The sequence below is a fragment of the Lygodium microphyllum genome, chromosome 9, assembly GCF_053477565.2.
Source record: "Lygodium microphyllum isolate KBCC chromosome 9, Lygodium_microphyllum_v1.1.10, whole genome shotgun sequence".
Lineage (NCBI taxonomy): Eukaryota > Viridiplantae > Streptophyta > Polypodiopsida > Schizaeales > Lygodiaceae > Lygodium > Lygodium microphyllum.
Genome location: NC_141143.1, coordinates 28,669,351 through 28,741,439, shown reverse-complemented (window position 1 = coordinate 28,741,439; position 72,089 = coordinate 28,669,351). Strand labels below are relative to the sequence as shown.

General features: G+C 39.5%; 1 protein-coding gene across 3 annotated transcripts; it reads left to right on the top strand.

The window, feature by feature from the left end:
* Positions 1 to 31,967: 31,967 nt before the first annotated feature.
* On the top strand, positions 31,968 to 51,020 carry LOC148030901 (uncharacterized). Of its 3 annotated transcripts, none has more exons than XM_087684467.1 (6): positions 31,968 to 32,434; positions 47,595 to 47,833; positions 47,957 to 48,082; positions 48,175 to 49,827; positions 50,191 to 50,280; positions 50,387 to 51,020. In XM_087684467.1, exons 1-6 carry the CDS (start codon positions 32,140 to 32,142, stop codon positions 50,459 to 50,461), a joined length of 2,478 nt encoding a protein of 825 aa, XP_087540593.1. In that variant the 5' UTR covers positions 31,968 to 32,139; the 3' UTR covers positions 50,462 to 51,020. The 3 variants fall into 3 exon arrangements, with proteins under 3 accessions (XP_087540593.1, XP_087540594.1, XP_087540591.1); XM_087684468.1 differs by having other exon boundaries at positions 47,942 to 48,082; positions 50,191 to 50,256; XM_087684465.1 differs by having other exon boundaries at positions 31,969 to 32,434; positions 47,942 to 48,082.
* Positions 51,021 to 72,089: the final 21,069 nt, after the last annotated feature.

Sequence of the window (72,089 nt, the reverse complement as noted above, 5' to 3'; positions counted from 1 at the left end):
TAGGTTATAATCTAACCTATGCTTGATCTTAAATTGATAATTTAGGGTTGAAAATCAATTTTCACGTAGATAATGAGTCATGTCTTTATAGAAATTATAGCGTAATTATCTTCGGGGATTAAATAAATTCGCATAAATCTAAACACCAAAACCCGCGGAGTACTCATTTTAGAAAGAGTTAATTTAATTCCAAAGAATTCAATAGGATTTAATATGTGACCTAGTCGCACGTATTGCTAAAACTGAAACTCCTATACCCTAAATACTTGCCCACATTCACCGAATGTAGGGAGAGTGGAACATATTTGGGAAGTGATCTAGGATTTGTCCCTAAGAATCTTATGCTAAAAAGATGGCACTTGGAACTCTAGGACTGACGATGTCATCCTAATGTAATCAGGAATAGATTGTTTCGTGACTCCATTTGATGAGTAGAATAGTCTCATAGTCGATACGACACTTGTGCAACAAGTGCGGAGTCGTATGGTCTTGTGATTGGATCACAAGGGAATGGCCAATTCTCGCAATGAGGTTGGTAGTTCCTTACGCAAGTTATCTTGCAGGAGGATGAATAATCATTCTAATATAATATCTTTCTTGAGTAAAGATAATTGTTTGGAAGCAAAAGACCAGCCGATAAACTGGAATAATCTATGAACTTAAGGTTTGTCCAAGTCAGGTTAATAGGGTACGCCCTAACCCAGGATATAGGGGATCTTGCCAAGTCACAAGTCATCCCGGATTGAGTGCTGGATGCATTCGAAAAGAAAGGATTCACTCCTTAGCAGTTGGCCAACAACCAATGGAAATGTTTGTGCTTGTTACAGATTTAAGAGCACTGTTTTGCTTTGTTTGACCAATGAATTAAAGGATAAATGGATATCTAATGCTTCAGGTTGAAGACCTGAAGGGAGGGGTAGCTTCAATTACCCCCGACTTCCTGCCTGACCCTAACCAAGGGGGTTGTTAACCGCGCCAGGAAGGTGGACCGAACCCGCCGCGAGAGGTCTCTCTGTTGAGTGCTACTTAGAGTAGGAGGATGCTTGGGTGCCAGGGGGGCTCTGGCCATAAATCCCTCGCCTTCCGGGCCCTACACAAGAGGCTAACGTGACTCAGGATTGGATCTCAAGGCCCGCATACTAGTCTACGGGCGAAAACTTGGATTAGTAATCCCTGTGGATTGCTGGATAGCCTTTGGGCGGATAAGCCTACGGACTGGACTTTATGTATTTCCAAGATAAATATGATAACCTGTTAATAAGGAACTTGTTTGACATTGCTTTTCTATGTCAGTGATATGATTACGTGAAGGAACTAGTGCCTAACGGGCTAATGAAGGAAGCTGATTGATACATGTCCAACTAAATGTGTTAGGTAATTAAATAACTAAAACAACCTGAGGAAAGTGCGATGGATGTGGCCATAGGTCCGTCCTACGGATGGGTGGTCCTGGTTGGCCTCGAACTTTTCTCAAATCACGATGGATAGCCAGAAGATCGTCAACGAACACAAACAACAAGAGTGTTGACCTAGAATTATAACTGATCCCGATTTACACTATTTTAGGGGAACAGAATGGGACTATGCCTTATGGCAGAGAGGTTGAGCTTCGCATCCCTCTCGTTTCCCATTCTCCTTGAACCAAGTGCAACGTGAATCCACTTTGGACCTGGCGTTTCTGCGTAAAGTAGTTTGTTTGGGTTCGATGTTAGTTGCCGTCAGGAAATGACCAATAAGAAAACCTTAATTCAGGTCGGTCCTAAGTGGGAACGGCCGGAATATGGGAGTGCCAGGCAGAGCCTTCTAGATATACTTTCCAATGGACTGCTAAGATGTGTCCTGAAGATTACAGGTAGACACGTTATAGTTGGTATCAGAGCCAACCAACGAAGGATTTGTTTTTATGAAATCTTATTAAGATAAAGTAAAGAAAATGTTGCTATCCAAACATTTCCTTACTTTCAATGCTGTCTTGCAGAATTACGAAGCATGGAATAAGTTCTTAGTGTTCCGATTCATGTTTATGGCTGCGATGCATTCCCCTGATTATCGACAAAGGGTTGAGATGATGAGCATTCTAGAGCGAATCTATAATCCATTGCCTTTGTACATGGAACGAAGATGGACGGGTGCCTCAGGAATCTACTATATAGCTGCCCACCGGTTTACTTACCTATAAACCAACCTAAAGAGGATCAAGTGGTTGGAAGACCTGAAAGTCGTGAAGCTGTTCATTTTTGTGGAAGCTCACGTAAACTCGACTTTACATATTCGAGGTCAAAGTGTTGAGATGAACTCATATGTATATGAGGAAGTAACCCGTGTAATCCCCGCCGACAGGATTAAAGTGTTAGGACGCCATGAGAAGAATGGGTTCCAAAGGAAAGGATACCCTGAACTTCCAATGACTTATCGATTCCTGAAGATCCACGACCCGAAACCATACTATTATACAGTTCCTGTAGATAAATGTAATACAACGTTGTTCTCCCCAAACTATATGTAACAGTTGACTTATCATTGCAAGAAATGTTGTATTCCAAAAGGGCCTATGCCCATATAAATACAAATAAGACTTCTTTTTATCAATGTCTAATTGTGCACGAGAATTGATAAAAAGTTAAGTGGTTAGATTGCTTGGGTGATAGCGGAATTAAAGATGTAATATAAATCAATAACGATTATCGTGTAATAACATTAAGAAACCTTTATCTAGGCACAACCCCAGGTACAGGTTCCTAGTTCGCCTCCTACATCAAGTATTGCTGTAATCCAGAAGAAGAAGTTTCTTCTCAAGTAGATTAAGCCACCTGAGTTTGATGGGAGAAGCAGGTCCGTCCAAGCAGATATTGAAATTTAGATTGAATCCATAGAGGATTACTTCGAAGAAGTCGGTACTGCACCCGCCAATCAGGCTATGCTCGCCAAGCTGAAGCTCACCAGCGAAGCCAGGCTTTGGTGGAAGCAATGGTGCAGGGATCAAGGGATTGCGGAAGGATCCGTTACCTGGGAGAAGCTGAAGAAAGCCGTGCAGGGAAGATACTTACCACCTGCATATCGCACGCAGAAAATGAATGAGTTCTACGAGCTACAACAGCTGGGGCTCACTCTTGATGCATACTACTCTAAATTCGTCTCACTTTTAAAGTATGCGCCGCAGATGGACATGACACAGCATGTGTCCAAATTTTGTGTTGGTTTAAATCCACCAGTAAATACTCGTCTCAAATCTATGCATCCATCAGATCTTCAGGATGCTCTCATTCGAGCTGCGCCTATAATTCAGGAGATGCAGGCTAGACCAAGGGGTAACAAAACTTGGTCTTACAATGACCCGAACAGAGGAGCATTTAGGCCTCAAATGAAGAGAGTTCAAGGTCATAATCAGGGACAAAGAAAGAAAGCAAGGACTAATAATGTTAACAACTTTGTTCCTACTCAAAGCAATGGCCGAAACCTCCGTTGTTTCCACTGCAACGAGCCCGATTACTTCAAGAGGCAATGTCCCAAACTTGGAGGAGGACATCGCCAAGCACCTTTCCAAGGAATAGGCAGTGGTCAAGGAGCCGCTACCCGAGGCAGAGGAAGAACCACTTGCATTGCCAATAGGAAAATGTGCGAAGAAGAAGAAAACCGACCATGGAAGTAGAGTTTGAAAGGGCGACAATCCATGCCACTCTACACAAGAAAGGCCCGAATCGCCAGTTCTCGGTGATTTAGACACCGTCAGACTATCAAGATAAAAGTTTCAAGACCTTGATTGATTGTGGCAGTACACATTCCTTTATCTCACCAGCTTGTGCAAAAAGACTAGGAATAGCCACAGTAGAAGCACCTATCTTGCTTGTGGAATTGGCAAATGGTCGTGAGGTTACTTGTACCAGGCAAACTGCTAAGGTGGAATTCTTTTTGTGAGGAAAGACGACTTCGATCAAATTCAGAGTCATGAATTTAGGTATCCATGAGTGCCTACTCAGAATGTATTGTCTTAAGCCTAATGACGCCCACATTCATTGTGGAAAGGGCCAAATTTCCTTTCGAAACTCTGAAGGGGATTTGGTCACAACTCAAGGTGAGGCTGGAGTGCCAAAAATCCAATTGGCCAAAGCATCTCGGATCATAAAAGGAGTCAGGAAAGGATTACCTATCTACTTGATTAAGCTCAACAAGTTAGATCAAAAGCAAGAGTCTAGTGAAGGACCTTCTTGCCTAAAGGAATACACAGACGTATTCCCTGAAGAGTTGACAGAACTCCCGTCTCAAAGAGAAGTGGATCATGAGATTAAGCTAGTACCAGGAGCTGCACCAATTGCAAAAAGACCTTATAGAATGTCCATACCAAAAGCAATTGAGCTGAAGGAACAACTCAAGCGACTGCTAGAACAGGGCTATATCCATCCTAGCAGTTCACCATGGGGAGTTCCAGTACTGTTCCAGAAAAAGAAAGATGGAACGCTTCGACTATGTATTGATTACAGAGGGCTGAATCAATCAACTATCAAAAACAAGTACCCTATTCCTAGAATAGACGAGCTTCTTGATCATCTTCAGGGTGCAAAGATCTTCTCCAAGATTAATCTCAGGTCAGGTTACTATCAGATAAGGATCAAGGAAGAAGATATCCCAAATACATCCTTCAACACAAGATATGGACACTTTGAGTTCTTAGTTATGTCCTTCGGGCTTACGAATGCACCTGCCACCTTCAATACGTTAATGCAGGATATTTTTAGGCCATATCTTGATGACTTCATGCTCGTCTTCTTCGACGACACTTTAGTCTATTCTAAACAAGAAGAAGATCATGAAACCCAACTTCGGATTGTCCTTGAAACAATGAGGTCACATAAGCTGTATGCTAAGATGAAGAAGTGTGCATTCTTCAAACGTCAGATTGACTATCTGGGATTCATAGTATCAGCGGAAGGAATCTCAGTGGACCCAGCCAAGGTCAGAGATGTGCTAGAATGGCCAATACCAGCATCTGTCAAAGAAATACGCAGCTTTCTTGGATTGACAGGATGGTATAGGGTCTTCACCAAAAACTATGCTTTGATTGCAGCACCTCTGATGGACTTACTGGAGAAGCAAACATCCATTGCATGGTCAACTCTCGAACAAAATAGCTTCGACATATTGAAGCAAAGCTTGGTATCAGCACCTATCCTAAAGCTTCCAGACCTCAATAAGGAGTTCGAGGTAGTAACTGATGCTAGCACACTTGCCTTGGGATGTGTGCTCATGCAGGAAAGCCACCCGGTAGCATACTCTTCAAGGAAGCTAAAGAGTCATGAGAAGAATTATGCTACGCATGATCTGGAATTGTTAGTTGTCATCCATGCTCTAAAGCTTTGGAGACACTACCTGCTGGGTAACAAGTTTACCCTAGTGATTGATCATAAGAGTCTCAAATGAATCTTTACCCAAAATGAGCTCAACATGAGGCAACGTCGGTGGATTGAAGTACTGGAGGAGTATGACTTTGAAATCAAGTACTGACCAGGAAAAGAGAATGTAGTTACCGACGCACTTAGTCACAAGGCATTCCTTAATTCACTAATCTTGCAGAATCCATCAACAGCTAGATCTCTAGCTACAAAAGTATCTATGCCAAAAACAATCCAATACTTGAGTTAGCTAGAGAGAATGCATGCCATGATCCGGCCTACCAAACGATGCTAAGGGAACTCTCTATCAAGGATCAGGATCAAAAGCTGCAGGCTAAGTATCATGAATTATTTGTCAATAGTGGACTTGTCTACTATAGAACGAGGCTATGCATACCGGCAAGTCAGTCACTTAAGTAGAAGATATTATGGGAAGCTCATGATCCCCCTTTCTCAGGACATCCTGGCTATACCAAGACTCTCAATGCAGTTAGGAAGAGCTATCATTGGGAGAGGCTTAAAGGTGATGTTTTCAAATATGTCACCGAGTGTTTGTCTTGCCAACATATCAAAACCGAACATGTTAAGATGCTAGGGAAGCTGCAACCGCTTGATATTCGCCAAATGAAATGGGAATTCATGAGTATGGATTTTGTTGTTGGCCTACCCCAAGTTCAGGGAGGATACAACTCCATCATGGTTGTGGTTGACATGCTTATTAAGGTTGCACACCTTATTCTAGTTAAGACAAACTATAAATCCTCAGACATTGCAAGATTGTTTATCAAGGAGATATTCAAGCTACATGGGTTACCCAGAAGAATCATTAGTGATCGTGACTCTCTCTTCACATCACACTTCTGGAGAGCTATCTTTGAAGACATTGGGACTCAACTCTGCTTTAGCACAGCTTACCATCCCCAAACAAATGGCCAAACAGAGTGAGTCAATCAAGTCATCGAGGATATGCTTAGGGCATATTGCTGTCGTGAGCCAAAAAGGTGGATTCAATACTTTTCTTTGGTTGAATTCGCCTACAATGCTTCTTACCAACAAAGCATTCAGATGACCCCTTTCCAAGCATTGTATGGTCATGACTGCCGAAGTCCCCTAAACTTCTCAGATCCAACCTTGAGGGTTGAAGCTTCAAGGTAGATGTTGGAAGAGATGGATGACCAAATAAAGTCAATAAGACAGGACATCCAAGCCGCCAAGGATAGACAAAAGGCATACACAGATTTGAAGCATCAAGATAGAATCTTCGAAGAAGGAGACATGGTCTTCATTCGTGTATGCCCAAAGAAGAGTTCCATATCCTTAGGAGATTGCAAGAAGCTAAGTCCAAGGTATTGTGGACCGTACAAGATCCTCAAGTGCCTAGGACCTAATGCTTATAAACTGCAACTCCTTGAGAACCTAAAGGTTCATAATGTGAGAATGAGAGAAGAAAAATATAAAATTTAAAAGAGAGAGAGGGAGAGGGAGAGAAGAAAAAAAGGAAAATTAGGAGAAAGGGAAGAAGAAGAAAAGGGGACAGAGGGAGAGAGAGAGGAGAAGAGAGAGAATATAAACATAAAGAGAGAATTATATATAAGGAAAAGATAAAATTTACATAGTTTAAGGGAGACTGAGGGGGATAGGAAGAAAGTGAAAGAAGAAGAAGAAGAGAGAGAGACCATGTAGAGAGAATTATCGAGAGAGAAAAGATAAAATTTAAAGAGAGAGAGAGAGAGAATAAAAAATAAAGGAGAAAGAGAGAAGGAAAAGAGAGGAGAGAGAGAGAGAGAGAAGAAAAGTGCAAAGAGAAGAAAAGGAGAGAGAGAGAGAGAGAGAAGGAAAAAGTTAAAAAGAGAATGAAGAGAGAGAGAGAGAGAGAGAGAACCAGGAGAGGAAAAAAATAAACTAAAATAGAAGGCAAAGAAAGAGAGAGAGAGAGAGAGAGAGAAAATTAGACATAGGGAATTTGGGGGGAGAGAGAGAGAGAAAGAGGAAAAAGAGGAGAGAGAAAGATGAGAAATGGATTGTTGAGCGTTCGCTTGCCGCTTCGAGGCAGCGAAGCAGCCTAGCGTTCTGTGCACGCGAAGCGCGCACGGAACGCTAGTATATATCAATAAGCTTCAATCCTTCGTTATCTCCCTAGAGTCAAAACTTCGTTGCCTAGAATATAAATAACCTTATCAACTTATTCGCTCCCTCCATAAAAGATTATAACCAACTATTCTCGTGTCCTTCATCTCCTGTTAGAGTGTCCTCATTAATCCACATAATGAATGCTCTGCCATGTCAATATTTGCCAGTAGTCAGATATGCGCGAATCAATGTTCCCTCTCGATACGATTACTGTCAACCTAAATCGTTGGGTTATTTTGCCTTCTAATCAATCCTTTTGATGATACATAAATCAAAGCAGCTTTCTTGAGCTTCAAAAGAATGCATTCTCTTCTCTTATCTCGGGATACATATAGTAGTCTCAAGAAAACATACGTTGTCTCCATAGAATCTGTAACAATAACGAAGCTGCCGAATAAAAAACTCAAACGTCAACGATGAAGATCTAAGAATTACCTCTAGGATTATCAACTCGCCTTGCATTTCATCAATAACTCTTCGAAATCAGATACTCAAATCAGTATCCCATGGTCAATGATTTCTTCAATTCCAATGTACAAGCCTTCTCCGTTCACAAGCTGAACACATAAATTGATCCTTCCCCTTCCTCTAGAACTCTGATGGCACAAGCCATTTGCCATTGTTCATAACCTCAAAACTCCATTCCCGTTTTCATTTACTAACACCAAACTTACAGAAACATTTCCATTATAGGATTCTTTCTCTCTTATCCTTGAGTAATAGCTCTTTTCTTTTGGCTGCATTGCCTCCATCTTGAGCCTTTTTTGCCAAATCAATTGCACCATCCAAGATGAAAGATATATTCTCAGTGACCCAAAAAGAATATGTATTCCTACTATCTAAAAGTATTGATATAGGGTTTGCCCCTTGACTTGAATATGAGTTTCCACCGGTGCCAAAACATTGCATCATATTTGTGCCTTCAAAACATATTGTTTCTATTGGTTGCCTATCTATGTAGAATACATAACAAGACGGAGAATGCTTCATGGGGTAAATACTTGATATCGCATCCAGAAACCATGGAAACTCAAAACTAACCATATAGAAACATAGACATACTATATTCAACACTACAGATCAGAAAATGAGAAGTACAACACACAGAACATGCTGCAAATGAGACAAAGACACCATAGTGATGGTGGCAACTGCCAGATCCTCAATATATTCAGGTAAATCTATCATATATCAGGCATATATATCATAAGTGATCAGATGGACAAGAAGAATACACAAAATACCTCATGAGGTCACACTTTTGCGATTGCCCCAAAATTGCACTTCATGAGGCAGTGAACTTCATAAGACATATAAAGGTTGCTTCACATAGGAAATAACAATGACTAAGGTAATACACCATTCTAAGGGTAAACGTAGTGTCAAGCCAATGGCTAACACCTAGCACAGCCCAGTGGATGGTTGGCACAGCCATGACTCAAACCCTTGAATGATCCATGAAGTCAAAATGCCTTATCCAAAAATGACATACCTAATGAGAAAAATTATGCCTTATTTATAGCCTTGCACCATGAAGTAAGCCACAGAGAGTAACCATAAGTAGAGCCTCTCCAGTAGGATACTTATAGCCCCCTATTGCAGTTGCATAATCCCCTCAAAAGACAGTCAAAACAAAACATAAAGACATAATCCTAGAGGCATACATATCAAATATGAAGTAAGTATGATGGACAAAGAAAGAAACAAATCTGATAGTGGTACATCAAAGTAAGTCATGAATTATGAGGCTCATGAGCATTAGGGCAATCCGTAACAAACTGCTCGTGGACATGATGCTCCTGTAATCCAATGGGTGAAATATCATGAACCTTCTCAAGTGTAAGATCTCTAATCTTAACCTCTTGGTTAAGATCCTACAAAACAACACTAATGTCAGCTTTGACCACATCAACTACATCCACATGCCGATTTTCAGCACCTTGAATTTGCTTAGCACTCTGCAATCTAGCAACCATATCCACAATCCTATTACACTCAGCCGGTAGACCATCAAACTTCTCTTGCAACATGTCTTTCTCATGTATCAATGCTTCCATATTCTTAGACACAGAGGATTGCTGTAAAATTGCATAAGGTTGAGAAAGAGTAAGAAAATCATAAACTGCTCTATGAGGCAAAAAGGCATTGCTTGCTCTATGACTGCACAAAGTTGAACCAAATTAATTGCAACTATGGATTTCTTTTGAACTTCAGGAGGTAAATCATCATAATCTGGTTATACCAACCTCCTTAGTTTGAACCCATTTACTACTAGCTTGATTATTTCACCCTGCAAAGTAGCTAACACAAAAGTACCTTGACCCACATCTTTTACAATCTCATACAAACTAGTAGACCATAGCTTCAACTTTCCCATATGCTTTTCAAGCTTTGGATTATAGACCATGACAAGATCTCTCTACTTAATGTGTCGGTTTACCGATATCAGTCTTCTTGACTTTATCGGTTTAGAATAGGACTCGACATCCAAATACACTTCTTGAACGTCATCTTCAAACACTCTAACTGACTGACTCATAGTGTGTTCATATTTCAACTCCACATCAATAATAGCTTTTTGACTTACTCTATCAAAATCCTCCTTTGTTTCTAATGAAGACTTTTGCTACTTCTTGAGTGTCTCCATATCAGTTCTCTTACTCCCCTTAGGATTACCATTGCTTTCTACAACCAACTTGTTGTTTGGCTGTATGAAATCATTGCCATGCTCTGTGGGGGAAACTATGTTGCTGCATAGAGTGACTGTATTGCTGCATGGAGTAACTATGTTGCTGCAGGGGGTTACTATTTACTAATAATGGTAAACATGTTGCTTGGAGTAGTAACCATATTGATTGCAGCGGTAACTTTATTATTTGTTGCAATAACCTTGTTTCTTGTTGCAATAACCATGTTTCTTTCTGCAATAATCATGTCTCTCATAGAAAGGTTACAATCACCTTCATCAAGATTGTAGTTTCCTATAATATAAATGACATCTACTTTATCTAGTCAAGACAAACAAATACTACTACCAACACTAAAATATCACCAGCATAAGTATCATGAGACATTGTCAAAGTTTGAGAACTATTTATCTCATAAAATTGACAAATAACCACAATGTCCATAGAATTATGCACTATTGCTGTGTGAGGCACTGCAGCAGTGACTTGCAAAAAATTGATTCCAACTATTGACTGAACCTGTGAATCCTTTTGTGGCTCATCATAATCAACTTGAACAATGTTCCCTTGCATTATAACTAGAATGAAAGTATCAGCCAACTACTCCTGACAGGTAATGAGCCATCGTTCTATAGTACAACCATTTCAATGAAATATGCAAGGGCTGAGAACTCATTATATACAATGAAATCCATAGTATATCATAGAGAATGAAGATATAGAACCATAACAAAATAAGTAGATTACTGCTCCAAATGCAAATAATAATTGCATCGACTTGAAAAAATATAAATGATGCTCTAGCATTTTCATCATAATAAATGTATGGAAATGTACTACCCAATTTGGATCTTGAATAAGACATTGCACCATGAAAGAAACATGTAAGATAATCCACAACAACTTGCAATTGTTGATTTTCAAGTATTTGGAACTAGTAATCAGCATGTGGGTGTCGTATTTGCTGTTTTGGAGGTTGTTGTAATACTTCTAACTGCATTTCAACTTGTTGTAGTACATTTTGCTACTGTAGGAAGTACAAGAATTCAGCTTTTTGTTGTACGTACTACAGAAATTTAGCTTGCTACTGCATGAAGTTTGGTTGCTGCTGCATGAAGTTAAAATACTATTATAGAAATTCAGAATTCAGTAGTAAGAATTGTTGAAATTTAGGTTCTTGTAGATCATTCTGAAGCTTTCTTGATACAAAAAGCTGTAACATACACTTTCTACAAGCATCCACCTCATATATCATCAGTACTTTCATGCCCAAAAGCCAATCAACATGAATAACATCAACCATTCCTACTACAATATGAACTCCATAGATGTCCACTATGGTACTGGCATACTTCCAGATACTTCAACTTCAGTGATAGAGTGATCGGAGTCCTCAAAGATTTCAAAAATAGAAATTTGAATTGAAACATCAACAACATGATCATTCAATGCATAGAGATCCTCAAGAATAATAGCTTGACTTGAACCAGGAGAAAATACCAACTGTGTATGCAAATTAGCAATTTCATTATCTTTCTGTAGAAAAAATTCCTCAAGATCATTAATGACTTCAAAACAATGAGAAACTTAGAAATCCATTACATTCCTTGAGAAACCTCTTGATGTAGTAATGCTTTCTTCACTTGAAGCCGATTAATAACGGACAAAGCTTCAATTGCTGCAACATTGGCTGCATTTCTCTCCTTTTCAAGCTAAACAGAAAACCAATGAATCATCTCAGTCGGAGATTGAAACATAGAGTGTACCTCATAGGGAACTTCAGAAAAACCATGCAAACTAACTACATTATGCAATGCTTCATATTCAACCAACTCTTGCAAAGGAAATGTAGTGCAAATCTTGCAATCCTGCTCTTCCTGCAAAGGGATTACAGTGCTAACCTTACAATTCCGCAATTCTAGGAGTGGAACACTGACTTGTTCTTTAGATCCAGCAATGAAATGATCTGAAATATTATCTTGCATGTTGGAAACATCGGTATCCTAAACAAATACATCCAAAGATGGTGCATTTTGCACTACAAGTAGTGGCACTTCTTCAAGTTTTGGCAAAGTTTTTTCATTGAAATCCAACATAGTAGATGTATTATCTTCCTTAAATCAATAAGAGAACTAAGAAAATCATGCACAATGACATCTTCATTGCAACAACCATAATCCTCGAGCTTATCATCCATAATAGTATCATCTTCTGGAATATATAATTGATCTTCTTGATCACCAATTTGATCATCTTCATTGTTCATAACTATTGACTTGCTTTCTTCTTGATTAAAGATGATTGGAGATTGAGTATGACAGTTTACAAAATACCAAAATATGGAAAATGCATTGAGATTATTGATTCAAAGTGTATGATGATCCACTCTCCCATTGGCAAGTTGTTCTGTGGGCTTTGGGGCATTGGAGGATTCTTGGCTTCTTTGAATCTTGTCCTCTCTTGCTCCCTTTACCTCAATCTTTGGCAAGTCCATGGGTAAAGAGCACCAATCATCATCATCGTCACTTGAACTTGAATCGGAATCAGAATCAAAATCCAAAACATGTTCATATCTTTCTTTGAGCTTTTCAACTATTGTAAGCAATCTCCCAATATGCTTAATGCTTGAACAAGACCTCACTTTCTTGCCTTCATGATCAGCATGCCACTCATAGGCATCATGAAAAATATCCTCAAAAGAATCCAACTTCTCCCATGCTTTATCCATCTTTGAACTTGAAGCCTTCTTTGCTGTTGATGAAAACCTCCATGAAACAAGGTTGTTTTTTACAGATCTTCAAATTTCTAGCATCAAATAAAGTTGTTTTGTTGCTAAACTTCCACACTAGAGATTTAGAAAAGCATGGCAAGATCACCATAGTGTTGTTGCCCTATTTATGTAGAATACATAACAAGACAGAGAATGCTTCATGGGGTAAATACTTGATATCACATCTAGAAACCATGGAAACTTAGAACTAACCATATAGAAATATAGACATACTATATTCAACACTATAGATCAGAAAAATGAGAAGTACAACACAGAGAACATGTTGCAAATGAGACAAAGACACCATAGATGATGGCACCAACTTCTAGATCCTCAATATATTCAGGTAAATCCATCATACATCAAGCATATACATCATAAGTGATCAAATAGAGAATAAGAATACAAAAAATACCTCATTAGGTCACGTTTTTGCAATTGTCCCGAAACTGCACTTCATGAGGTAGTGAACTTCATAAGACATATAAAGGCTGCTTCACACAGAAAATAACAATGACTAAGATAATACACCATTCTAAGGGTAAATGTAGTGTCAAGCTAGTGGCTAACAGTTTTCTTCGGACATACATGCTTTCATGTTATACAATGTGTCCTAGCAAGAAAAAATGCTTTGAAATAGAACTTCATACTCAATCATTCATGATTTGAAGAAGACATGCAAAATAGAATCCATGGTATGCAACCAATCAATTGATGCTCACACAAAAATTATGGATGCACTAAAGAACTCTGCCTAGGCTAACTACATGTGCTCATGCTTCATGCTTGTGAGATTGTGCAAGACCTCTATCGCACAGAAAGTAGGAGGTGGTTTTTGGCACAAGTTCAGGATAGACCTGATCATTTCACAAAAGAATGTCTTCATGCTCTATAGTGTGCTATAGAGGCCTTTTTAGTTGACTTGATGACTGATGCTTAACATCGTGCAGTACATGCGAAGTGCATCACTGTAACTCCCAAGGACTTCCAACTTGTAAGAAATTTTCAAGCAGTGAAGGATGCATTCGTTCCAATGGAATGAATACAGTTTGTAATGTTATCTTTTTTGGCATAGTGTTATCCTCGTGCATTGGATATATGACTATGTCCCAGTGCAAAACTATTGTATGTGCCTTTAAAATATGAATTAAAATTTTACACTTGTTCTTCCCTCTCAACAATGACTGTGCATCTTCGCTGTATTTTCAATTCTTACTTACAGTTTTTGTTAGCATTGTTAATTTCAATAGGAAAAACATGCAAAATTTTTCCCTTTCTTATTACAGACTTTACTCCTAATACCTTAGTATAGTCTATGTGGTGCAAAGTTTCTAAGGGCCAATAGTCACGATGTTGATTTCTCAATTATCAATCCATTCATAATTTTGGTGTGGGATGATTTTTAAAATACTAAACTATATTAGAATGCGACACAACTTCACATGCGTACTCGTTAGGTGGCCAAGAGCCCAATTTTTTTTTTGAAAAAAAAATACCTGCAGACCCCTAGTCCGAAGTCCGGCGTCTGGAGCCATGCGCATGTGAATTTTCGTCGCATTTTGATAAAAGGTTATGGATTTATGGTCACATGATGGATAGTGCGTATGAAGCTGCATTAACCCGATTTTGGGGTTTAAATGGATTAAAAGTTCATTCTTCTTCTCATTTTCATATCTTGCTTTCTTTGCTTCCTCCATTTTCACATCCCTAACCTTTGTCTCTTCTCCATCTTGCCCTCCTCGAGCTTGCATGGCATGCACTAAGCAAGCACGTCGTCGTTTCAGCCCTAGAAAGACCTCACGCCAATGCCTGCCACTTGGAGCACAAGGTGGAGGTTCCTCTACTGTAGCAACATGTGCTCCCCATAGAGTAAAAGGACCACCACAAAAAAAGAGAAGATGGAAACTAGACATTGTCACCCTTTGAGAGATAAGGAGAATCCAACGTGGATACGATCTTCTCATCCTGAAAATTTCTTTTCATAAGGTTGTTCGAGAAGTCATACAAGAATTGGAGTTGAAAGGGATGGGAAGATTTTGGGCGCGAGTGCGGGATGGCCCCACTAGCAGGAAGGTGGACTACTGCAGCTATGGAGGCCCTACAAACTGCTGCAAAGGGGTTTCTCATCGACTTGTCCGATGATACATAGCTTGCGGCCATCCATGCAAAGTGTGTTACAATCATAGATAAAGACATGAACTTTATCATTCGGCTTCGACACGATAAGGAGACTCCGCCATAGGTTACTAGCTTAATGATGCAAGGTTTTGTAATGAGTGTTATAGCACCATAGCATCTTGAAAGGCTAAAAAATTTTATATACTCTGCCACATTGGAATATTTATTTATATATATATAATATCTCATGCAATGTGTATTGAATTCAAATAATTGAGGAAAGTTGTTTTGTTTTGTTTTGTTTCTTGAAATGCACGACTCTTAATTTTTATTTAATGTACGAATGCATCGAAAGTAGTAATACATACAAGTTACGTTATTGCTTATGCACAATCGTAAGTGTAGTACTATGCATTGAATTATGCTAATGTATGCGAATGCGTCATTCACGTACCACATATTATCATCACACTTATACAATCGCGAGTGCAGTACTATGCATTGAATTATGTTAATGTATGCAAATGCGTCATTCACGTACTACACATTATCGTCACACTTATACAAACCACACCTTTATTTAATAAATATTTATTTATAAGAACAAAGTAAAATATATTATATTCATCAAGAAAAATACATGCGATTGATGCTAGTGATGGTAGATACAAAAAGTCGATAGCCAACAAGAACTCTTAATTGTTTCTTGGCTTTTTCATTTGTGGAGAGGAGGGGCTAGCTTTCGATGAAAATATAAGTTCCTTCTTTGCTTCAAAAATAATGCCCTCCCCCTTTAGCTCTTTCTCTAGGAGAAGCGGATCTGACACTTTAGCAAGGTTTCCTAATGTAGCAAGCACACACATTGCTCCACCACGTGTTTCAAACAAGTAAAGAAGCTTCGACTGCTAATTAACACCACCTTCTCCAAGCTAGATGTCATAGATATCGCTCAAAAATTTCCAAACTTGGTCAAAGCTCAAATTTTCATAATTATTTCTTGCCCTCATGGTGAGCACTTCTTATGGAAGACCACCAAGTCTGCAACAAGGTTGCCAATGTACTCCTTTAGAGCTGCTAGCTACGGTCTCTAGGTTATGTACTTTGAGTATCTTAGAGGGGCTATACTAGGATTACTTATACAACTGCACTAGAGGGCTTTGAGTATAAGTAATCCGAGTCAACAAAATTTATGAGCATCATTGAGGATCTCTTAGTCTAATAATAAATCAGTCTCAACAAAAAGCATCTTAATAAGGTTGTTTTTTTGTCCTAGGTCCATGTATAAAAATTAATGCCATCTATGAAATTTATCAACTATAGTTATAAAATTCATTCCAATCAATTATACTCATAGTCATAACATTTAAAGAAAATATCATATGCTCAATTTAAGGGATTCTTCTTCTATGGCAATACTTTTGGGTTCATTTTAATGAAGTACCATAATGACCATTAGCTAGGGTATCATTTTCTTTTAGTCCTTTCGTTGACTACTTGGCATGATTACTAATTTGTTATGCCTATAAAGTTAATACAAAAACAATGAATTATGCATATCACAATTAGATCCCCTACTTGGACATTATGAAGGATATGACCAATTTTAAGCCATCTTAAAGAGTCACTAATGTACGTGGCCCATGGTAAAGCACATTGCATACTATTATCGATAAGTCTATTATCGTGCATCTTAAATCTCCTAATTAAACTATATAAAGTGTATGACCAATTTTTAGCCCTCTTAAGGAGTCGATGTAATGGTACCCATAAAAAAAGCAAAGTGCATACCATTACCATAATCATGGATATGTTATCGTTCCAATATATACACACACAGGTGGACTACATCTTGAGTAGACAAAAGCTATCCATTTGAGTAGACATACATCTCCATAAAGCTATCCATTTGCGTATATGTCTCTTTCTCCTTCTCTCCCTCTCTCTCCCTCTCCCTCTCTTTCTCTCTCATTTCCTCTCCCTCTTACATTATATCCTAACACTCTCCAAAAGCAAAGGGAGAGGGAGAGAGAGAATGCACTCTCCTTCCCTCTCCCTCTCTTTCTCTTTCTCTCCCTCTCTCATTTCCTCCCCCTCCCTCTCCCTCTCCCTCTCTCTCTCTTTCTCTTTCTCTTTCTCTTTCTCTCTCTCCCTCTCTCTCTCTTTCTCTTTCTCTTTCTCTTTCTCTCTCTCTCTCTCTCTCTCTCTCTCTCCCTCTCTTTCTCTCTCATTTCCTCTCCTAAACAAGCAAAAGAGAAAGTGATTTAAACCTTAAACAAGCAAAACAAGGAGAGAGGGAGACTCACCGATGAGATATGGCGACTGTGGGGTGGCTCCTCTTCGCGACGAAGGCTCCTCCTCTCCTTCGCAAACAATGGCGACGACGGTGGTGGCAAGTCTTCTTCCTCTCCTTCTCTCACGACGGTCGCTCTCTCCCTCGCTCTCGCTCTCAAAACACAAAACGCGAAACGCGAAATAAAGCCGCGCTTGGTTTCGACCCGTTTTTTTCCCCTGTGGAGCATCGCTATTTGCGTCGCTCGACGCAAATAGCGACATAGATAGCGACGCAAATACCCGCCGTCGCTATAAGCTTAAATCCTTGTAGTGTCGACAAGTGGACACGTTACAGAACGTAAAGAGAGAATTATATATAGGAAAAATATAAAATTTACATACTTTAAGAGAGACTGAGGGAGGGAGAGAGTGAAAGAGGAGGAGAGAGAGAGAGAGAGAGAGAGAGAGAGAGAGAGAGAGAGAGAGAGAGAGAGAGAGAGAGAGAGAGAGAGAGAGGGGGGGAACATGGAGAGAGAATTATAGAGAGAAGAAATATTAAATTTAAAAGAGAGAGAGGGAGAGAAGAAAAAAAGAAAAATTAGGAGAAAGGGGAGGAGAAGACAAGGGGGAGAGAGAGAGAATAAAAGGAAAGAGAGAGAGAGGAGAAGAAGAGAGAGAATATGAACATAAAGAGAGAGAATTATATATAGGAAAAAGATAAAATTTACATACCTGAAGAGAGATTGAGAGGGGAAAAGAAAGTGAAAGAAGAAGAAGAAGAACAATGAGAGAGAGAGAGAGAGAGAGAGAACATGGAGAGAGAAAAGATAAATTTTAAAAAGAGAGAGAAGAAAAAATAAAGGAGAGAGAAGGAAAAGGGATGAGAGAGAGAGAGAAGAAGAAGAAGAGAGAATACAAACAGAGAGAGAATAATAGAGATGAAATTTTAAAATTTAAAAGAGAGCAAGAGAGAGAGAGAGAGAAAAAATAAAAAATTTCAAAAGAGAATGAAGAGAGAGAGAGAAGAATAAAAAAAGGGGAAAAGAGGAGAGAGAGAGAGAAGGAAAGCAAGGAGAGAGGGGGAGAGAGAAAGAGAGAGAAGAAAAGCAGGAAGAGAAAAAAAGGAGAGAGAACATGAGAGGAGAAAAAATAAACTAAAATAGAAGGTAGAGAGAGAGAGAGAGAGAGAGAGAGAGAGAAAATTAGACATAGGCAATAGAGAGAGAGAGAGGGTAAAGAAAAAAATTAGAAACAAAGAGGGAAAAGAGGAGAGAGAAAGATGAGATTTTCTTGCCGCTTCAAGGCGATGAAGCTGCCATCATGGCAGCCTAGCATTCCATGCATGCGAACGCTAGTGAAAGTCAAATAAAAAGAAGGTCTAGACTTCTAGTCTATCAAGAGCTCAAGTTTTATTGGACTATTAAACCTTGAAGACATCACACATGCAAACAAAGTCCTAAAATCCACCTACCCTATATAAACTTAAGGGTTTTTTTGTTTTACAAAAATATATAACATATTTAGCCCACCCCCTAGTCTTCATGCAAAGGAATATTGTCCATTAACCATCCCTATTCTAAGTCCTTAGGTCTTTTTCTTGATTGCTCAAATATTTCAAGTTCAAGGAAGATTGTCTCTTAAAAGAGCTTTCTATGATTCTATGCTCTCCTCTATCTTTTCTTCTTCCTCCAACTTTGCCTCTCCATCACATCTATATTGTTCCCATATATAATGTGAAGCGTTCCATGCGCTCTTCGCATGCATAGAAGGCTAGGCTACTTTGCTACCTCGAAGCAGCAAGGGTCGCACGGTAACTTCGCTCAACAATCCATTTCTCATCTTTCTCTCTTCTCTTTTTCTCTCTCTCTCTCTCTCTCTCTCTCTCTCTCTCTCTCTCTCCAAGGAAACGCAAGAATAGCGACGACAGGTAGCGACGCAGGAATAGCCCCACAAAGAAAAAAAAGCGGGCCGAAACCCGAGCGCGTTTCATTTCGCGCATTCGTGAAAACATTTCGTGAGGGAGATCGAGAAAGAGAGCAACCATTTTGCATAGAGGGTGAGAGAGGGAGAGAAAGAAGGCTTATCACCGCCACCGCCACCGCCACCGCTACCACCGTTTGCGAAGGAGAGGAGGAGCCACCAAACCCTCCTGCAAATCTTTACGGTAAGTCCATTCTCTCTCTCTTTTACTTGTTTAGGGTTTAATTTGTGTATATTGAGAGAGGGAGAGGAAATGAGAGAGAAAGAGAGGGAGAGAAAGAGAAAGAGAGAGGGAGAGAAAGAGAAAGAGAGCAAGGGGGAGGGGGAGGAAATGAGAGAGGGAGAGGGAGGGTGAGTGCATTCTCTCTCTCTTTTACTTTTTTTATATAATTTGTGTATACATATTGAGAGAGGGAGAGAAAATGAGAGAGAAAGAGAGGGAGAGGGAGAGGGAGGAAATGGGAGAGGGAGGGGGAGGGAGGGAGAGAGAGAGAAAGAGAGGGAGAGGGAGGAGATGGAAGAGGGAGGGGGATGAAATGAGAGAACGAGAGGGAGGGAGAGTGTATTCTCTCTCTTTTTTATTTATTTATTATATAATTTGTGTATATTGAGAGAGGGAGAGGAAATGAGAGAGAAGGAGAGGGAGAGGAAGAGGGAGGAAATGAGTGAGGGAGAGAGAGAGAAAGAGAGGGAAATTAAAGAGAGGGAGAGGGAGAAAATGGGAGAGGGAGGGGGAGGGGGAGGGGGAGGAAATGAGAGAGGGAGAGGAAGGGAGGGAGAGAGAAAGAGAGGGAGAGGGAGAGGGAGAGGGGGAGGAAATGGGAAAGTAAGAGGGAGGGAGAGGGAGGGAGAGGAAATGAGAGAGGGAGAGGGAGACATTAAACATAATAAGGAAATGAGAGAGGGAGAGGGAAAGAGAGAGAGGGAGGGAGACATTAAACATAATAGAAAAATGAGAGAGAGGGAGAGGAAATGGGAGAGGGAGAGGGAGAGGGAGAGGGAGAGGGGGGGAGATGAAAACATAATAGGGAAATGAGAGAGGGAGAGGGAGGGAGAAGAAATGAGAGTATGAGAGGAAGAGAGCAAAAGGAAATGAGAGAGGGAGAGGAGAGAGAAAAAATGAGAGAGTGAGAGGAGAGAGAAAAAGAGAGAAGATGTTAAACATAATAGAAAAAGAGAGAAAGAGAGGGTGTGGGTGTGGGTGAGGGTGAGGCGAGGGAGGGAGAGGAAATGAGAGAGGGAGAGGATGAGAGAAAATGAAATGAGAGAGGGAGAGGAGAGAGAAAAAGAAATGAGAGAGAGAGGAGAGAGAAAAAAAGAGAAAATTCATTAAACCTAATGGGAAAAGAGAGAAAGAGAGGGTCAGAGTGAGGGAGGGAGAGGAAATGAGAGAGGGAGAGAAAGAGAGAAAGGGAAATGAGAGAGGGAGAGGAGAGAGAAAAATAGGAAAAAATCATTAAATCTAATAGAGAAAGAGAGAAAGAGAGGGTCAGGGTGAGGGAGGGAGAGGAAATGAGAGAGGAAGAGAAAGAGAGAAATGGAAATGAGGAGAGAGAAAAAGAAATGAGTGAGAGAGGGAGAGGAGAGAGAAAAAGAGAAAAAAATCATTAAACCTAATAGAGAAAGAGAGAAAGAGAGGGTGAGGGTGAGAGAGGGAGAGGAAATGAGAGAGGGAGAGAAAGAGAGAAATGAAAATGAGAGATAGAGAGGAGAGAGAAAAAGAGAGAAAAATCATTAAACCTAATAGGGAAAGAGAGAAAGAGAGGGTCGGGATGAGGGAGGGAGAGGAAATGAGAGAGGGAGAGAAAGAGAGAAAAGTAAATATGACCTTACAATAAGCTCATCCTAGGCTCATAGGGGTTATGCCGATCCTCAACAAACCTAAGGGATATATGGCTAGAGAGCCCTAGTATACTTGTGCCTCCTAGCATAATGTTCTTCTTGCAAAGAGACCTCTCATATGTGGGGCTTGTCCTAGCCTCCACCACGCAAATATACAACGAAGGCAATCAGTCTATTAGTATGAAAAACATTTATTTTTCATAATGTAATCCCAAAAATAACTTTGGATATTCCATAAAAATCAATCTCTTCTTAAAAAGACAAATACAGAAAACTAAAACAGCATCATTCATATATATGCTTCACAAAACTAAAACAGCATCACCACAAGATCTCTTAGGAAACTCATCTTCAACTATCAATTTTAATTAATAAATATAATATAAAATCACTTGCAAGGAAGGACACTCTTTTATCATTAACCCTCTTTCTTCCTTAGAATAGTCTTAGGAACAAATTTATGCTCTAACAAGCATATATTTGAGCATAATAACTATTTTATGGTTTATTCCATGAGTAGTAGTAGTATATATGCAACCATCAAGCTAGAGATCATGCTTTGGTATCTGTGAAAATCCCAATCTCATGTCCTCATAGAGATTGTAGTGTGCAATAGTGTGGAGAGAAGATGGATGAGTTGTAAATGGTAAAGGAGAATTATATTGATGATGGAGAGAAGATGAGGTGAATCGCCAATCCTATTCTTAGTGAGTGCAACCTATCCATAGTCATGGTCATCGTGGTTGTGGTTGTGGTCATGGTCATAGTCGTGGTCGTGGTCGTGGTCGTAGTCATAGTCGTGGTCATCGTAGTCGTAGTCGTAGTCATGGTCGTGGTCGTGGTCGTAGTCGTAGTCGTTTTCGTGGTCGTGGTCGTGGTGGTCGTGGTCATGGTCATGGTCGTAGTTGTAGTCGTGGTCATCATAGTCGTGGTTGTGGTCGTGGTCGTGGTCATGGTCGTGGTCATGGTCGTTGTCGTGGGTTGTGGTTGTGGTCGTCGTAGTCGTCGTCGTGGTTGTGGTCGTGGCCGTGGCCGTGGTCGTAGTCATAGTCATAGTCATAGTCGTCGTCGTAGTCGTAGTCGTAGTCGTAGTCGTAGTCGTAGTTGTAGTCGTAGTCGTAGTCGTAGTCGTAGTCATAGTCGTAGTCGTAGTCGTAGTTGTGGTGGTGATGGTGGTGGTGGTGGTAGTAGTCATAGTCATAGCCGTGGTCGTGGTCGTGGTCGTGGTTGTGGTCGTGGTCGTGGTCGTGGTTGTGGTCGTTGTCGATCATGGTGGTCGTGGTCATGGTTGTAACATATAAAAAGAGAGAGAGATGGAAGGAGAATATAACAATTTAAGAAAGAAAAAAAAAAGAGAGAGATGGAAGAAGAGGATAGCAATTTAAGAAAAAAAAAAGAATGATAACAAAAACAAATTGTTTGTTATAACGTATGTTGAGATATTTGCAATCACACCTACTTGGTCCCTTTGTGAGGAGCAATGAGGGCTCAGGACAGAATCCCATATGCACAGTAGGAGAAAGTACCACCACTCAAATCCTATAAAGCATTGTACTTGCACTCTTTTTCTAAGGCAATGATAGTACTCTTTTCTTTCCAGTAAAGTATCATGTCACTATCAATACACAAGATTGTGTTTATGAGTCCAAGTCTTAATCTTGGAACCTAATTCACTTGTGTAACAATTTGTCCTAGTCAGGGTCAATGTCTTCATGAGTTTCTTTTTCCTCTTTCAACCTCCATAGCTTTCGCATCTGCCATGCTCTAGATCCCGCGTATTTCACAACGTAGACAAAATGGAAAACGATCAAGGTCCTATTGTTCAAGATCGTGAGGCATATCTTAATCAGCATGTCCCATGTCCTTGCTCTCAATGCAAGCTGGCAATTAGACGAAAACGTCGATTGTCTATAGAACATGTACGACGATTTGGCAAGTTTCAATCTGAGATCATTGATCAGGCGATTGTGGATGTTTAGCAAACGGGTAGAAAAGTTAATATCAATCATGCATTGTACTCGCAAGATAATTGAATACCATATACAATAAGATTGGGTCTCGCTGGCAAATTTTCTATCCAGGGAGGTGATGTCTCATCCCAAGGAGGAGTGCACCCTTTGCGGTCAACAATTAAAAGAGTTCGTGGGCATGTGATGGATGAAGTGCATGAGCCAATCCACCAGTTGCAAGGCCAATCTATACCGTCAATGCCAGATGACACAGACAACCTTCCAAACCTACCTACAATCTTGGAGCCTGAGATGGAGCCAATGATCGATGCATTAATTCCCATGGATGTCGAGACTTCTGATCTGCTTAGAGAGGAAGCATCCATACCATTATATGATGGGTGCCGAGTATCTCGCCTGAAGACACTGCTTGCACTCTTAAGTGTGCAAGCAAAATATGGGTGGAGCGATACGAGTGTGATCGAGTTGTTCAGGTACCTTGTACATACACTTCATTGATTTTTTTTTCGGCACTATTATTAAAAACATTTGTGCTTTTTCAAGGTGTTTATGATTTTTTTCAGGTTATTAAAATATCATATATTACCACCTGCAAATACCATACCCGAGTCTCATGATGATACACGACATGTTTTATGAAAGCTTGGCATGGACTACAAGAACATCCATGCATATATTAATGATTGCATATTGTTTCGAGGAGAATACGAGACTATGGAGATATGTCCAAAGTGTGGTGCTCACAGGTATCGACAGGACTTGCAAGGACAAACCATCCCTCAAAAAGTTCTCAAACACTTTTCGCTTATCCCCCGCATAAACCACATGTTTTGTATGTTCGGCATGGCGAGCTTGACAACGTAGCATGCGTAGAATAGGTCAACGGATGGAGTTCAACGAATATCAGCAGATTCACGCGCATGGAGCCACATTGACTCTACCTTCCCAGGCTTTGCCCGAGAGCCAAGGAATCTTCGGCTCGGTCTTGCAATGGATGGTGTGAACCCATTCAGTCTGCGCTTAACTTCTTACAGTGTGTGGCCTATAGTCCTTGTCAACTACAATATCCCTCCATGGCTTTCTACGAAGAAAGGACATCTCATCCTTAGCTTACTCGTCCCTGACCGCTACAAAGTCACAAATATGGATGTGTATCTTCGTCCATTAGTCGATGAGCTTAAGATTTTGTGGGAGGAGGGGGTCACCATGAAAGATATGAGCAGGCAAGATGATAGGCGATCGGCCAATATTCGAGCCATTCTCATGTGGACAATGCATGACTTTTTGGGATTCGGACAGTGCTCAGGTGAATAAGCCTCTGTTCTCGCTGGTAATATCTATATTTTATCTTGTTCAAGCTTGTATTCACTGGGTCGGGGTGTTGAAACAGGTCTGATTACCTCAGGTTATCATGCATGTCCATTGTGCGGGCCATAGTTAGACTCCCGAAGGTCACGAACCATGAAGAAGATGGTATATATCAAGGACACGCGACTTTCTTGCTAGAGGATCATGAACTCAAGGAAGGTTTTCTTGGACGACCTCCAACACATATGAACACTGCAAGCTGGTACCAGTTGAAAATGGACCACGTGGAATCACATCCAAACGGAATGCGGCGGTTATCAGTTTTCTACGAGTTGCCATATCGGACCCACTTATAAGTCAACCACTTATTGGATCCCATGCATATTTTCAAGAATGTGGGCAGCTTGCTATGGGACCACATCACAGGAAAGAGAGACACTATAGGGGCACGAATGGATTTGAAGGAGGTAGGTAAGATGGAGGCACTTTGGCCGCAGTAGAGTGCTGATGGTCTCCTGCAGCTATCTTGCGCTCCTTGGGTATTGTCCACTAAAGAAGAGCACATTATAAAGTAAGTAGTCAAGTCTATCAGCACTCCGACGGGTATGATGCGTTCTCTCAGGTTTGCATTTTCTAAAGACGACCAATTATCAAGGCTAAAATCCCATGACTGACATAAGATATGTCGGGTTTGTACTACGAATGGATTGTAATTGGCGTGCGCATTTTGCTATTTGGAATGTAGCCATTGCTCATAATGCTTTCTCATTTGTGGCAGTTTGCACTACCAATCGCGATCGCAGGATGCCTTACTCCAGAAATACACGTGGCCATTTACAGGTTGTCGATTGTGGTGCAATGGATCTCACAGAAGGAGATTAATACGTCCTCTATTGAATCCGCAAGGCGGGGAGCAGTGGAGACGGTCTGTCTCTTTGAGAAATACCTGCCTGCCAGCATGCTCACCATACAAATCCACCTTCTTGTGCATCTTGTAGATGAAGTGGAGATTGCTAGACCTATCCATATGTGATGGATGTTCTTCTTAGAGCGCTTCATGAAAACCCTGAAAGGCTTTATGTGACAACGAGCTCGGCCAGAAGGTAGCATGGCTGAAGATTGGTTGGTGTCTGAGGCGCTAGTGCATATTTCACAATGGCTACCAACGGTGGATCCAGACAACGAAATGCTATGGTCGTTGAAGGACGATGATAGACTGACAGGAGATGTGGTGGTTGGAAATGGGGTAGAAAAAATAATGGATGCCTCAATAGAGGAGAAGGTGTATCGCTTTTGTATGTTGCACCATGCTTCTATGGAGACGTGGCTTGCCAAGTACCAGATCGCCAGGCAAGATCGAGAGGAAGCGCGAGTTGAATTCCAACGTAGTACATGTCATCGACTGATTCGATATCCCGAGGGCATGGAGGAGATGCCACGGTTCATGTCAACGCGATGGCTGCATTGAGCTTTGACGGCAGCGTCTCGCGAAGGGACAGAGATCTCAATGGAGGAGTGCGAATTCTTGAGGGGATGTAGTCTAAAGGTGATGAGGTGTTTAAGATTTGTCGTATCTAATTTTTATATGTGACATCTAATTTGAGTGTTTCAATGTACAATACAAAATATATAGTGCAGCGTGGTCGCGCGGACGACATTTTCGCGTGGAGCGTATTGACAAAGTGCGCTCCACAATGGACTGTGGTATCATGGCAAGGTTCGAGCAAGAGAGCCGGCGACGAGCAACGGATCCAAACACGGTTGTGGATGAGATGGAGTATTTTGAGAACTTGCAAAGTATTGTTACGGTGGATTACCGTAGCTTCTCCATGATACTATTCGATGTGCAGTGCTTCAATGTGGTACTTGGAGAAGCTGGAGGAATAGTTCGACGAGGTCCATCTGGATTTCTCGAAATAGATTCGAAAAAAAAATGGACGGATTTGGGCGACATCTTTGTGTTGCCGGCCCATTGTGAACAGGTGCATGGACTCATTTGTTTATTAATTGTATTATGACATGGTACATGTCACAATGGTTTAAACTCTCTTGTACGTGTTTGTGAACATGTAATCTTCTATCAAAACCCCGACAACCTCGATGGTGGTATGCTATACCTTCAACTCTCCGAAGTGCGAGAGTATGTGATCAAAGCGATGTTCCGAGCATAGATGAAGACATATATGCAAATAGAGGGGTCGATATTGCAAGGGGTGGAGGCCACTGAAAGCTTGGAGCCAGCATCGGCTAACAATGATGGAAATACAAGAGTCCAAGAATTCTTTGAGAACGAGGTGGACTCATCCTTTTGTGGTGACATGTCTATCGACCTTCCAGTGTATACAGAGTTGTGTCAGGAGATTGACATGGGACCATATGATACTTCATACTTGGAGAATCCACTTACTCAATTCGTTGACCAATCGCTTATAAGGGTATATAAGATATGTATTTTAAGTGAGATATATTTTTTAGGATTTATATTACTGTGCTTTGTATGATTTAAGTTGATTATTCTAACATCATTTTTTATATGTGCAGGTAACATTTTCAGGATGAGTCGAGGGATGAGCGATGAGGAGTTACATGATATCTTCACACGTATGTCTCCAGACCAGATCGGGAGATTCAGAGATATGGTAGACGAGGAGTTGTCTCGGTCTTCGTCAAGGCGCTCTGCTAGATCTACTTCAGCGCAATCGGATGCTTCAGATTCAAGCAGATGAGCTCAATGCTCCAGACTTGGGCCAGAGGGAGGGAGTGCTTTAGGGTGAGGGGGATGCTACAGAGATACGGATGGAGTGAGCCCGCGGTTGACATGGGCTACAGGTGCGACTCCTCGCTCTCGTGGTGGTTCCAGGGAGCGTGGCTTAGGCTCATGTGGATGCTGTGGAGGCACGGACGCGGTGTCTCCGTCTCGTCGTTTCAGCTGGAGTTGCATCATCTCCAGGATTTGTAACACCTGTGGGGACGTCTACTCCAGTTACTCCGACTTTTGCTCAGCCATCAGCAGGTGGCACCCCTATGGGTGTCACTCTGAGAGATATTACCCCGGTCAGTACACCGTATTCATAGGGGTCTCCTGGATATGCCCAAGAGCGTGGACGCAGATGGAAGAGGACCCATCTTAGGTAGACCCCAAGGGGATATGCATATGTAGTTGATGATATGTCAGGAGCTATCATCATGAATGATGAGGGGAGGAGGGTAATGGCTCGCATGAGAGAGTTATACCAACAAGTTTTTTGGCACAACATCTTAGATTATTGGAAGAACATACCGGAGGGGAGCAAGGACTACATAGTAGCATCCTTGCATGAGGAGTTTCTGATTCTAACCTTAGTAGATAGATTTTCTACGGACTGGATGATGGATTGTATACGTGCATATATGTCACACATACGATCCGATACATGCAAGGTAATTAAGAGTGGGGTTGTAAAGCCCGAGTGGTTAGATGCGGACGACTGGCGCCAACTGAGGAAAAAGGATACAGATTCTCCAGGATGTTGGAGCTAATAGCGCGAGACGGCGAGGGCACAACTCGAGGCCGGAGTGGTCCATCATCTTGGGAGTGACGGCCACATGGCATGTTTGGAGGACTTTGTAAGTTTTTCTTTTGTTTTGCTTGTTTATTTTTTTGCAATATCCTTTGTACTGACAATCATGTTTCTAACAGTTAGCATTTTGTTTTCTTTGTAGCACTCCATTACAAATCACGATCCAACCGGCCTTGAGACTTGATATGCAGAGAGGCACGATCTCACTTCATTGATTGACCGATCGTATAGACGCGGCGGCCCTGTAAGTCACTCATCTTTCTTGTTCGTAGTTACCATGTTTAATTAGAATGCATTATTGTATGGTGGACTGATGGTGTTGTTTCTTTTTTTGTAGAGTCTGTTCGATGCTCCTTTGCGGCGGGACGAGCTTTCAGAGGGCGAGGATATGTAGCTCGCCCTTGAATCCCTAGAGCTCACCCACCTTTATTTTTTGGTCGCTTAATCTATGTAGACATTTTCTATATATTAGTGATATCTTGCCATGATTGTACCAATCGCTTATTATGCGATCATGTATTTATTTCATGTATCAGTGTTATGATTTCAGTATACTTTGTTTTTGTTTGCAAGCACATTGTACATAGTGCAAAAACTATTTTGTATGGCTCTAATAAAGCACACAGTGCCCATAAATTTTTTTTCCCTGTTACCGTCGCTATTAGCGTTGCAAATTTTACTACTCGCGTCGTTATTTTTGTCGCAAACCATCGCTATCATCGTCGGTATTGGCGTCGCTGATACCGATGCCAATATTGACTATTTGCGACGCTGATATCGACGCCAATACCGACGTTGATAGCGATGCTGATACCGACTGTTCTATGGCGTCGCCACTAAAGACGCTTTTTGTGACGACAGGGACAAATTTTGTTATTTGTATTTTCGTCGCTTTTAACGTCGGTATAAGGCCTATATCTTGTAGTGTCTCTCTCCCCCCTCCCAAAATTCTCTGTCTATTTTTCTCTTTCTCTCTCTCTTTCTTTATCTTCTATTTTAGTTTATTTTTTTCCTCTCCTAGTTCTCTCTCTCTCTCTCCTTTTATTCTCTCCCCTCTCTCCTCTCTTTTCCTTTTCTCTCCCTCTTCTATTTTTTCCCTTTTTTTCTTCTTCTGTCTCTCTCCCTCTTCATTCTCTTTTTAAATTTTTTCTTCTCTCTCTCTCCTTTTCGTCTCTTTGTACTTTTCTTCTCTCTCTCTCTCTCTCTCTCTCTCTCCTCTCTTTTCCTTTTCTCTTTCTCCTCTATTTTTTATTCTCTCTCTTTTTAAATTTTATCTTTTCTCTCTCTATAATTCTCTCTACATGTCCTCTCTCTCTTCTTCTTCTTTCACTTTCTTCCCCCCCTCAGTTTCTCTTAAAAGTATGAAAATTTTATTTTTTCCTTATATATAATTCTCTCTTTATGTTTATATTCTCTCTCTCTCTCTCTCTCTCTCTCTCTCTCTATCTCTATCTCTCTGCCCCCTTTTCTTCTTCTCCCCTTTCTCCTAATTTTCCTTTTTTTCTTCTCTCCCTCTCTCTGTTTTAAATTTTATATTTTTCTTCTCTCCTTTCTTTTAAATTTTATATTCTCTCTCTCTTCCCCCTCTCTCCTTCTCTCTCCCTTCCTCTCTCTCTCAAAAAATATTTAAATTTAAAAAAGACTTTTTTGTTTTCTCTTTTTTCCCATCTCTCTTCCTCTTTTACTCTCTCTTCTTCTTATTCATCTTCTCTTTCTCTCTCTTTCCCCTCTCCTCTCCTTTCCTTCTCTCTCCTCTTTTTTTTCCTTCTCTCTTTAAATTCTTTTCTTTTCTTTTTCTTTTAAATATTCTCTTTTCTCTCTTTTATAAATTTCTCTGTGTTCAAATTCTCTCTCTTCTTTTTCTTATTTTCTCGCTCTCATTTTCTTCTCTCTGTCTCTGTCCCCCCTCTCTTATCTTTTTTCATTTTTTCTTTTCCTCTCTCTCTCTCTCTTAAATTTTATATTTCCTCTCTCTATAAATCTCTTTCTCTTTGTTCCCTCCCTCTCATCTTCTTTCTTTTTTGCTCTTTGTATATTTCTCTCTCTCTCTCTCTCTCTCTCTCTCTCTCCCCTTATTTTGATTAAAAAGAAAGTTTCTTTTCTTTTCTTTTTCTTTTTCTTTTAAATTTTATCTTTCCTTTCTCTATAATTCTTTCTCTTCTTCTTCTTATTTTCTCTCTCTCATTTTCTTTTCTTTGTTTCTCTCTCCCCCACTTTACTCTCTTTTTCTTTTTTCTTTTCCTCTCTCTCTCTCTCAAATTTCATATTTCCTCTCTCTATAATTCTCTTTCTTTCTTTTAAATTTTATCTTTCCTCTCTCTACATTCTCTCACTGTGTTTAAATTCTTTCTCTTCTTATTCTCTCTCTCTCATTTTCTTATCTGTGTCTCTCTCTCCCCCTTATTCCTCTCTTTTCCTTTTTTCTTTTCTTCTCTCTCTCTCTCTCTTAAATTTTATATTTCCTCTTTCTATAATTCTCTTTCTCTCTGTTCTCCCCCCTCTCTCTCTCTCCCTCTCCTATTCTTTTTTTTTTGCTCTTTGTATATTTTTATCTATCCATATATATATCTCTCTCTCTCCTTATTTTAATTAAACAAAAAGTTTACATTAAAAAGTTTAATCTAAGAGAGAGAGAGAGAGAGAGAGAGAGAGAGAGAGAGAGAGAGAGAGAGAGGAGGGGGAGAAGAATAATGTTTAATTAAAAAAAGACTATTTTCTTTCCTCTTTCTCCCCCTTCTCTCTCCGTATTCTTTTTTTTATCCTCTTCTTTCTCTCTCTCTCTCTTTTACTCTATCTCATTCTCAAAGTGTGTGAAAAGCTATGTTCGAAAAATTTTAAATTAAAAAAAGCTTTTAAAATGTTTAATTAAAAAAGTTTAAATTAAAAAGTTTAATCTGATTGAGAGAGAGAGAGAGAGAGAGAGAGAGAGAGAGAGAGAGAGAGAGAGAGAGAGAGAACCTAGGCCCTACACATGAGAGAGAGGGGGGAGGGGAGAGGGGAGGAATTTAATTAAAAAGAAAATGGAGTTTTAATTTTAAAAAGGGAGGTGAGGAGGGGAGACTTTAATGAAAAAAGGGAAGGGGAAGAGAAAATGAGGTATTACACGTGAGAAAGAGAGGAGGGGAGGGGGTTTTGATTAAAGAAAAGAGGTTTGGAAAAGGGGGTAGGTTCGGGAAGCCCTTTGGAGGTTTGGGGCTTTCCGAACCTATAGCTAAAATAATATAGTAGTAAGAAGTAAGATATGAAAACCACATTCCCTTCACTTAGAGTTGCATAGGATAAATATCCTCTTGGCACTATCATAACATGATGAAAACCCTCAAGAACTGCGATATCATAGATGCATTCAATCAAAATCAAGCTAATCCGCATGAAACAATTCGTCATCTTGCACTCCCTAGATCTAGGCCTCATTTGTTCTCTCATTACAAGGAACACCCTCTTTCATATTATCTGCCAAAAGGTTATATATCAACATGTGTTGAGTAAGAGTAGAGGCATTCTTGTATGAGCGTTAGAATTAGAGGTACAATGTGCTACACAAAGTCTACTCACCTCAAACTCATTCTCATAACCACTCTTTTGGACTCTCAATCCTACTCAAATCACATCTTTGATCTTCATTACTCACATTTGTCATCTAATTTGTTCCTTTTTTCTTCCTTGGGCATAGGCCTGAGATTTGAAGGATTTGGAACCCTTTCAAATACGACTTATCGTTGACAAAAAGAGTAGAAACGAAATTGTCCTTTAGAAGAAGGATAAAGTTAAGATAAAAAAATAGTTATGTACCATTCCAATCCCTTCATAAAGAAATTGAGGTTTCGGTAGGGCCCTTCGTATTAAAAGTCACGAGGGTGCGCTGGGCAGGGTACACCTCAATTCTTGAACCACATGGCGGGACGGAAGTGGATGAATAAGGATAGCTATACAGAAGTGCCGAGGGGCAAGACTCAAGAGTGATGGCTTGTGCAATGACGTTACCACTGTCGATGTAGTTCGATTGGGAAAACTCTCTCTCTCTCTCTCTCTCTCTCTCTCTCTCAATCCTTCATGGGGCCTTTGAAATGCTAGATAGTCATCCGTTACGGACAGAGCTGCAGCCCGCCGATCATGGCTTTCTCTGTGGGTTCTTGCCTGTCCCTGACGGCTTCCATTGATTCTTCACTTCCGAAGCACCACCCCCTTTCCACGTCCAGAGAGTCCAGACCGTCCGGGCGACACGGCCGGCAAGCCTACCTTTTGATGGCCTCCTCTGCAACCCCCCTGAAAGGAGACAGCGGTGAGGGCCAGTCGAGAGATAAAACCAGAGCCGCATTGGGTAGGCGGTCTCTGCTGGCGTTCATTGGCATCGCTACCCACCCGTCGCTCGTGTTTCCATCTCGTGCCGACGAGCTACCTATCACTGGTAAGAGCCTGCTCTATCAATTTGGAGCTCAGTACTTTACAATGTCAGCGTGAAATTATTGCCAAAATTGGAAAATCTAGACCTCAGTTTTGAGAGTGCATCATATTGGCGCCAGTCTGTAGAAGATCAAAAGTAGACTGTAAGAGGGCAAATGGCCTCCTACAGCCTTAAATCTCAAAGGTAGCTCAAAATCTAAAATGTTGAAAATCGCTATTTGCTTTGCCCTTTACTGGATAGGGGAAAAACCCTTTTGAGGGGTGTCGCAACCTTCAAAATTGAGTGGGGTCCTCCTACTTTCATCAGTGAGGGAAGGTCTGCCTGACTGCAACAGATCCTTAAATGTATTTTCTGTAGCCGTCTTTGAGAAAAAGCTGAAGCGGAAGCTCAAATAGGTTTTCAGATAGTTGTAATATGCTCAGCTGCTCTCTTACATACCTGTCAGACTGTTGGTTCATCATTTGTAAGTCTGTATGCAAATGGTTGCACAAACCAGATAAGTGCGATTGACACAAATGGACCTTATGCATGTTCATTCGAGTTGTCATTTCCACACAGGGCATACCCAATGTAATTTCAGCTCTATACTGTTTTACACCAGTTCGCATAGGCCTTGGGTGTTTTATACCCTTTCTTTTGATATCAGAACCTTGAAGTATTGGATCTCTCTCTCCATGTCCAAACCCAAGCTTTAGAGAACATATGTGATGTAGTCGAGTGGTCGCTACTAGTCTTTTGTTGTAGGTTCATATAGATTGATATTCTTGAGCATATTGCCCTTGTATCAAAGGAATCATGAATTATAGTGGAGTCTTATTGGTGTGCAAATCGGATGCTTTATGCACACGTAGTGAATGCCGGAGGTCCCCAAGAACAAAGAACTCTATTAAAACTCATAAAGTAAGACGAAGGTTTTGTACGACACGAGTCAAAAAACACAAATTGGGTACTATCTCCCCCATGCCTTGTGTGAGTACTCCACAAGGCATGTATTTATAAATTTATTAATCTCCAAGCTAAAAAATAGCCCAATTTACAATTAGCATGCTTTGGCTTTTATGTTTGCTTTTGTTAAAATAAAGAATAAAGCGATTGGGCATTTCAAAAATCGGGCTGTATCCAAATACAATGTCCAATAATAAAATATTTAAACCGAGTATCTATGGTTATACAAAATAATAAATGTTTGTCAAGAGCTTTAATAAATAAGTGCGTTTAAATAAATATTAGCGCTACGTCTTTAATGATAAGGTGCGTGTCTATAAAAAATGATAATTTCTTTTAGATAATATGAATACACACCATCGCCCGGTGCTTCCCAACGCTACCATTGCCTGCTCTACACATCAACTAAAGCATTCACAATTGTTAGAAAATAATAAAATTAAACTGACAAAAGTGAATACCTAGGAATCTTCAGCTAAAAAATAAATAAATAGGTTGAAACTCTGTCTTAACCTCAATTTAATACGAGTGCACTCAAAACTCAAAAACGTCCATTAATTTAAATATGTATTTTACAGAATCATCCACGTACATATTAAATTAATGTGACGCTCGAAAAAGACACGCGTCTCCTTCAACTTCTCGCACAAGGAATTCACCTTGTGTATGAGTCCTGGTAAATAAATATAGTTTTACAGAATCCACCGCAAAATCTCACGGAATTTACCTTGTAATAAAATTCTCATGGAATCCACCGTGGAATATGTCTCCTGGCATCATATCCCAAGGTGGGTATTACCTCAATGTTGAGCGAGCAGTGAGGGGTAAGCACTTAGGTCTCGAGTGTGCATCCATTGGGCTTCTTTAACAGGATGATTTTTAAACTTAACCAAATATCTAGAGTATCTATGGCCAGTTCTAGTGGTCATAAAGTCAGTGTCTAGAATAGTTTCAAGTTCAAGTATTTCAGTTTTTTATTCTAATAAAGGAGGGTTTTCATAGACAGGGTGGAGAGGTAATTGGTCTCTAAAAGATTGTAACAAATTGATATGAAAAGTATTATGGATTTTCCAATGTGGGAGTAGTTCTAATTTGAATGTATTGTCATTGATCTTGTGAATTATTTTGAAAGGTTTATAAAATCAAGGTGCTAATTTAACAACGGGGTGTTTCTCAATAGTTTGCAATCTTCTTTTTTTAATGCGTAACCAAACATAATCATTAACTTTGAAATTCATGGTTTTTTTTTTGTTAGCTTGTTTAGTGTGTGATTGCTGGGCTTTCACAATCATATCTTTAACTTCAACAAAAATAGTAGCATGCATATTGACAATATCAATAGCAGCTTTAACTTTGTTTGATAATGATGTAACATGTGTAGGCAATCTATGTGCATAAATGATTTTAAAAGATGCTTTATGGGTAGGTGTGTATAGTGTATTATTGTAGGCAAATTGAAGTAGATGCAAGTATGTATTCCATGTTTGTGATTTTGAAACTGTGTATGTACGCAAAATATCTAGAATTGTACTGTTAGTAGCTTGTGTTTGTCTATTGGTTTCAGGATGAAATATAGATAAAAAATGAATATTAATACCTAAATTAACAAACAAAGTAGTCTAAAAATTGCTATAGAATTTAGAATTACGATCAGAAATAATAACTTTCGACAAACCATGGTTAGTAAAAACAGTATTAAAAAATAATTGTGCATCTTGAGACGCAGTTAATGTTTTTTTGCATGGTAGAAAATATGCTTGTTTGCTAAATCAATGTACGATAGTCCAAATCATATCATGATGAGCTTGTGTGTTAGGCAAACCAGTTATAAAATCCATTGAAATATGTTCCCATAGTCATTTAGGAATTGGTAAAGGCATTAGCAACCCATATTGCTTACCATGGTGTCGCTTGATTCTTTGATAAATTAAACACTCAGAAACAAAGTTAGAAACATTAGATTTCATTAGTGGTCAGTAAAAATATTCAATCAATTTTCTTAAAGTAGAAATAATACCTCTATGGCCTTTTATGGGAGGCAATGAATTTCGTGCAATACAAATGATCTAAATGGAACAGTGACAAACGATTTTTTTTCATAAAACATAAATCTATCAAAATAAAACAAAGAATTAATTGGAATCCAATTATTAGCAACTAATTTATTCCAATAAGCTTGAAAACTAGGATTATGGTTATATGTATCTTTCATAGGAATAAAAGAATCAAAAGATAGAACAAAAATATTATGGATACTTGGTCTTCTACTTAATGTATCGGCAACAACATTTTCTCTTCCGGGTTGATATTGAATAAGTTGATGAAAACTTTGAATGAAAGCAATTCATTTAATATGACGGTCAGAGATTTGTGGCTGACTAATAAGATGTTTGATACTTTGTTGGTCAATTTTGATCATAAATTTGGATCCCATTAGATAGTGTTTCCATTGACGTAAGGCTTGTACTACAACTAATACTTCATTATTATATGTGGAGTACTTTAGCTCAGAGGGTTTAAGTTTGCAACTAGAATAGGTTATGAGATGTGAATCTTGCATAATGATCTCTTATTCTTGATCCGCTAGCATTAGTGACTATTAGAAAGAATTGTTGATTAAAATTAGGTAATTGCAAAACAGGTGCATGTGTTAAAGTATGTCTCAATAAATCAAAAGACTTTTGTTGATTATTGGCAGATTAATGATATACAACATCTTTCTTTAATAATTTCGTTAAAGGTAATGTAAACAATGAAAAATTTCTCACAGATTTTCTATAAAAGCTAGCAAGACCTAGTAAAAAACGTAACTCATGCATATTTTTAGGGATTGGCCAATTCAAAATTGCTTCTATCTTTTTAGGATCAACTTGAATACCATCAGAAAAAACAATATAACCTAAGTATTTAATTTGAGTTTAGAAAAATTCACTCTTGTCAGGGTTAGCATATAATTGATTTTTTTAAAACAATTTGAAAACTAAAGATAGATGTTCATAATTCTCATTTGTATTCTTATTGAAAACCAATATATCATCAAAGAAAACAATTACACAATGCTGATACTTCAAAAATATTCAATTCATCATACAACTGAATGTAGCTTGTGTATTAGTAAAACCGAAAGACATAACAAAGAATTTATAATGATCAAATTGGGTTCTAAATGCAGTTTTGAAAATGTCAGGTGTATCCAATCGTACTTGATGATATTCAGATTTGAGATTTATCTTGCTAAAAATAGTGGCTCTTTGTATTTTATCCATGAGGCCATTTCCCCTAGGAATCGGACATCTATTCTTAACAGTGATGTTGTTTAGGGTACGATAGTCAATGCATATTCTATAGGTATTATTTTTTTTCTTAACCAATAAGGCAGGTATATCAAAGGGAGAACTATTGGGTATAATAAGTTCTCGGGTTAACAGTTCTTTTACTTGTGCTTGGATTTTTTTCTGTTTAATTTGATTGTGTCTATAAGGTGCTTTACATAGTGGTTGAGAACTTGGAATTAAATCTATTTTATAGTCTTCAGGACATGTAAGTGGTAAACTAAGGGATAAATCAACAACAGAATAAACTTTAAATTGTGAAAGAAATTGCGCGTGTCTAGGGCGTATCTGATTTTCCTTAGCTTCAATTTTATTCACCAATACTAAGTATGATTTACTACCTTTTCTCAATGTACGTTTAGCATGTGTGTGACTAAGCAATGAAAAATTATTAAAGGTGTGCGTTTCATGTAATGTGATTTGTTTTTTATGAAGATGAATTGTCATGGAATGTGTGGAATAATCTATGTTGGGATTATATTTGTGACGCCAAGGTATTCCTAAAATAATGTTACTAGCTTATAAAGGCACAATCAAGAAATTTTTGCGCTCAATACATTTGTAAATTTTAATTTCTAAATCATGAATTTTTTGTGTACCATTGTATCTAGTAGCTAAGAATGCAGGCTTTATGTGATAATGAGTTGAAATAATATATAAATTTAATTCTTTTACCAACTTTGTAGAAATAAAATCATGTGTGCTTCCATCATCATGCAAAACAATCTTTTCGTGACCATACACAAGACGCTTCATTATTAATAATGAATGGGGATTTTGCATACCTGGTAAAGTATCTGAAGCATCGTCGATATCGTCATTATCTTCAGTAAAATTTGGCATATCTCCATGGTTTTCGTCTTCAGTCGCTCCCAAGTAATTGATTTGAACAACTGGTTTCTTGGATTGACAATTTATTGCTAAGTGTCTAGGTCGTTGACATTTGTAGCAAACTATAGACTTTACTTTGGAAACGTTATTGGTAATGACTAGAAATTTTGGTATATTGGGATTTGGCTAGAGAGAAGGCTTAGAGTTTGAATTTGTGTTTGATGGTAAAGCAAGGGGTCGTATCTAGGGTTTACGGAAAGAAGAAGAAACAAAGCAATTTTGATTGTATCTTCGAAAGTTAGAATTGAATTGCTTTGTACCAAAGTTACCGTTAGTTGGAAATTGTTGTGATCGCTTTTCTCGTCCATGAATTTTGTCTTTAGCATCATGCGCTAAAGAAATCACTTCCTTCAAAGTCTTTGGCTTGAACATGTTCACTTCCGCATAGAAGTGACTAAGCAAACTGGACATATACTTGTACTTGTGGATCGCCTCAGGAACAGCTTCAAGATTCGAAGTTGTAGTAAGGCACTTCAAAAACACTCAGTATATTGTAGAATGGATTTATGATCTCTTTGTTGCAGAAGATTCCAATGTTTGATTGTTTTTTAATGGAATTGGGATGGAAGAAAATTCTACAAAAATTTCTTTTGAAAGGCCTTTCAGGTAGTAGGACAATCAATACTCTTACAGACAACAATCCACCAGAACGATGCTCTGTCTACTAGATGGTTAGTGACACATTTGAGTTTTTTTTTTAGTATACTACTCTTGATGGAAATAATCATCAAAGTGACTAATAAAAGCCAAAATAATTTTTTTGTCACGTTGCCCATTAAAAGTAGCGAATTTAAAATTTCTTTTACTTATCTTGGCTTTTTTCTTGAGACTGTGCGTGGAGTGTCGCATCAATCGTACGTCGAATTACATCTTCGGGTTGTGCTCCATCTTGATTGACAGTGGATCGTTGAAGTGTAGCCAATTGTGCTTGCAAAGTGTGATGTGCTCTTTGTTTCTCTTGAAGTTGCATCATAATTAGGTTCAATTTTTGCTCCATCGGTGGTTTCGGCAAATCACCTTCGGCCATAAAATCTTCCATGTTTTGTTCGGACATATTTCAAAATCTCAAAAAACCTCACACACTTAAAATCTCGTTAGAGAGATGAGCGTAGCTTAAATTTTGAGTTTATAAGGCTTGCTTTAAAAATAAATAAATAAATAAATATATGGCTTTTTGTGATCTTGCTTTTTTTGCGGGTACAATAATTGATGACAGGTCTTCTTCCAAGTGGGAAACAGATTGTGTGTGACAGTCTGCTTACTGGAAATCGACTCTGTCAAGGTGCAGGTATGAATAGAGGCTTGTTGAAGTTTTCGAGAGTGGTTCGGAAAGAGTTTGGTGTGAATGTCCGCTGAGAATGAGATTTAAGAGTAAAATCTTTAAGCTTTAATAAAGCTTTGTAACCTTAAGCTTTATGAAAGCTTAATGGACTTTAGCTAATCGTTCAAGACGGCAGTATGTCGTCATCATAATCGGTGACGACCAGTACATGCTGCCGCCGCAATCATTGGATTTTGAAGAGTTTTAAGCTTATCTTAAGCTTTATTAAGCTTATAAACTTAACTTAATGAAAAGTTTCTTATTTGCTTTCTGAGAATAAACGACTTGTAAAGGAGCTTGGAAAGTATTCCTCTGTTGCTTGGAAGTGGTTCTTCGCGATATAATAGCACAGTAGGGGGTTCTTTACCTCTAGGAACACACTGGTATTGATGGTTCGAGACTGCGTGTAGAGCTTGTTTGTTCCAAGAGTTTCGTCTTCGCGCGAGATGGCGATTGAAAGCCCTTGATCTCAGCTTCGCTCTGATACCACTGGTGCACAAATCGGATGCTGTATGCGCGCGTAGTGAACGCCAGAATGTTTCCAAGAATAAAGAACTCTATGAAAACTCTTAAAGTAAAAAGAAGGTTTTGCATGATACGAGACAAAAAGACAAATTGGGTACAATCTTTCCCATGTCTTGTTTGAGCGCTTACAAGGCATGCATTTATAAATTTATTAATCTTCAAGCTCAAAAATAGCCTAATTTACAATTAGCATGCTTTGGCTTTTGTGTTTGCTTTTGTTCAAATAAAGAATAAAGCGGTTGGGCATCCCAAAAATCGGGCTGTGCCTAAATATTGTTGAGAAATAGACAAATGATGTATGCTCCAAGAGGAGCTGTCCTGAATCCCATATGCACAGTGAGGAGAGTGGAACAACTCAAAGTCTATAAAGCATCGTACTTGATTATGAAATGAATACAATATCATGATGCTTAGTACTTTCAGTTAAGTGTCTGTCATTGTTGATTCTACACAAGATTGTGTTTATGAGTCCAAGCTAATCTATCTTGGAACCTAATTCACTTGTGTAATAGTTTGTCTCTACTTGTCCATGTCATTATGAACTCGGTTTACATCTTTGATCCACCATAGCTTGTGTCATGTCCTAGATCCACATCGTTCAACATGGTATCAGAGCCCAGTTGGGCATAGCAGAGCTCATACTTTGAATCTCTAGTCTCTTTCCACCTCTGGTGATCTCTAACCAGCTCACATTCAGCTCATATCTCTAGTTTCAACTTCAAATCTCAGTTGGACCTTGTGGCAGCCATAGCTAGATTGCACCTACCCACCTTGGAGCACTTGGATCTCTCTCTTTACGGGCCATATCTTCAAGTGAATCCTTCTGGAAGTATCTTCCCTTGCTCCAGGCGCTTCAGCCTATCACATTGGACGGCAACATTAGCATCCACAGCAGGCAGCATTGCGTGATCTATAGAAACGGCGCAGTCTGAAACTGCGTGACGTTTTGTACAGCTGCACGCACAACACGCAGCACAATCGACGCAGCAACCATAGGGCTTTTGTAGCTCATGAGATAAGCTTCATGGCCATGTAAAAATTTTTGAGAATGATGAAGTGTGTAATCCACACAGACCAAAAAACCAGGCTGCTACAGAAACCCTAATCCAGTAAGCCATAGCCATCAAGGTCCAAGCTCACTTTTTTCTTCAAATTCTTATTCCCTTCAATCTAGGGGACACAGTGCCACTCTTACCTGAGTCTGAACTCAGTTCCCAGCAAGATTAACACTTCAGATCAACAAGCAAGAAAAAGATCAAGCACCGACATTCAATACTAAGCCCAAGAATAGTATCTATTGATACTCAACTAGTGTCAGTTGACACTGATCTACTTGTGACACTTGACAAATCTTCCTTGCTGGTTTTTTTCAGTAAATTGGAGCTGCTCAACATGACAGAGCTTGAGTAAAAAGCAAAGTTCAATGGAGAAGGCTTCCATGCCTGGAAGGAAAAGACCATGTATCACCTAATGCGGAAAGACTTGTGGGACCTGTTTGAAGATGATGCAGATAACATGAAGGAAGATGATGAAGACGGGTTTGTTGAAAAAGACCAGTTCAAATCCAAAGAATGGAAGAAGATGAATAATAAGGCACTAGGCATCATTGCCTGGGGATTAAGTGATGATGTGGTACATCATATATCTTGCATTAGAAATGCTAGAACCGCCTAGGAGGATCTTGATAGAATGTTTGGTACTCGAGTAAAGAATTCAAAGGTAAAACTTCTCATGCAGTTTTATAAACTGGATATCAAAGATAGTGCTTCTATGACCATACACATTAATAAGTTTAAGAGTTTAAAAACTCAGCTTACATCTCTTAAAAAGAATATTGATGAAGATGAAGCAATAGCCGTACTGCTTGCAAGTGTAAACAAGGATTCATATGAGAACCTTGTGTCCACTCTAAGTAATGTTCCGAGTCTCTCACTCAAAGATATTGAGCACTCACTACTTGATGAAGAAAGCAAGTTTAAAAGCAAAGATGTAAAAGAGCTAGCCCAAGGGAAAACCTCTTATACACTAGAGGAGCTACTGGACCCAAAGGAAGAGGTCGAGGATTCAACACTGACAACAGGAATCGGATGACATGTCATTATTGTGGTAAAACTTGCCATATTGCCAGTGAAAGCTTCCACAAGAAAAGAGCACAGCAGATGCAGAATAACCACCACCAAAATCAATTCATGAATGAAGAAGAAGAAAAAGATACTTCTGTTACCATCAACAACTATGACAAATTGTTTTAAAGAATATGTTTCCCTTAGGATTTGATTTGTAAAACCCTTGCCAAGATGTAAAGTCTCAAGCTTTAACTTGACTAGGTTGCCTATGAGCTAGTCTTCCGGGCCATGTTATCATGTAGGGGGGGCAAAAGCCAGCAAGTGTAGGGACTCATCATTTGAGGGGGAGTGTTGAGAAATAGACCAATGATGTATGCTCCAAGAGGAGCTGTCCTGAATCCCATATGCACAGTGAGGAGAGTGGAACAACTCAAAGTCTATAAAGCATTGCACTTGACGATGAAATGAATACAATATCATGATGCTTTGTACTTTCAGTTAAGTGTCTGTCATTGTCGATTCTACACAAGATTGTGTTTATGAGTCCAAGCTAATCTATCTTGGAACCTAATTCACTTGTGTAATAGTTTGTCTCTACTTGTCCATGTCATTATGAACTTGGTTTACATCTTTGATCCACCATAGCTTGTGTCATATCCTAGATCCACATCGTTCAACAAATACAATGCCCAATAATGAAATATTTAAACCGAGTGCCTATGCGCATACAAAATAATAAATGTTTGTCAAGCGCTTTAATAAATAAGGGTACCTAAATAAATATTAGTGCCACGCCTTTAATGTTTAGGCATGCGTCCATTAAAAATAATAATTTCTTTTAGATAATTTGAATACATGCCATCGCTTGGTGCTTCCCAATGCCACCGCTACCTGCTCTGCACATTAACTGAAGCATTCACAATTGTTAGAAAATAATAAAATTAAACTGACAAAAGTGAATATCTAGCAGTCTTCAGCTACAAAATAAATAAATAGGTTGGAATTGTCCTAACCTTAATTTAATACGAGTGCACTCTAAACTCATAAATGTCCATTAATTTAAATATGTATTTTACGGAATCACCCGTTGTGGAATCACCCATGTGCACATTAAATTAATCTAACACCCGAAAAGGATAGGCGTCCCGTTAACTTCTCACACAAGGAATCCGTCTTGTGTACGAGCCTCAGCAAATAAATATAGTTTTATGGAATCCATCGTAAAACCTCATGGAATTCATCGTGGAATAAAAACCTCATGGAATCCATCGTGGTCTCATGGAATCCACTGTGGAATATGCCTCATAGCATCACTTATAAGGCATAGACTACTTGCTTAGAACCACACTCTCACAAGTGCATAGTTGATTGCAACACATGATATGCATGTCAAGAAAACTGACAGGACGATATGCACTCATACCATATCAAATAGATAGTAGGGTTTGCGGGGAGAAACACAAAGTGTGCATAGCGAACATTGAGAGAATGAAACTAAGAAGAAGAAGAAGAAGAGTGAAGAAGATAATGAATTGCTGAATCAAGCTGATACAATGGAGCGAAAGCTTAAAGACGACTGCACTGTCGTGGTTGATTAGGTGGCAGTATCTGTAGGGAACCTACACTGTGAAGGGAGCAAGATAGAGTCCTCCAGGTAGTAGGGTATTGATTCTTGAAGGTGATGCTGAATGATGAAGGGAAGGACAGCTAGCTATAGAGGGAGTGAAATGTAGTCCTCAAGGCCATCAAAGACGAGAAAGAAGATCACTAGCTATAGACAAGGGTGGTAACCACCAAGGTTACATGCCAGTTGCACAAATGCAACCCTAGAAGGATTAGAAACTGCAAAACGCAAGCTATACGATGTAGCAAGTACCGGCCAGAGAGAGCTGATGTAGAAACCAGGAAGGGTCTAGACTGCAAAATGGAGCTTGTGGGATTGACATTAGATGAAGGACACTATCACTAGGTGTAGGAGCTGATGCCAGACGGTGAAAAGCAGCTTGGAGATGCTTTCCTTAGGTGAAGAGGGCTGTTGCTAACAAAGAAGATAATGCTAGACTGCAAATGCAGCTTGAAGGAGCTGTCGCTAGGTGAAGAATCATTGTCCCTAGTAGAGGAGAAGGGTTGCTAGGTAGCTTGAGGGTAGTGGGCTGCGAGACAAGGTTGTTTGCAGCTATAATGCGGCATACATGGTGAAGAATAGCGCTCCCTACAACAAGGAAGCACGAGCCATGAACTTCAATGTCCTTGCAGGGTGTGAGCAGCAGTGAGAGATTGGAGAGGAGAAGAATGTGGGAGAGAATGGCTGAGAGGGTTAGGATGATGTATGTGAGAGGTATCAAATGGGGAAGTTAGTGCCATATTTATAGGCACAGATTGTCTCGAGTGGTGCCCCAATAAATGGGTGCCCATGCTCGTAGTCATGCATTGCCATCTCTTGCTTGTTAGCCTCAATCTTAGTCAAACAGGGGCATCAGGAGCTCTGACATGTTTGTCATGTGCTTTGACGCAGGAGGTAGCTCAATTTTGCATTTCTTCTTTCAGTTAGTGTTTGGCACATGTGCAGCTTCAGATGGTTGCGGACTGCCACAACAGCAGTCGCTAGCAATTTATGATGCCTGTTACTGTCATCATTTCAGCCTCATTTGGTGTCCTCATTGACAACTTAGGTTGTGTGCAAGGATTGATTAGTCCACTTCTTCGAATTCAGCATTCATTTTTAGTCAGTGCAGATTTTTTTTTTCATCTCTTGTTGTCTCTCTCTCTCTCTTTGTTTCTCTTCATGTTCCTGATTCGCTTCCGTTGCATACTCTCACATGGTATCATTGTGAAAGTGCTGCCAAGCCCTTCCCTTGGCTTGAAGAAGATGATCCTATCCACACCTTGGCCTTGGCCTTGGTTGGAAGATTTGAGTTGGAGTCGGAGGAGGCGGATGACTCAGCAGAGGAGTTAATATCCTGTTGCTGTTGCTTCTTTGTCTTCCTCAAAGCTGCTAACTATTTGCAATCCTTGCAAAAATGGCCCTTTTTACCACAGTGATTAACATTGGGCCTTCAACTTCTTCTTTTTGTCATCCCTCTCTAAAGCTGTAAAGGCCTCATTGGAGGCACCAGACTGCGATAGAAGTCTCCCTTGTAATCGCAAAGATGTCTTATGCTCAAGCAACATCGAGGACATTTGTAGAAAACTTATGGGCGTCGTTTGAGCCCTCAAAGCATGGAACACTATATCAAACTTCAAAGGGAGCTTGTAGAGCACAATCCCTGCCTTTGGAAGGGTGGACGGTACGTATCGAAACTGTTCATGTACTTGTGTGCAAGGTAACTACAAAATGTTTCACCCTTGAAACATTGTGTCTCACCTCGAAATGTTTCACCTTTGGGCAAGTCCCCTCTTCTTCATAAGTTGGCCTCGCCAAAATTAGTTGGAAGAGGAATAGGATGCTGAGGACACTCACAAGCTCTAAACACAACATACCGTAATTGCTTCTGCACAAACCATGCTTTCATAACAATACTCCAAGTTAGATAATTAGGGCCATGTAATTTGTCATCAGTGGAGCAATAGGGGGGAGCCATTTGGAGAGGATAAGAAGAGAAAATAAGGGAAAAGAAGAGGAGAGAGAGAGAGTACAGCCACATCAATAGCGCGGCTTAAAGGTCTCTTGTATTGGCAGATAGATCTTCTCCAGCACTTTGACATGCTCCCTTGGGGGGACTTACGTTCCTGGCATATGGCAATTTCCTCTGTGTCTTTGCCATGCTGGACAAAAAACGCAGCCTATAGAGGGTTGGAAAAAGGGCGGCAGGTAGCTGTTGCTAGGCTGTAGATAGTGTGTAGCAGTCAGGAAAAGTCAATGATTAGTAGGGGCAGACCTGTAATCAGCAGAAAACAGCAACAAGAGCATACATCTTGAAATTTGATACCATGTCAGAAGTGGATGCGGCAATGGAAGCATAAATAGATGCTATAATAAATTGCTGAACACAAGGACAGAAGAGAAAAACACAGAAGAACACTGCTAATAAGAAAACTCAGAAGAATACTAGGGAAATGGATTCCATACACCAAACATGAGACAGTCAGGTACAATAGTAAGTCACTGGCTATGTAGGCAATGGCACCGGCTTCCTCTCTCTAATGAAACCTTTAGGTGATGAATGATTGATTGAGGAGGGAGCCTCAGAATATAAAGGCCAAAATAGTGCCATAAACGGCAGCAGGTTGGTCAGCTTTTACTGCTGCTCAGCCAGCATAAAATGCCCAAATAATTGTCATAATGGCCACAATAAAATGCCTAATATATCTTGCAATTTTAGGCATGATCCAGACTTGCACATGAGCTGACCAGACTACTCACATAGTTCTCTACTGTCCATGACTTGTCCCAGCTGCCACAAGGTGATCTGGAGGCTGCCAAAGCCTAGTGACTTCCCCCACAGCTTGATGACATTAGTTTTAACCTTTGCAGCATTCAACCTAATTCAAGACCCTGCCACATCTGTGTTTTCCTAATATCGGAGCTGCTGTCAACATCAAATCAGGCTGTGTTTTGATCATCTGCAGGCCTCCTAGCAGTCGGCCAGCTGCCTGCCATCTCTTGGAGTATCATCGCCATCATCTACCTGATCAGATCTGTGTCTTGCAGGGCTTGGACCTGCATTTTTTTCTGCCATCTGCATCTGAAACTCCCAGAGATATTGGTGGACTGCAGCCACTGTGTTTTGGGATCTGTCTCGAATTACCTCTCTCAGACACCTCTGCCTTGGTCCTTGAGACATGGAGGTGCGAGCCCCCCTGATTCTATCATTCATTCTCTGATTCTTTCATCCTGATTCAGGCACTCTACAAATTGTGTTTCATGCATAGTTGTATATTTTTCATTTCTGTGTGCTTGCCATACCGTTTCTTTACATGGTTGGGTATGAGTTACAAGGTTGGTGGGGATGGGACGGGAGTGTGAACAAGGGGGGTTGACACCCCCCCTTGTTCATGCTGTTGGCTTGAGCATATGGATCCCCTTGTCTAAAGATCATGTCTGTTCAGGGTCTCTAAAACCCTGATGGAAGTGTTTAGGGCAAGGAGATATTATGATGAAGAAGACTAGAGTGATTTCTTCTTCATGGTCTGTAAGACACCTCTCTAACAAGCTGCACTCAATCATGTCCGATGCTCCTAATGGACTAAGTTTGCTCTGCAGTTGAAGCAATACAACTACAAACTTTTTGTTCTCATAGCTTCTTGTCAGAACCAGCTTTGCCCTCTTTCTTAATCATTTGAAATACCTGAAAACTTGGGCATTCTTAATTTCTGCTACAACTCTGTATTGCAATTACTTGTCAAAGCAGTCACCAAATATGCACTTAAGGATGAAACTTTTGTGATCAAGGAAGAAGAGAGAGCCTAGTCCGAAGGCTTGTATATTGTGCAGGTCACGGAGCTTGTTTGCTCTGGGGTGACAACATCTGACTTGTTGGGAAATCAAGTTCTGAAAATCCAACCCATGTTGCTTTCTGATCTCTGCTGTTTACGGCTATTTTGTTAGAAAATTGTTCAGGTACTTTGCCACATGTTCGTGGATTTTGTAAAAACTGCCTTTTTTCACATTGCATATACTTATGCTCTTAGTCAGTGCACGGCATGTACAGCTAGGAAAAATGACAACCTGGCTGGCATAGTGGGTGCAAACAACAGTTTGATGGTTGGAGGATTAGGTATTTATTGCCATGCTTAATCATGATTTTTGAAGGAGCTGAGAAGGGCAATGCATTTGTATGATCTGGTGATCTGTTTTAGGTACTCCCTAAAACTTGTATAATTGGTAAGAAAGGGTTTCATACTTGTATGCTTGTCTTTATGGTGCACTTGAGAAAAGATAGGGTGGCACATTTCAAGAGTGAGCTTACATGTCCACTGGTTGTGTACCATCTCTGAAAATTGCCTTTTTTTTGCAGTTGAGGAAGTGAGGCTAGCTTTATCTCTAACATTCTGAGCACAAATGTTTTTTAATCCCTCTTTCTGATGCCATGGTGAAGGTGAGGTTAGCTTAATTTCTAACATTCAAGCTTTATGCTATGCAGAGTCTGAAAAGATGAGACGAGAGATGATTCATAATCTTGAGTCAAAGATGAAGCATGCATCTGAAAATACCACTCAGTCTGTTACCACAGAGGTGGTTTTAGATAAAGCAGAAAATGGTTCTAGGAATGTTGTTAACATGCAAGATGCTCAGGTACAACCTGCCATAACGTCAAATAGTGGTGTACTCCCAGTCAGTGAGGTAGCAAGTGGCAATGGTGATTTGCAGGCCCAACTGGAGGTAATTGTCAGGACTATTCTTGAGTTTATGAAGCTATTTGATATTCAAGATGTTCTCAAGAAAAAGATATAAGCTGTTTTCCTTGATTCTCACTATGATATTTGGCAGATCCTCCCTGAACAGGAGAAATCTGGTGGCAATTTCTTTAGTTATTTGAATGGACTTGGCTATATTGGATCTGGAGTGTTTGGAGGCCTTTACTTGGCAGAACGTAAGGCTAAGTTATCTTCTGTTTCAGCTGTGGAAGATGTAAGTTTGCTCCCTATTTTTTTGTGCTTGCTTTTGCTGTACACCCGCAAGTTGCTTTCATTGATGTGCTCTGGTTTGCTGGTGAACCTTAGATGACTTCCAAGCTGAAAGCAAAAGAAGCAGCCATGGTTTCTTTGAAGGAGCAGCTAGAGGGGAAACTCGTGGAACAGAAGGAACAAGCATCTCGCCAATATCAAAAGGCCAAAGCAGATCAGGAAAATTTGGCTAAAGAGTTAGCCTCTGCATCCCAACTTGCTGATGGTCTGCAAAAACAACTGAATGATAGAAAGAGTGAGGTGCGAAGGTTAGAAACACAAGTACAAAGCTTAGAAGCAGCAAAGCAGGAGGCTCAGAAACAGAAGCAAACAGTAGAGCAAGAACTTTCTGATGAGCAGGAAAAGGGAATCAATTTGAATAACGAAATCAGGGAGCTCAAAACTGTGCTGCAGGCAAAAGACTCAGAGATTGATGGTTTACAGGCCACTCTAAAGCAAAAGGAGAAGGCAAATGCAGAGCTGTCATCTACACTACAAGAGAAAAGGGCAGTGCTTTCACAAGCTCAGGAAAAAACTGTGAAGCTGGAAAAAGAATTATCTGAGCTACTGGGGAAGCTTAATGCAAATGAAGCTGAAGCGCAGGAACTAAAAGGGAAATTGACGATAGCTCTTGCTCATGGCAATGAGAAAGAGAAACAGCTGAAAGCGTTAAATGCAGAGTTGAGGAACTTGAAAGAGTCATCTGCTAAAGAGCTGCAAGCATTGCACCAAGAAATGGACTCTAAGAGGGAACACATTGGTGACATAACTCAAAAGTTAAATGAAGCATTGAATGAATCTCAAAGCAATAAGAAAGTTATTGATGACTTGCGCTTAGAAATCAAATCTCTTACAGAAAAGCTGGATGAAGAGAATAAGACCGTAGAACGCCTGACTGTAGAATTGGAGGCAAGCTTAGACGAGCTCAAAGCCACCAAGACCCAAATAGATTCTTTGTCACAGGATGTTAAAGGCACAAAAGAGCTCAATGAGAAACTTGACAAAAAGGTTCTCTCTGTCCAGCAGGAATCAGACTCCAAGATTAACATTCTCAAGCAAGCACTAGATCAAGAACAGTCAGTTTCTAATACGCTGACTGAAGAGCTTAAAAAGGTGACTGAGGATCTAGATTTATCTAAGAGAGAAGCTTCCATATTAAACGAACAATTAAAAAAGCTGGAGGCCTCCTTCATGCGGTTGAAAAAAGAGTTTGCAGACTCTGAAGCAGCAGTCAAGGCTACAGATCTGGCTTTGGCAAGAGAGAAGGAACTGGTAGCTGAGAATAAGAAACAGTTGGAACTTGCTCGTAAGGCGATTGCGGAAGCTAAAGAGAATGTCAAATTCCTGCGGCAGGATGTTGAGAAAGCCAAACTAGAATCTGGGAATCTGGCCAAGGAAGTCAAGGAACTGAGCATGAAGTTGGAAATTGCTAATACAAAGGTTGCAAGTCTGGAGGCTGAGAAGGCCACTCTGAGTGCATCAGTGCATGAAGAACAAAAGGTATCCAGAACTTTGAGGGACAAAGTAAAGCAGGTAGATGCAGCATTAGGGAAACTCTCTAAGGAGAAAGAAACAACAGGCCAGCGAGCAAAGAAACTGGAGGGAGAGTTAGCTTCTACCAAGGGTGAAATGCTTCGTCTGAAGAAGCAAACAGCTGTTATGGATACAGCACTAAAAGAAGCCAAGTCAAGACTAAAGGGCATGGAAGAGGTAGGGAGATGTCTAATTAGACTAGAAGGCAAACAACTACTGCAATCATTTCATCACAGCTAAAGGGGTTCTTAATATCTAGGAGTTTTATTATAAAAGTAGCCTTATCTGATTATGAATCAGATAAGCTGTTCTTAGCTTTGTTGGTTGGTTGATTTTAAGAGATTCAAAGGATATCAGTGCACTTGTTGTTTTGTTCTACTTTCATCAAACAACTCTAATCGACTGGCAGTTAACTTCTCATAGTCAGTATGACTAGGAGGTGGTTTTGCCACAGGATCTCATGTGAAACATAGTGTAGAGTGCTTACTGAAGGGCACATCCTCAGTTTTTAATATGGATTTTTCTGTTGCTGTACAACAGATGAAGCACACACAGGTACAATCAGAGGGTGCTGCCCAAATATCAACCGAGATAAGCAACATCCAGGTTGAACTTGAAAATATGCAGAAGGTGAAAAAAGTGGTGCGATAGTATGAGTTTTCAAATAGCTTACACCAGTTGACTGGTTTGCTCACAAGTGTCTTCTTTATCTACAATGTTTTTGGTGGACATGCAGAGCTTGGATGATGCTGGAAAGAAGCAGGCAGAGGCAGAGGCTGCAGTAGAATCGCTTCGCGAGGTAACACACTGAAGTGGAGAAGCTCATGGGGGTTTCTTGGACAAGGCATGAGATGGAAACTGGAGCTGGATGTCATAACAGCACTACAGAAGATTGTGTTCAGAATTCTTCAATATTAGTGCCAAAGTTCATCTCCCCTCAAAATCAAAACACCATCTGTCGAATGTGTTCATGTGGACCACACAAGTCAATGCTTATCAAACCTGTTTCCTCCTTTTGTTGAGGGAAAGGCTAGTACATGGCTCACGAGGGGCAAAAATCTGTCCACTAGGTCAAAGCTGAAGGCAAAGCTATGGCTTTTCTTGTATGATGTTCCTGTGGTTTTTGTCTTAGTATTTGAATACTTACTAACAGACAGTCTTGTCTAGCTTGGAATGTATCTGGCCAATTCAGGCAGATTAATGGTAGCCCCAGCCTTCTGAGACACAAAGATAACGTGATTTTGTTATGTTCTCATTTGTGATGAGAAACAACACCAAAGATTTCATGATGGGGGGTGGAAGGCTCAAAGATTCTGTATGCATGCTTTGCAGTTTGTGTCAATGTGAAAGGCACTTTGATTTGGACCTCACCATGTGGTACTTATCATTGACCATTGTGGCAAGGGGGCTCTTTTTTCTCCATCAGATATGTGCTTTAAGCTTTGCCTTCAAGGCCTCATGTATTTATATCACCCATCCAAATGAGCTCAATGTATGCCAAGTTCCAACAAATCATTGCTTTGAAATGTATGCCTTATACATTTTAATCTAAGCAGGACTTTCCAAAGGCACTTTGTGAGCTAGCCTTGTATGCATGCGTGCGCGCGTACACACATCGTCTCTCCCTCTTCCCCTCTCACCCTCTCTCAACATGTATTTAGTTGAGTAAGCACTAAACAGGAATGGCCAACACCGACCAATACCACTTCTCTCCATGGTTCTCTTAGTCTTTGATCTTTCTATCAGAGGTTCCACTCTCGCACACACATTCAGGACCTCCATGTTCATGCTTATTGCCTGCACATGCTCACGATTCTGACTGGCTGAATAAAGCACGACTCGCACACTTTCATACACTTAGGGTGGGTTCACACTTGTACGGTGGACAAAAGGGTAAAAAATCCCCTTTTCCACCCATCTACAAGGATTTCCCAAGAGTTGTCCGCCATCTCATTCACATTAGTGGTGGATAAGGAAAGGAGCCAAAGAGAAGACATTGCTTGAAGGAGAAGTATCCGTGCTAGGCAGGCCAGAAGAGAGGAGCAAAAATTTGGCCATGACGTGTCAAAAAAGGTCCCTAATTTTTTTGGCCTTCCACCATGTGTGTGAACATATAGTTTTCCATGCTGAAATTTGATTGGCCATTTGTATTTGGGATGCCTGTTTGTCTGCCGGGCATGAACCCACCCTTATTCACTGATAGAAGTGGCTCCCTCGAACACACTCTTTGACATTTTACTCATCCTCATCTGGAAAGCGTCTCACGTTTGTTCTTTCCTTGCACAAATTTAAGCTTTCGAACTCTTTATCTTTGGGATAGCAAACTTTACCCAAACAGTAGACCTTTTTCTTGGGAACATCTAAAAGTGGAAAGGCAAGAAACCTAACCAATATTACATTATAAAGAAAGAAGCTTCATCCCTCCATTTAAGCTTCTAGTTCTTCTCAATAATTCGTCACTCTTTGCTTTTCTTTTCAATGTTGTCTCCCCTACTTTGTGGTGGTAGCAGTGCCAACATGCATCAAGATAAGATGGCAAGGATATTTGTAATTTCAGTGCCAACATGCATCAAGACTGGATGGCAAGGATATTTACAATTTCAAACTAGGTTTCTCTCTCCTTTCTTGGCAACTTTTCTTAATGCGAAAGGTTGGACTATCCCCATGGTTGTTCTGCTAAGATCACGAGGTTGCATGTTTACAATTTTTGCATTTAAGGTGATTATGATTGCATGATGGTTAGTAGTCACACAAAGGGATACAATTGTATTAGACTTTGTTTGTAGACTATTTAGTCTTGATGTACAAGTGGAGTGAAGCATGATGGTGCACTGATCATAACCATAAGTTTGTATTTTGAGTTTAGTATAAACAACTATTGCTATATTCCCTTGTAGTTGTTAATGGATTGAATGCTATGGTGAATCTTATCTCACGTCTTTAGTTTAAAAGCATTCCCCTACCTTTGATCTCTTACTAGAGATTGGCATTCCTGAGGTTGTATGTTTACAATTTTTGCATTTAAGGTGATTAAGGTTTCAAATTTGAGCAGTTTTTTGCAATTGTACTTGGCAAGCCATGTGGGAGACAATCCTTACAGTTGACGACAAAAGTGGTAACAGGCAACGTAGGTGCCACATGGCACAATAAGAGAGGTCGGACAATTTTTTGCAAACGGTCTAGATACAAGTTGGACAATTGTATTGTACAATCGATTGCATTTAATGTAGTTAACTTGCATTATCTATGGCATATTTTGCTGGCTATTTATTTGGCCCAGTCTCCACACACTTTGTTAGTTTTGATATTAGGTTTCCAAGCTGTTGATCGTGGAGATTGCCCTCGGGGTTCACAAAGTGTGAGATCTTCGAGGTACATATATACACATATATACTCTTTGCATCCTTGTACATATCTGTATCCTTATACAACATTCTTCACTGTAGATTTTTTGCATTTCACTATCTCTTTCTCTCTCTCTTCTTGCTCAGTTCACTCTTTGCCTTGGTTATACACTTCCATATTGCTTCACTATGACATGGTATTAGAGCATTGAAGGACGGATGGACCTACCTGAAGAGGGGTTTTTAGTGTGACACAAGGGTGCATTTTCAGTGTCGTTCAAGGGCGAGCAAGAGAGCTACACACCAAAACAAGATCGAGGTGAGCGTGAGTGTGCAAGAAAGGATTAGATTTGCTGAAGCTGTTACTAATTTTTGCTATTTGAGAAGGAAAAATTTTGAATTTCGGGCCTTCAAGTGTAGACTTTACCTTTTCACCGCCTCCAGTGGGTAAAGGAGCAGGATGAGTGGCAGAGTCTTAGTAGACTACATTCACACAGTTAGAGGGGGGTGTTTTTTGTGTTTTGTGCAAGCATTGTAGGTAAATATGTCTTCTTAGGCAGGGACAGAGTTACAGGCGATCATGGACCAGAAGGTGTCCATGTTACTGACTCTTCCATTAGATCAAAAGCTCGATGGTGAGAACTATCGTATCTAGCGGGCTATGATGCTTGCCATTTTGGACTCTTATGACTTGGCATAGCTTATTACGGAGGTTATATATCGTTCTTCTTTGCAAGATGAGTCTAGACTCTCTTCAAGTGAAAAATTGGAGTTGGCAAAGGCTCAGGCACACTGGGACACATGGGCTTATTTCTTGAAATTGAAGCCAGAGGCTTTCTCTAACTTTATGGATTGGTTGCTCTTTGAGGAGAGGCCGAAAACTCGAGACCTTATGATCGAATAAGGGCGGAGAATTTGTTTCTAATGAGAACCAAGAGTTTGCCAATGTAAATACCCCTAAAGAGAATGGCATATTGGAGTGGAAGAGTAGCAATGTGATCGAGATGACCCATACCATGATGGAGCATCGACAAACACCTCAATGCCTATGGGACGAGGCTATAGCTATTGCAGTCCACATTCTTAATCAATCCCCTACTTCCATTGTTGTTGGTATGGTCCCTGATGATGAGGTATTATGGATCTAAGCCAGATGTTTCTTATTTTAGGGTTTTTGGGTGTGACGCTTATATTCACATCTCAAAAACATAGTATGAAAAATTTGAAGCGACTTTCAAAAGGCAGGTGCTTATGGTGTGTTTGTGGGCTATAGCTTGTAGTCTTAAGGTTACTGATTGTATGATCTCGTTAAGCGGGATGTCTACACTAGCCGGGATGCTTAGTTCGTGGAAGTTCTAGTCTCAGAGAGGGGTGAGGAACACCTTGTTCTTGGAGATCTCAATGATAATTGGATGCCAGTATGACTGTTTCTTTGGAGCATGTGCCTCTTGAGGACTCTTCTTCGGATGAGGAGCTTAGTTCTCAGCTATCAGACTCATTGATTGAGCCCTAACAATTAATGTACCTTCTAGAGACTTTAGCTGATGGAGCATGACAAGGCGAGCTTTGGCCTCCTCCCCATTGGGATCATGACACTTTTTGTGATGCAAGGATTGAGGGGGTCCTTGAGGAGTGGTAGCTTGCAGGATGGCCCGCGGCATTTTCAAAGAACTAGGCACACCTCACGGAGCTTGTGTACACTAATTACTATTTGATGACTTGTGCCATGCAAAATCGAGAGGCCACCTCCTTGAAGGAGACTTTACAACATGATCATTGACAGAGAGCGTTGGAGCAAGAGAGCTAGAGAGTCGATTGAGAGGAATGCCACTTGGTGCCTTTGTGCCGAAGCCTTCTCATAAGAAGATCATTAGTGTCAAATGGGTCTTCAAAACCAAGTACCGCAATGATGGCATGTTGGATAAGCACAAGGCCCACCTTGTTGGTAAGGTTTTACATAGCAACTGGAATTTATTTTTGTGATACTTTTGCCCCTATGGCTTGGATGGCTACTATTCGTGTAGTTCTTGCCTTGGCTAGCCATAGGAGATGGTTGGTCTATTAGCAAAGCAGCTGGATGTGAAGTCTGCCTTCTTAAATAGGGAGTTGAAGGAGGGGATCTATGTTGAGAAGCCTCTAGGATTTGGTTCTTTTGATGGTAAGGTGTACAAAATGAGCTTGACCAATAGTATCTTCAAAACAAGTGGGCTCAACATTCTCAAACACTTTTACCATATAAGCATAATGGTGAGCTGCATAACCTTCAAAATCAAATCTTTTAATAGGATATCTAACCCTGTTAGACCTATGTACCACTAGATCATTTAGTGAAGCCTTTACATTACCATGTGCTCTCAATACACTGCGTCATGTGACTGAAGGAATACTAATCTCATCATCTAAACTCTTGAAACCACTAGAATCTCCATCAAACCCCAAATGACTGGTAGATGCATTTTTACCATCATCTAATACTTTCTTATTTCCTTTGTCTTTACCTGAATACTTGTAGATATACGTGAAGATGTGGGGATGCTTCTTACTCTCCCAGACCAAGGGTAAGTATAGATGTAGTACTAGATTATTTTTTTGGTCCACTAAGGCCCCATGATACTTGCTTTTCTTTTTACACATAACTATCATGATTATCATCGAATGAATCACTACTGGATATATACCAACTTCTCATCTCATCAAATATAATATCCTTGCTTTTCTTTATGCACATAACTATCATCATCATCCAATGTATTAGCACACTAGATGCATACCAACTGCTCATCTCATAAAAAATAACATCTATGCTCACTTTGAATTTACCTATGACAAGGTTATAATGACAATACCCTTTTTGCTCTAAGTGTATCTAATAAAAATACATTTTTCAACCTTTAGATCAAGCTTCTTTCACAACTCATTTGGCATATGAGCATACGCAATACAACCAAACACTTTGACACATTGGGCTTCTTGCTTATAAAGCATTCTTCTATGGTCATTCCTTGAACTACAACTTTTGATATTCTGTTCATAATATAGACATAAGCATAAATAGCTTCAAACCAAAAACGTCTTGGAAAAATATTTTTAGCCCATAAATGCCCATGCAACTTCTATAATATGCCTATTTTTTCCTTTTGCAACCCCATTTTGCTGTAGGGTATACCTACAAGTAAAATTTCTCTTTATCCCATGATATCTAAAGAAGTCAAAGAACTCATTAGAAAGGTACTCTATCCCTCCATCATCTAACCTCAAGTACTTAACTTTCAAGCTTGTTTTTGTTTTAACAATTGCCTTGAAAGCTTATGAAGTGCTTAAACAAAGCACTCATTTCCTTCATGAAATACATCTAAAAATTTCTTCAATAATCATCAAGAAATGTAGCAAAATATTTACTTCCACCAAGAGATATGTTTTATGTAGGCATTGTCAAGCATTTTTTTGAACTAGAACCACTGCGACTTATGCGTAACAGGCTGCTCCTTGAGGAGAATAGCATCTTACAATCTCCAACTGTTGTCTAGCCCTCTCAGTACGTTTTGCTTTTTGTATTTCGGCTTGATGGTCCTTGTCAGAGGACATAAACCAACTATTTGGTCCCTAAAAACCCTTGATTCGAGAACCACCACTTGTTGGTGGCTCTTGGCAAACACACCACTGATGGGACCTAAAATGGGCCGGCACTGGCTATGGCACTAGCCGGACCTCATGCATATAACAAACAACCCCACCACACAGTCTCACATGCCAGGAGCGTTTAAAACTCACTTTGCACTAAATGATTATGACGATTTTGCGTTTGTATCCAATACGTAGTTCAACGTTCACCTTCCCTTCTCCTCAGAGGGAGATCCCATAACATATAGGCATAATGCCTCGTAATACACACATAGGGAAGCACCTCTTGGTTGATTGCCGCGGCTCCACTGCGACTCTCCTACACCTCAAGGATTGGCCCCAAGATGCGTCGTTGACACATATAACATTCGCACAAACTCCACTATTTCATAATTTAGCGTTCCAGGAGATTTTGATTTGCCTCACAAAACTTTTCCCAACGGAAGCACCCGTCTAATTGACAAATTAGGTTTCATGTCCTCTCAACGTTGGTCAAAGTTTATCAATCAATTGCAATGCATTCCAGGAGATACCACGTGACATGCTTGATGCAAGGTGTATGACGATTGTGCACAACCATTTTACGATTAAAAAACCAGCCATGTGAGGGTGCGAAAAACAACCCTTTCATGAATTTTAACTAGGCATTACGTGCTGTGCTGCTTTAGGGACTAGCACTGGAACTTTCGTGCTACTAGTCGCCTATATTTAGTTATGGAACGATCCCTAAATACTATGCACAAAGAGGAAAATTAGAATTTGTATATTTTCAGCAATTAGATCGTCGCACAAACTTCATCCCCCCCTTACCGTTTAGGTGTTGCTGTGTTGCATAGGTGTAAATGGTTGTCTTGTGTCATTTTTGTATGTAAAAATAATAAACACATACTATAACACAAAGGACGAGGACAAATTGAGGCTTGATCTCATGATTTAACCTTGCCAAACATTCACGCACATAAATCTTATTTTTTCATATTTTTTGAGTGTGAAAATCCCATTTTTTTATTTTTTACTATTTTTTACTATTTATTATTCATGAAAAATAGGTATTTTTTGATTTATTTGTGTTGGATTATTATTTTGATCGAAACTTAACATTTTCTTTGATTTTATTCCATTTCCACTCCTTTTTTCCAACTCAAAATCGGTAAAACTACTAATTTCCATTGAAAAATGACATTTTGCGGGTTTTAAAAAATTAATAACGATTCTAAATCATTACGGGTTCTGCATTTTTGTGGTTGTAGTCCTCAAACATGATGTAAACAAGATTCAAACAAACATTCATCACATATGAACAACATTTGGACCATGAAACAACAAAAACAAGCAAATTTCTTCATAAAATTGGAGCATACCGCGTGTTTTGCGTGTTGCGGCTTTTTTAATAATTATTCCGGGCAGTCCACAGACCGAACAACAAACATTCTTCAGTGCTGAATCTCTTTCCTCAGCCTCCTCTTCATCTTGGAGCAATTCGATCACATTCGGACAAGCATCCTTTAGGCCCTCTTCTTCTTGATTTCTTACATGCAAACCACCACTTAGAGGAGAGAGATGGAGGAAAGAGAAAGACTAGATTCTGATCTCCCTGATCGTGCAGCCATTTGATGGGCGAAGGTAGGTGATAGGAAGCGTGGAAAGTCTTCAGTTTGCTGATGTCTTCAGATGGTATGGGTATGTGGAGGTTCTCCTATGGCTATGGAGCGGCCCCCCCCCCCCCCCCTTCATTGCAAAAATTTTTGGGGGCCAAAGGGGCCCCCTAAGGGTCACACCGTTTGGACTCTCCTAAAGTCCTTTCCCACTTGGCATTTTGGCCTTTGGCCTTCTAGGCACCCCCTCTCCCACGTCCGGTACCTGAATCGTGGTCTAAAAAATCTTGGGCGTCCATCTTGAAGTCTTCCATTGTTGGGCATCTCCAAGGGTCTCATCTGCCATGCCAAAAAATTATGAAAATTCTGCGACCGCTGTCAAGTGGCTCTTTTAAGCACTTCCGAGCATTGCCGCTTAAAATCGTACTGATTGCCACTGCCGCCTTTGACGAAGTCTATTTTTCCCTTGAAATTCGTAAATTTTGACTATTTTTAAGCACTTCTCCGCATCAAAAGTCATCTGTCAGTTATTGATCCCGTAATGTTTTCTTAGATGTCCATTGCACATCTATTTTAGCGTAGTGAGTAGCTGCATTAGGTTGCTACTGTTGGATGTTTTGCTTTGGCTTGGGTGACAAAGGTTCTTGGTTGTTGCGAGACATTAGCTATTTTGAAGGACTAGCAACTTCCATGGATTGGTGCTTGTCAACACTCGAGGGATCTATATTTACCTTCCTTGGACTTTCTATTTTAACATGAGTAGCATCACTAGGTAGTGATTGTTTTGTGTTCTCCTTTTTTGACTCAGTGTTGACTGCTCAATCATTGCTAGTTCCTATTGTGGATTAGTAACTGCTTCATACTATTGCACTTGCAAAATTGTGGATATGGGCATCTCAAGTCACTAACTTGTTAATTTGTATCTCCACAAGTATCTTGGTCTGATACCCAAATTTGTGTTTGGGTATCTTTCTCTTTATTTTGTATTTTGATGGTCTTGGGCTGTGGTCAGGGCTATGGTCAGTGGAGGTGGCTTTGTGGGCCGTTTTGGCACAACCAAATCCAAAAATTTCTGGCATAAACCCTTGAGCATGTAGCAACACTTTAGGAACCCATCCTGACATTGTGCTAGCTCTCTAGTGATACTTCTAATTATATACCCTAGGTATCCTATTCCTTCTAGATGAATTTCTCTTTCTAATAGCTTGAGAAGCTATTGCAATGGTCCTAACCACCTTGGGCTTTATTTTGCTACTAGGAGGATTCACACTAAGTGGTTCTCTCTTATCTGCATGTGCCTTGAGTAGCTCCTTCAAAACTCTCTAGTTGTCCTCACTAGGTTTTTAATTTGACTCGAAGATGGGTTGCTTGCCCTTCCTTAAAGAAGAGACAAGGTTCCTTTTGCTAAAAGTAGTGAGAATCTCAACTTTTGGTAAGCTCAAATGTATTTGATGTGCTTCATAGTCCACAATACATGTGGTCACATGCTTGAAAGTTCTTCCAAGAAGAACCTCTCTATCCATATCTTCCTGATTTGGAAGCACATAAAAAACAATGGGAAGGTTCGCAGTCTCTATAGTTTGAAGAATCCTAGGAGGGAAGAAGGCGATACTCCATAAGGTTTGATGAATGCATTTTTATTGGGACTAATTCATGTTGACCAATAGCAGTCCATACATCATAAGTTACGATGTTGTAATCAGAACCTTCATCAATGAAAGCATCAATGATGAGTTCTCACTTGACAGTTAGTTGTTTGTGTTGAGAAATGTGCAATCACATCCACCATAGCCTCTTATTTTGGAACAAACAGGGCAAAGAAACAGATTGCAAATAAAGCCTTAGATTAGGTCAAGTATGTATGGTTTATTAAAACCACAGTTGGTGAATACCATGGTCACTTTCCACCTTTCTCCACCTACCAATACCACCTATTGTAAGCCTATAAAAGGCACTCATCCCCACACTCATTCCATCAATTATTATCATTTAGTTGTACTTGCATTATGTTTGGATAATATTAGTTATTCTTCTTTATCAATGCATTTGCCTCATTATTATGATTGTCTATTTGCTCATTAGCGATCCTCCATAGCATGCATTCTCAATATTTTAACATGGTATCAGATCGGGTTTTAAGTTAGTGAGTCATCAGGCCACTAATTGAGTCATTCTAGTTTGAATTTTTGGCTCCCTCCACTTTTCCATGAATCTCCTACTTTATTATCTCACTCATTGGAGTCCTCAAGTCTTTGCTATTGGGAATTACTTAGTCTTCAGCAACCACAGCCTTATTTCAGCAAGCATTCAAGTAATTGACCATCAAGGAGGGGAGATCTTGACAAGATTTGCAAGCATTTCAAGAATATACAAACACAGTGTCCATTGACACTCATCTAGTGTTTTAGCACCTATGTTATCTAACACAATCAGCCTTGCCCTTGATCAAACCTAGGTTTTTGTACTACTCTAGCATCAAATCAAGGAGAGGAAGACTCGGACTTGCAAGACTTTGAAGATCCCAAGTGCAAAGGGCATACTAGTCACCAAATCACCTAGTATCTCTTGATACTAATCACCAAGTGCTTCTTGGCACTTGTGCTCAACTGAAATTTGAATTGTTTGGAGCTTATTTGCTGCTAACCTTGCAATATCAACATGGGCAAGGACTCACCAACATTCGGATTCAATGGTGTTGGATTCCATACATGGCAAACTAGGATCAAACTGATCCTAATGAAGAAAGGCTTGTGGTCAATCACAAGTGGTCAAGAGAATAAACCAAGGGAAGCTACACTTTCAGTCGTAGGGGATAAAAATGATGGTAAGGCTCAAGCTATTATCAAGCTCAAACTTGATGACAGCTACATTCATCATGTTGATAATTGTGAAACCTCTTACATGACATCAGATCGATTAGAAACCCTGTTTGGAGCTCATTCAAAATCCTCCACATATGGCTTACTGATTGAAATTTTTAGACTTGAAATGCAAAGTAATACATCACTTGCAACTCATTTGAATTATATGGAAAGCTTGTTGACACAACTTGCAGGAATCAACTTGAAGATGGATGAATACATTTGCATTGGAGTGCTTCTCAAGAGTCTTCCACTTGAGTTTGATAATGTGTCTACCACATTAATCAACATGCAAAAGCCGAACCTTGTGGATATCAAAACCTCTCTCCTGGGAAGAGGAAAAGAAGATCAAGAACAAGGGAGAAACAAGCATCCCAATAGGAGACCAACAACTCTATGTGAAAGGGAAGAAGAACGTAGTCTGTGACTTTTGTAAGAAAACTGGGCATATTGAGAAATTTTGCTATGCTAAGAAAAGGTCTGAAAGAGCATATCTTGCTATAGTGAAAGAAGATGAAGACAACATTCAAGAAGAAGGAGAAGAAGAACCCCAAGAACAAAAGGATAGGACTCACCATCCCCTCTTTTGTAGCTCATTTTTTGATAGGCTTTTTTAAGTTTAAAATGTGGACTTGCCTAATGTTCCCACCATAAGCTCCTATACTCCTCATGTAACCTCTGCACACTACAACCTCTACATACTTACTGAGGCCTTGTAACAACCTCTAGCTTTGTATGGTTGGTTTTTTCCATGTCTACACTTAGCAAGGTTCTACTCACAACAGCCCCTGTATACTCAATGTCTTCTCTGGTTGTGATTGAGGAGGGGTGTTGAGAAATGTGCAATCACATCCACCATATCCTCTTTGTTTGGAACAAACAAGGCAAAGAAACAGACTGCAAATAAAGCCTTAGACTAGGTCATGTATGCATGGTTTATTAAAACCACAATTGGTGAATACCATGGTCGCTTTCCACCTACAAATACCACCTATTGTAAGCCTATAAATGGAACTCATCCCCACACTCATTCCATCAACTATTATCATTCAGTTGTGCTCGCATTATGTTTGGATAATATTAGTTGTTCTTCTTTGTCAATGTCTTTGTCTCATTATGATTGTCTATTTGCTCATCAGTGATCCTCCATAGCATGCATTCTCAATATTTTACCAGTTTGACCCTAAGATATGCAAGAGGTATTAACTCTTCATATTCTGGGTCAGTGTTGGTGTCTTTGATCTTTTGGATATTAGGCTCTATACATTATGTGAGGGTACTACTAGATGCCTTGTTTGTTTGGATAGTCATGATACATATGAGTGTTGAATGCCACACTCAATGCATCTAAGGTCAATCTTTGTGAATGTATCTATCCTCATTGGGTCTGCTAGCTGTGGACTAGGCTTTTGAGTTTCTAGATTAGTCATATTGTCAATGGATAGATGGATGGAAATTTTTCTCTTTAATGTTGACTCCGAATATTTTAGGACTTGTAGACCTATGACCTAGTCCACTATGAGGAATATCAACTAAGTCTTAGGCTCTGAAAAGCTAGATGACAAACTTATCAACTCTTCTTACAAATTCAAGCTCTTGTATGGTTTCTTGTGTGTGTTTCTATTCTTTTGAATTTGTAGAATGATGTGAATTTAGCTTAGTACTCTTGATAGCTTAGTCAATAACTTCTCTCTCATTGAGCCCTCCATGTAGTGATTGAACTTTACCTCTTGGTGGTAGGTTGGGCGATTTTCCCCCTTGACTTGTTGTGTGTTCTATACTAAGGTGTGGAAATGATGGTTTTGGTTTTGCACTATGATCCTAAATATCCTAGGTTATGTTAGCGTAATGTAAGTTTCCTATCTGCTACGTGTGCCAGGTCCTTATGATGTGACAAAGTATCTCCTAAGCCGCTTGTTTGTACAAGCTCCTTAGTGAATTCCTAAAGCATTTAAATGCTTCTTCCAACAATTTCATTCCAAAACATACAGTCTTCAAGACACTTGAGATAGTTTGAACATATAAGAGTGAGATATGTAAAATCAAGCTTTCTTTTATTCAAAAAATATGCTTGTGTGCAACAGTTCCGTGAAGCATCAATCATGTCAAGCTAACGTTAGAGGAGTTGAGGTATGTGTGCATGGGAGTGGGATTATGTGTAGAAGTGAGTGTTGGTGTATGGGAGTGACAAATGGTGCAAGTACTAGATAGATAGTGCAAGTGCAAAGTGTAGACATTTGGTGCAAGCCTAGGTGGTGCAAGTGAAAGTGCTAGGTGAGGTGGTGCAAGCCATGAGATGATGAAAACCCTAGGTGGTGCAAGTCGTAGGTGGGTGGTACAAGTTGGGAAGGTAATGCAAGTGGGTAGTGCAAGTTGTGCTCAATGCAACTAGGTTATGCAACCTAAGTGATGCAAGGTAGGTCATGCAAGCTTAGTGCAAGCCCTAGGTGGTGTAAGGATGGTGCGAGTGCAAAGTAACCTAGGTGGTGAAAGTGGGTGGTGCAAGTCCTAGGTTTGTGGGTGGTACAAGTGCAAAGTGACCTAGGTCTACAAGTGGGTGGTGCAAGTGGCAAATGCAAGTAGGTGGTGCAAGTGGAAAATGTAAGTGGGTGGTGCAAGTGATAAGTGGATTAATGTGATGTATGTTTAGGTCATGAATTTGAATGTGAGAAAAATACGGGGTTAGAGAACTTTGTGGCTTTGAAATTATAGAAGCAAAGAGTTGCTCCATGCAAAGAGTAAGTCCAGATTAAAAATGGGATGCTAGATTGGTGTGCAGATTTTGTATTGGTAAGCGGTCAAGTTAGTCAATGCCATATCTAGTGAATACTTGTGATAAACAAATCAAAGTTTGTAATATGTTCTAATGGATTTAAAATTTCAATGTTAGCACCCATCAAGCAAAGCAATGCCTTATGAATCTATGCTGAAGAAACAATTAAACACAAAGGTCTTAAGAAACATGCACATTTGGATCAAGAAATTTTTTAAACATTGTATTAATCCAATTGTTTGTGGATTAGGTAATATTAATAATTGATAGATTATTTTGATAGTTAATAATTTTCCATGTACATATGGATAAAGTTTTTGTAAGGTTTACACAATAACTAGGAGGTTTTTTTAATTGTGGAGTAGATAGTTTTTGATATATTAAGGGAGCAACCAATATACCAAATTGCTCTTGAATTATGATTATCATCTCATTGTAATAATACAATGTAAAGAAGATGATTGAGAAGGGAGAAGGGAAGAGAGAGAAGACTATAAAGGAGAGAGAAACACTAGAGAAGGAGAGAGAAACACTAGAGAATGGGACATAATAATTGAAAGAGAGAGAAGAAGAAAGGAAAACCATGCAATCCATGAGGAGGTAAATAGACTTATTTCATTAATTTTTTGGATACCCAAATTGACTCCATTTACACCCTTTATATTCCCGCAATGTGATTGAGTATTTTTCATGTGTCTTGTGCTATCCCACTCTTTGCATTCCATCCTGATCCCAACAATTTTTGCCCACAAAAACAAAAAGAGGAATTATTGCTATGGCATAGTAGTTGATGTATGGTTGTTAGTAGAAGTATTTGAGAGTGTTTTGGATTATATTGATTATTTTTTGGAAGATCATGATGATTCTTAGTGGAGATATGAAGCTCTATGATGTTCTGTTGAGGTTCTGATTGGTTCTGTATACCTTCTGTATAGCTTCTGTTTTGTTCTGATTTTCTTCTGTATGAAGCATGGATTGATGATTGATGAAGATTGAAATATTTTGGAAGATTGAATAGTTTTTGTTAGTTTGGAATGGTTTGAGTATGAGTAATGAGGTTCTGATGACCTTCTGTAACCCTGTGTAGACCTTCTGTAGAGTCTCTGTCTCTGCTCTATCTCTGCTCTGTAACTGTACTGTAGCTGCTATGGTACTGTACTGTAACTGTTATGTAGATCTTCTGTAAGTGTTATGTAGAAATTATGTGTGACTTTGGAAAAGTTTTCTAACTTTTGGAAATGATGAATCTAAGTTCAAAAGAGCTAAAACAAGTGGAAGAAGCATCTGCTAAAGACTGAAGAGAAGACTGAGTGATAGTGACTGTAGTGAGCTGTGAAAAGATACTATAGTGGCTCTGGTGACTCTTCATATCAAACATACCTCTTGGGAGGTGCATCCACGACCTAAGAAGGATTATTGAGAGTTATTATGAGAGCATTGTAGTGAGGATATGATGTACTATTGATGGAGAGAGAGAGAGAGAGAGAGTCAGAGATAGCAAAATCTATCAAAACAGTGTAATTGTATATGAGAGATTGAGAGAGAGAACTATGAAGACATTGAAGATGAATACTATGTGATTGATTTCTATTCAAAGATGGTGTATTATTTTTTGTTCATTGTTCTATTGAAGAATTCTATGAAGATGTTGAAGATTATGGTTGGTTCTATCAAATCCGTGGGAGATATCTACTATGATGCTGCATGAAGAATTGCTGTTTTCTTTGTTTTGGTTATCAAAAGAATGAAATAAAAGCTTGTTGATGTTACAAGATAGATTTTCTTGCAAGAGAATTCCTTTTTCCTTGGTGTTCCTCTTGGGGCTCCAGTTGGTTAGTGACTCCTGAGTCTACTCTGCAACAACGAAACGTATCGGCCAACCGTGTTAGGATCGACATGAATCTTCCTAGGTTTCTAATGGTCAAGTCATTCTACAGCTTTCTAGCGTTGGTCTTTAGATCTACTTTGCGTAGATTATCTAAACTGAGGTAGACTCATATCGCACTTGGTTCAAAGAGAATGGGAAACGAGAGGGATTCATTGCTTGACCTCACTACCCGTAGGGTAAAGTTCCATTTCGATCCCCTAAAATGATATGAGCTAGGATTCTACCCTATATTATCTAAGGTCAATACGTTATCACGATTTGAATGTTGAGAAACCTCCTAATTTTTTGGGACCACTCTGTCATAGGACAAACCCATCGGGGGTTCCGCCCACCCGCTTCCCTTGATAGCTTTAGTTTCCTACTTACCTAAGGGCACATTAGTGGTAACACATACAAGCAGCTTTCTTAATTAACTCGTGAGCTACATGATCCTTTACGTAATTGTATGCACTAACATGAAAACATATTACAAAATTTCCTTGAAAGTAAAATTTATATTAAAATTTCAACTAAGATACAAATCCCGTCCATAGGACTATTACCGCAATCCGTAAGGATGCGTTTTATTTTCCCCCAAGTTTCTGCCTTTGCACTAATAACAAGGCCTCGAGATTCCTTCCCGAGTAATGTAGACCATCTAAGTAGGACCCAGAGGTAGGGGATTTACAGCCAGAGCCCCCTGGTACCCGACCATCCTCCTACATACAGACGTTTCTACAGAGAGACCTTTCATGACGGGTTCGGTACACATTCTCGACGTGGCTATCAAAAACCCCCTTAGATAGGGTTGGCGGCCAGTTGGGGGTGCTCAACACACCTTTTCCAGGTGTTTCAACCTGAATCCAATTTGAAAGATTTTCTTCTTATCATTTCCTTTGTTAGATGACTCCTTTTCCAAACAGGTTTTCCTAAGTACAAACACAAGCAGAAGTGCACAATATGTATTAGACAACTCTTTGTTCTCTTTACAGAAGGAAATTCTGATTTGATATGATAGCATCTAGTCTCGGCTTTATCCCCGTTATCGTCCAAGATTTCTAGAGATAACCTAATTTAATTTCCTCATTCTTTTGAATGGAGTATCCTTGCAATGTTGATTGCAATTTGGGACATTGGCTTCCCTACAACGAAACTCTACATATTCATTTGAACTAGGGTTTGTCGCATAATTCATATAGTTACTTAAGGACTTTGAATTCCTTTTAGCTTTAAGCAAAATGAGCCTTGAGAAGAATCCTTCAACTCTTTAGGATTTGAAATTCTTTCAACTTCTTAGGAACCATATGTATTCTATCACAAGTTCAATCTATGTGCTTTGTAAGATGTAATAGGATTTCCTATTATTTCAAGCAAGCAAACGGATGCGGATGCATAAAATCTATATGGCTTAATTACAGTTTAATGCATATTCTTGAAACTTTTCATATATATATTAGTATGAATTTCTATGCAATTTATGTGCAATTTAACGGCTTCTAAGTGCAATTTTAATTGATCACCTAAGATGAATGCGATTAACAAAAATTTCCTAGTACACTCATTATCTTGAAACATGCTCAATTAAGTTGTGATAATTAATGTAAACATTCTTTTTTTTCCAATTTCTTTTCCCTAATACAACAGGGTATACCTGATTCATAAGAGATGCATTTCTTGTAGTTGTGGTCTCGTTGGTTGTGGTGGGAGTTTCAGCGTTTGGAGAGATATTTTGCTTGGGGGCCATTATCCGCAAGTGGGTTCAAGAGACAAAGAAAGAGGAATGGATTTGAGATGGGAGAGCATAAGAGAAGGTGGCTTAGACCTCTCGGGGTCTCCTTATGCTTCTCTAACTGCTCCCCATGCCTCATATTTATTGCTAAACAAGAGAAGAAGGGTTGTGGCTGAGAAAAAGAGCTCTTTATGGAGGGGATCTTGGAAAAATCAACAATCTGATGCTCAAATCACAATTTTAATAGTTCCGTTGGTTCCGAAAGGGGGGTAAAACACCAAGACACTTGGTTAGAAATCTTTCAGATCACTCCTTCTTCTCCCTGTTCAAAGTGTTGTTTACTGCCTATAAATTGCGATTGCGATGTGCGCGATTTTGCCAATCCTTCTTTTTTTTGTATTAAATCTCCAAAACAAGCTGAAAAACCACTTGCTTTTTTTACATGATATCCTATTCTAAAAATCTCCATTGCTTTTTAGGATATTTACAAGAAGCAATATCTAAAATATGCTAGTTTTGCCCAAAAATCTAATATTTTTGGACCATCCATACTATACACATTAACGCTAGTGATTAATATGGCTCATAACTCTCATTCACGTTGCAACTTTCGTGAAGGGTGGCTACAACCTTGTTAATCTAGGAAAAATATCAGATTACGACTCTTGATTTTTTTATATTTTTTATTGAATAAAAAATATTAGTTATTAATATTAGTTTTTACTTTAGTTAGTCTTTAGGTAGTAACCTTACTAACTTATTAATTGGCTAACTAACTTTAGAAATAACCAACTAATTTTTAATTGCATGAAAGTATTACATGATGTATGGTATATTGATTCAAGTGCATATAATTGTATGACTAGTCATGCTAAATGGTTTAAAGAGATGTAGGATTTACAACATCTAGGCTTTATGCAAATGGGTAATGATTCATGCCAATCAATTTTACACATTGCAAAAGAAGTGTGACGCTCTGGCCCTTGGATACCCGCGCGAGACCCTCTCGGGACCCCGTCTAGGCTCCAGAGAAGTGCCAGACCCTTTGCCCAACATTGCCATCCAAACACCTCAACACGACACAAGAAAACCCAACACGACACGGAGCGTAACCCGGATCATAACATGCTCACGGGTTTGCACAAGGGCCCATCTTGAGGGCGGCATACCATATTCATAGCCAGAAAATATGTACAAGGTAGCCGGGGCACAGCAAGGGACTTTGTCATAGGTGGTGGGTGGAGCTATCAATGCGCTGTGACACGACGCCAACCACGTGGGTGAGGGAGCTACAAGAGTTGCCAAATGGTAGAGCAGGGACTGTAGATTTGATTTAATGCAAAATGTCATTTTTGTGAAAAGACTTTGATAACAAGTGAAGATTGGTCATAAAAGTAAGTAGAGCTAGCCACATATTCACTTTAGATGCTGGAATTCCTACTCTGAATGCTGCTATGTATGCTAAAGGCAAAGGAGTGGTTGCGGACACTGAAATATGGCACAAATGTATTGAACATGTAAATGTGCAAAGGCTAAAATTAATGTAGTACAAAGGGTTGGCTATAAGGTTGCTTAGTTTTAGAGTTTTAGGATTTCTTAAATTATATGAAGCATACTAATAATTTGGTAAATATACAAGACAATCTTTTTCACATGATAGAGATATGAGCAAGAACATAGTTTATGTTGTACATACACATGTTTGGACGATGTTATGCAAGTGGTAATCGAGAGCAAGCCTCACTCACAACTTGATAACGAGATGTTAAGGAGTGCCAAATAAGATAATTGACTTCGTTGATGAACAATACAAACACAAACAATTTTAAAGTTTTATAAACACCACACAAGCCACACGTGAAAACAAATGATCAACAATGCCTCTTATGGCTCAAAGACATAAAAAACACAATCTAGGTAGAGTATCACACACCTTGTGTAATGTTTGAAAAACAAAAACTTAGAAAAAAATCAATTGTACTATATTCACGTACCTAAAAAAAACCCTGATACAACACTTGGCACTTTAGTTTCTGAGTTCTTGATCACTTCAATCAGCATGACAAGACTCCACACTCACATGTGCGACCCTCCACTCTCCTTATACAAGTTTCAAGTTGAATGCTAAGGTAGGGTAAGGACCATTAGACCTTATTCTACCCTCCTTTTATAGTATTCTTTGATTCTCTCATGTTTAGTTAGGCTTTTTTGAAAGGCATAAAGACTTTTCTAACGCTTAATTCTGGAGCCCCAAGAGGAACACCAAGGAAAAGGGAATTCTCTTGCAAGAAAATCTATCTTGTAACATCAACAAGCTTTTATTTCATTCTTTTGATCATCAAAACAAATAAAACAACAATTCTTCACGTAGCATCATATTAGATATCTCCCAGGGATTTGATAGAATCAACCATATTCTCCAACATCTTTACAAAATCCATCAATAGAACAAAGAACACAAAGAAATACACCATCTTTGAATGGAAATACATCACATAGTATTCATCTTCAATGTCTTCATAGTTCTCTCTCTCAATCTCTCACATACAATTACACTGTTTTGATAGAATTTACTATCTCTGACTCTCTCTCTCTCTCTCTCTCTCTCTCTCTCCATCAATAGTACATCATATCCTTACTACAATCACTCATAATAACCCTCAATAATCCTTCTTAGGTCGTGGATGCACCTCCCAAGAGGTATGTCTGATATGAAGAGGCACCAGAGCCACTACAGTGACTCTTCATAGCTCACCACTGTCACTTCACTCCAGTCGTTACTTGAGTCTTCAACAGCTACTTCTTTGACTTCTTTTAGCTCTTTTGCACTTGTATTCACCTCTTTCCAAGACTAGAAAAATTTCCCAAACTACACTCTCATCCAACAGAACACATATAGAAGCATACAGAAGGTCTACAGAGGCTCACAGAAGCTCAACAGAGAGTTACAGAAGGTCAATAGAAAGCATTAGAACCACATAACTCATACCAAAACCATTCCAAACCATCAAAAATCACTCAATAATCTTTCAAACAATCTTAAACCCTATCAATCAATACTCCATCCTTCCATACAGAGAGAAAACAAAACAAAACAGAAGCTCAACAGAAGCTATCAGGACCAAACAGAACATATCAGAACATCAACAGAACTTTACATCTCTACTAATAAACATCATGAGCTTAATAAAACCATTCCAACCTATCCAAAACATTCTCAAACCACTTTCAAACCAATCAATCATCTCATAAAATCAACCATTCAGCTCTAAAAAACAACAAAAATTAGCCAAAAAATAGGTCATTTCAACACTCAACATATCTCCACACTTAATAAGGAAGCATCCTCGCAACCCAGGAAAAAGGGAATACAAGTTCATTCAAGAGCTCAACTTTGATCTTCAATAAATCTTCAAAAACAGTCTACCCTAAACCACGACCCCAACTTATAACCTGTATCTGATATAAAGAATACAACGAAAGGAAAACCCTTTATACATTAACACTTCTTATCAAACTGGAAATCACAACAAACTTGTAAAGGATATAAGAGGTTTCTTCTTCTTCTCCATCAGCATCTTCAACTATCCAACCAACAACACCATCACTGCAATTCTCAAAAAATGTAGCTCGCACAAAAGCAAATCGAATAGGCAACCACCACGATCTTATCACATAAATTAACCCACAACACAAACACTACACACAACACAACCATCTGAATGACTCCTCCAAAAAGAGAGATTTATCATTAAAAATTATCCACAATACATGGAAAAGGTATCAATGAAGATGATCCCTTTTGAAAGCTTGGTGGTTTCGAAAACGATCCATGGACAAGGATTCATCTACAAATGTCTTAGGAGGATTCTGAAAGAATTGAAGGCAGCACATCCTTTCCAATAAGATAAGGTATCTGCTAGGCAAACAGAGGGCATGAAAGTACAAGACATCCAATTGCTAGGAATTAATGCTCACATTGACATTTGTGCACAACTTTGGAATAGATTTTGAATCATTATGGGAATGCCTATACATATACACCAGGTACCAAGTAAAATGAGCAGTAAAGCGCACAGAAGGATCTGCAGACTGAGAATATTGTTGAGCAAAATGCAAATAATTCTGATAAGCCTGACTAGCACTTATCCATTCTCATGGGATCAATGGCCAATTGATTTAAGGTCCAGTAAGGGAATCATTTGAACTCCAGTCTCTTCTTCGAAGAATCTTCTGATCAAAACCTGGATACCCACTAACTAACTGAGGAGGATTAGGAATAGAAGTGCTAGGAGACGGAAGAGGGACTAATGAAAGAGGATGAAGCGATGGATATGCAAAACCATAAAATGAAGAATGGATTAAAGATGGATTTGTTGAAAATTGAGGAGATTCGGTTAAGAAAGGTGTTAAAAGATAAGCAGGAAAAGTTGATAGAATGTTAGAGGATGGGGAAGGATAAGGATCAGGAGGTAGAAAAACTCAATCTTCAATAAAAGAACAATGGGTAAATATAGGAATTTGAGGAGATCCTTGAGGTTGGAAAAGAAGGGGTAAAATGACATTTGGGTTAGATTGGAAAAGGGAAATATAAGCATCATACCTATGAGCCATTTGTTGATAATGAGTTAGGCATGGTAAGGATAGAC

What these genes read in the sequence shown, in the direction of transcription:
- LOC148030901 (XM_087684465.1), top strand. Translation starts at nt 32,140, where the DNA reads ATGGCTTTCTCTGTGGGTTCTTGCCTGTCCCTGACGGCTTCCATTGAT. An exon ending in CGACGAGCTACCTATCACTG is followed by an intron (nt 32,435 to 47,594) that starts GTAAGAGCCTGC and finishes TATGCTATGCAG; the next exon opens with AGTCTGAAAAGATGAGACGA. An exon ending in ATTTGCAGGCCCAACTGGAG is followed by an intron (nt 47,834 to 47,941) that starts GTAATTGTCAGG and finishes GATATTTGGCAG; the next exon opens with ATCCTCCCTGAACAGGAGAA.